Genomic DNA, 72,089 nt, shown 5'->3' with positions numbered 1-72,089 from the left:
TATTTGTTGTACTCTATATTAATAATCTGGAATGGCTCGTTGAGAACATATGATGCTAATATTCTATCACACACATTTCCTGCATTTCAGCTAGAGTATATGTAAAGCTCCTGCTCCTCTATGTTGAGACAGGACAGGGCACAGCCACCAAGGAAGGGAACGTTTTTGGAGAAAATCCATCCAAAATGACTTCTAAAGAGCCCTCATCCCTTCTGTCTGCTACTGTCTGAAGCCACACACTTAAAGAACAAGGAGCATGATCATGCATTATTCAGTGCCTCCCCCTAGTCAGCAATGAATTTTATGGTCCATCCACTCTGCTCCAGAATTAGATCATCATCGGGAGGAAAGGAGAGGGCACAACGTTAGCAGAGAGGTTAGTCATTTTGAATAACAAGAAGGACTTTGTGACACAGTTAATGTTACTGCACTGAATCTGAATCTGAAAGTAAATCAGTGATTAGAGACACACAATATTTGGATGGCACTTGTACCTGAATGCATGCTGTCTCAGTGAAGCCTAATGCAAAAATACTATTTGCCATGTCCATCACTGCAGCTGGCCATCCCTGTTTCAGCTGCACATGGTCATTCAGAAGAAGGGCCAGGGAGATGCATGTTGCAGTCAAATAGAGATGAGGGGAAAATTTGATTCAGTTCACAATTTAAGTAAGCTTTTAATGTTTAACAGACCATTGTATTTTAATATTTTGTTGGAAGCAGCCCAGAGTGGCTGGGGAAACCCAGCCAGATGGTCGGGGTATAAATAAATTATTATTATTATTATTATTAGGCAAATGCACCTAGTCTGCACTTTCCAAAACAGTATGCAAATCGAAAGACAGCCATCCTTTGAAATTTGCACTTCTCTGGATTTTGCAATGCAGTTTTCCAGCCAACCAATGTATACAAAAATGTATATGCCAGGGTAAAGTGTGCATATAAATGCACATATTAGCAAAATAATAACATTCCAAAATGCATCATTGTACATTTGCAAAAAATGTGTATATTAGGCAAAATTGCACATGAAGATGTGTTTCTTTGGAGAAATTTGCGCTAAAATGCCAATGAATTTCCACAAGGCCTTTAAAAAACAATTCAAAAATTGCAGACTGATGTGGACAAGTAAACTTATGACTGGAAAAATGAAAGCTGAGAGAAACCAAAATTGACAGATCCATCTGTCCCTACAGTCAACTAATGGGGAGGGGCATAGGGAACTGGAGGGTGGAGCAGAGAAACTGGAAGTCACATTGCACAAGTGGATGTCTATGGCACAGGCAGATAAATATTATTGGAAGTTGTCCACTGTTCACAGATCAAAAATGGGAATTATACTTCAAAAATGGGAATTATACAAAGCTAAAGCAGCAGCCTCTGATGTATGTAAAGACGCACCCATAGGAAGTCTACAGTACAATCTTTTGTATGTTTACTCTGATGTAAGCCCCACTATGTTCAATTTGACTTACTCTCAGAAAAATGTTCATAGAACTGCAGCCTTAGCCACTTAGACATGGGCAAAGAAGGGCTTTTAAGGCATGAGCAGTACCAGAGGAAGCCATATTTTGCCTTATTTGGCAGTACATCAAATGCATATATATGCATGGTATTGGCTATATAAATAAAAAAGACCCATTCCATATGCTAGCTGGTCCCTGAATAACACATCTTAGCAACTTGTGGGAGATGAAGACATTTGAGCCAGTACTAGAGAGTGGAGGAAAAGCAGAAAGATGCTAAGAACCGTTATCAAGTCATCTCCATCAAGCTGTGTGTTTTATTCTGTGTGAACCCCAAAATGATTGAAAGTTTTGCCATGAATGGCAAGTAAAGCAGCTGAGCTGGACAGATGAAGAGACAGTGAATGTGCTATTCAGCCACACTGAGGAGCCAGAATGTCTGTCAGCTCATGGCCAAAAGGAAGCTAGCTAAGACAAGAAAATGAATAGAGAAGTTGAGCCTGGAGATGAGGGAGAAGACCCAGCTGTGCTCTAAATATCCCCCCACAAAATCTCCATAGCACACAGGGATTGGGGGCAGACAGTTCTACCACCCAAACAAGATATGAGGCCTCTGACTGACACCACCAGGAGACTGGTGTAGGGGCGTTGTTAATTTCATCTCCAGCTCCTCAGCCATTAACAGCGGCTCCGAAAATTTTTACACATCACTTGGGAAGACAAACGAGCTAATGTTAGTGTACTGGAAGAAGCAAAGATAACCATTGTTGAAGCAATGATTCTTCAACATCAACTTTGTTGGACTGGTCATGTTGTTCGGATGCCTGATTATCGTCTTCCAAAGCAACTAAACTATTCCTACCATAAGAATGGAAAGCGAAATACCGGTGGACAACAAAAGAGGTTTAAAGATGCAAATATTTTTTTAAAATGTAGTATAAGCACTGATAACTGAGAAACACTGGCCTGTGAGCACTCCAATTGGAGAACAGCCTTTACCAAAGTTGTTTTGGACTTTGAAGAAGCACAAACTTGGGGCGAAAAGGAGAAATGAGCTAAGAGGAAGGCATGTTTGGCAAACCCTCACCGTGATCAACTCCCATCTGGAAACCTACGTCCCCACTGTGGAAGGACGTGTGGACCCAGAATTGGCCTCCATAGTCATTTACGGACTCACTGTTAAAACCATTTTCATGGAAGACAATCTTACTTGGCTACGAGTGATTGCCAAAGAAAGAATAATTTCTGTAGTGACATCAGACTTCCTTGAGTGGCACACTGGGTGACAGACACAATTGTGTCTAAACAGAAGCCAGCACTATGCTTGCCCTTTGTGGTTATTTTGTTCTTAGTTCAAGAGCATTGGATTAAAGGAGTTGTAATCAGGATTTGATGGGAAGGGTAGATAGGCTCCCTGTGAACTCAGTGCTTCAGATGTTCTGAAGTCAAGGTGCAGAGCATCCAAGTTTGATTGAGAGTCTCCAAGTTATTCTGGCATCTGAGGTAGAAAATCTTACCAATTTCTCCCCTTGGGAATAAAAAAAACCACTACTACTACATTAACAACAATAATAACTACTGAAATGTTGCTGTTGCACCATTCATTGCCATTTATTAAATAATGAAGTAAATTTCCCCATATCCAGGTTGGGCTCAAATAGACCCTCCGGTCCTCTGTTGTTCATACTCAGATACAGTGGTACCTCGGGTTAAGTACTTAATTCGTTCCGGAGGTCCGGTCTTAAGCTGAAACTGTTCTTAACCTGAAGCACCACTTTAACTAATGGGGCCTCCTCCTGCCGCTGCACCGCTGGAGCACAATTTCTGTTCTCATCCTGAAGCAAATTTCTTAACCCGAGGTACTATTTCTAGGTTAGCGGAGTCTGTAACCTGAAGCGCATGTAACCCAAGGTACCACTGTATATATATGTAAGCTTATGTACTACTGAATTAATTGGTGAGACATTTTCTAAAATATACTCCACAGCTCTTTCCCACCCACAATATCTAATAAAGTCAAGGTTCAGAGAGTTGCTGCTGTTTGTGTAGGTTGGCATTGCCTGTTATGTGTCATTAAATCTTTTCACAGATTGAATGACTCATTGTATGTGGCAGCAAGTTCTGATCTGCTGGGAGAATAGTGAGGCCTATAGGCTTCTCATCAACACACTGGCAAACCCTCACATTTGGAGAACGACATCAGTGACACAAGTCAACAAAAGCCATATATAAAGTTATATATAAATACCCAATGAGTTCAACAAATGTTACTTGATTTGTTTTAAAGTGGGGGCTGAGGAGGGTACTAATTTGCGGCCTTCCAGATATTTTTAGACTACAGTTCTTTTCACTCCGAAACCATTAGCTATGCTGACTGGGGCTAAAGGAAACTGGGGCCCAACATCTTATCTTGTGGAATGCTCTTCTAAAAGAGATTCAGCAGGTGCCTTCCGTATTAACTTCCAAACATTTGCTGGAGACTTTTCTGTGCTTATGCAGGCAATTCGGGAGGAAAAAAACATTTTGCAAAACAGTCAGCTGGTGATCTGTTTTAATCTCTGTGTTGTTCTTACTGTATTGTCATTGTACTAAACCACTTTGACTTTTTCAAAAAGAAAAGAAGCATACAAAGGTTTTTTCTAAATAAGTAACCATGGAGGGCCACAGGGCGGCCAGCCCTGCTTTAAAGCATGTCCTACTTTAAGTGGGGTTATGATCTAGTCTAGTCAAGACACTGAAATGGTGCTCCTACTCTATTATAAATAGCCTCCCTGCAGGAGAATCATTGCCACTTACTGGGAGGAAGGTGATGATGAAGTCTGGCTGCACAGACGTACCAGCCTTGACACCCCCATCCTTGCCTATGCCTCTGAAACACCTTGGGAGACAAATGAAATCTGTTTCTGGAATTATGCTATAATAATAATAATAATTTATTATTTGTACCCCGCCCATCTGGCTGGGTTTCCCCAGCCACTCTGGGCGGCTTCCATAGAAACCAAAAATACACTAAAATATCACACGTTAAAAACTTCCCTGAACAGGGCTGCCTTAAGATGTCTTCTGAATGTCAGGTAGTTATTTATCGCTTTGACATCTGGTGGGAGGGCGTTCCACAGGGCGGGCGCCACTACCGAGAAGGCCCTCTGCCTGGTTCCCTGTAGCTTTGCTTCTCGCAATGAGGGAAGCGCCAGAAGGCCCTCGGCGCTGGACCTCAGCATCCGGGCAGAACAATGGGGGTGGAGACGCTCCTTCAGGTATACTGGGCCGAGGCCGTTTAGGGCTTTAAAGGTCAACACCAGCACTTTGAATTGTGCTCGGAAACATACTGGGAGCCAATATAGGTCTTTTAAGACCGGTGTTATGTGGTCTCGGCGGCCGTCCCCAGTCACCAGTCTAGCTGCCGCATTCTGGATTAGTTGTAGTTTCCGAGTAACCTTCAAAGGTAGCCCCACGTAGAGCGCATTGCAGTAGTCAAAGCGGGAGATAACTAGAGCATGCACCTCTCTGGCGAGACAGTCCGTGGGCAGGTAGGGTCTCAGCCTGCGTATCAGGTGGAGTTGGTAGACAGCTGCCCTGGATACAGAATTGACCTGCGCCTCCATGGACAGCTGTGAGTCCAAAATGACTCCCAGGCTGCGCACCTGGTCCTTCAGGGGCACAGTTACCCTATTCAGGACCAGGGAGTCCTCCACACCAGCCTGCCCCCTGTCCCCCAAAAACAGTACTTCTGTCTTGTCAGGATTCAACTTCAATCCATTAGCCGCCATCCATCCTCCAACCGCCTCCAGGCACTCACACAGGACCTGCACCGCCTTCACTGGTTCTGATTTGAAAGAGAGGTAGAGCTGGGTATCATCTGCAAACAGTCCAAACCCCCTGTTAATCTCTCCCAGCGGCTTCATATAGATGTTAAAAAGCATGGGGGAGAGGACGGAACCCTGAGGCACCCCACAAGTGAGGGCCCAGGAGTCTGAACACTCATCCCCCACCACCACTTTCTGAACACGGCCCAGGAGGAAGGAGCGGAACCACTGTATGACAGTGCCCCCAGCTCCCAGCCCCTCTAGACGGTCCAGAAGGATGTTATGGTCGATTGTATCAAAGGCCGCTGAGAGATCCAGCAGAACTAGGAAACAGCTCTCACCTTTGTCCCTAGCTCGCCGGAAATCATCAACCAGCGCGACCAAGGCAGTTTCAGTACCATGATGAGGCCTGAATCCCGATTGGAAGGGATCCAAATGGTCCGCATCCTCCAGGCGTGCCTGGAATTGTTCAGCAACCACGTGCTCAATCACCTTGCCCAAGAATGGAAGATTTGAGACTGGGCAATTGTTGGCCATACTGGCTGGGTCTAAAGATGGTTTTTTAAGAAGCGGTTTAATGACCGCCTCTTTCAGCGGATCTGGGAATGTTCCCTCACAGAGGGAAGCATTCACCACCCCGCAGAGCCCATCGCCCAGCCCTTCCCGGCTTGCTTTTATTAGCCAGGATGGGCAAGGATCAAGGAGACAGGTGGTTGGTTTCACGCGTCCAAGCAGCCTGTCCACATCCTCGGGGGTAACGGATTGAAATTGATTCCATGCAACTTGACCAGACAGAGCTCTAGCACTCTCCCGCCCCAGCCCTGCTCCCACGGTGGTGTCTAGCTCGTTCCGAATATAAGTGATTTAATACAAGGGGACGGCACAATGTTTTCTTGCCCTATGGTCAGTCATTACCTTCTAGTACCCTCTTTTTCTTTGATCTGCAGTGGTCACTTGGCTGAACACTTTGCCTTCTTTTGACTACTGTCTATTCCACATCCTTGTGGTCCTTTCTTGGTACTTGTACCAATGGATGAAAAAGTAATATAATACACTATATTAACTCACATGGCCTTGATTTTGTTTTTCAATTAATAGCATACTGAGGGAAATCAGAATAGTCCTCTTGGCAGAATGTCTTCGTTTTATTTATACCCTGCTCAGAGAACTCTTCAATTAAGCAGTTTATAAATCTTTTAAATAAAGAAGAAGCTGGACTTTTGGGGGGAGGGGCGAGAGAGATATTTTGCAATACTGGTGACAAGCTTGGAAAACTGTGGAGTCTCATAGCACTCCAGGTTTGCCATCAGTATCACAGAATCTCATGCTATTATTTAATTTATTATCAGTTTTGTAGACTACCCCTTCATCATGTCCCTAATCCCAGGGCAGTTTCCAACACATAAAAGCACTCCATTTAAAAAAAACACATTTATATAACCAATAAGAATCAAAGGAGTAATGCAGCAGTTCAGAAACCAGCAACAAGGCTGGGTACAATAGATTAACTCCTAGTGCCTGGGAGAACAGAAATGATTTTATCTGGTGTGGAAATTCCTGAAGGTCTCTGCCATCAGTACCACCAGGGGGAGTGTCAAAGCTGAGGAGCCACAACAAAGAAGGCCCTTTCCCACATTGTAGTGGTTGTGACGAATGCACCTTACATTTCTTAACTGGATGAAGACTCAGGTATATGACAGCCCATTTGTAATGTTGCCCTTTGATCTGACGTTCTATGATTCCACACTGCACACAACTCTTCCATGTAAAAAAGAAACCAGATTTTGAAAGGACACAGGTAAGCACCCAAATCAGGGCTTGATGTTCACAGCTGACATAAATGAACCTGAGCACAAGTGATTAGCTTCATCTCAGGTTCAATATAGTATTTCATTTTTATTTCTGAAGTGCCATTGGCAAAGGTATCTATATATGTTAAACACCCTGACCGTCATGCTGCTGTTTCATTTGAAAATCCTTGCACTCACCTCACAAGCTTAATTTCTGCAGAGCAGAGTGAGAAAGCGACATGGAAACGCCAAAGAGCTTATTGCTTGTCAAGCAAGAAGATACCAAAGCCCATTGTGTCAAGTTGCAATTTGTTCAGCCATTTTCTTCCAGGGGACCCACACAAGCAGATGGTTAATTCCTCTCCTTTTTCTATAAAAGGGCTGGGGGAATTCCTTCTAGGATCTGTGCTTCTCACACAGCACTCCCGAACTTTGGATTGAATGCAGGAAAGGGGCCTTTCAGGAACACAAAAAAGATGGCTTCTTTATTAGCATATCAGAAGTGAAGCTGTGGTGGGAACCCTTAGAGGCACACAAAGGAGGCAACGCCATGCCATTGTCTAACGGGGCTTACAGAAGCAGGGGGGAGATGATAATTGTCCATTTGCTAGGCAGTAACAGGCAGATGTTGACATTTCTTTCCCCTTGGGTTTAGGCTCTACAACTGTCCCTTGCCAGAGTCCCAAGGAATGTTTCCTTGTATCCTACAGAGAAGGCATTCATATGGAGAGTTTGCAAGACAAGCTGTTTTGAATGAAAGCATGGTGCATTTACATACGAACATGCACCCCCTCATACAAGGGCAGGGGCTGGAGGAGGACAGCTAATTAGAGGTGGGGAGCTGGTCACAAATAAATTATGTCTCAAATCAGATTTTAATTCAGATTTAAAGAGCACAGTATATTACACTTGTGCCTCCCGTGCAGAATCTTTGGGAGTGAATTTGAGAGACAGGATGAGATTGCAAATTTTAATTTCCATGATTCTTCAACTTGTTTGGAACAAGAGGATTAAAAAAATAATAATACAGAAAACTTGTTTCATTCCCAGCAACTCCATTTCCAACTGAGAAAGAGGGTCCCTCTCTTCTAGGTTGATCTAGAAACTGATGAGCACACCTGTTTCTGTGTGGCACTGTAATGGTTTTTTTCTGGCTAAGAACAAATTGCTATTTACATCTGGCAGCTGATTGATCTGTTCCTTTCAATTATTTTGTTTTTTGTAATTCATATCACCATAATTTTGTTTTCTAAACTATTTTTCTATAGCTATGTTCCTTGCTGAATTTGAAGGCCATTTCAAATTTTACATTTTTCTATGCACACTTAAAAAAAAAAGAGCATATGCCATAAAATATAAACCATGAATACAACAGACATGTTTTTGCAATTGTGCTAGTAAAAACTGTTAAATACTTCAGCGAGCCAAGATTAGTTGCAACTTCTTGAATACCCAATGGCAAACTCAGGTTTGCTGCCATGCAGGTGGCGCTGTGGGTTAAAGCCTCAGCGCCTAGGGCTTGCCGATCGAAAGGTCGGCGGTTCGAATCCCTGCGGCGGGGTGCGCTCCCGCTGCTCGGTCCCAGCGCCTGCCAACCTAGCAGTTCGAAAGCACCTCCAGGTGCAAGTAGATAAATAGGGACCGCTTACCAGCGGGAAGGTAAACGGCGTTTCCGTGTGCGGCTCTGGCTCTGGCTCTGGCTCTGGCCAGAGCAGCGATGTCACGCTGGCCACGTGACCCGGAAGTGTCTCCGGACAGCGCTGGCCCCTGGCCTCTTAAGTGAGATGGGCGCACAACCCCAGAGTCTGTCAAGACTGGCCCGTACGGGCAGGGGTACCTTTACCTTTACCTTTAATGTGTAAAATAGTTCATTCCTAGCTCACAGTTTGACCCCAGCAACTGTCCTACATTGGCTTGGATACCAATCCAAGTGAATAGAAAAGGATTTTTGCTTGGGCAAGGCAGTTCTCCTGAACTCTTCTCATTTCTTTGTCCTGCAGAAGCCACTTTCCCCACATCACATCACACGCTATTCCAGGCAGCCCCTCAACCCCCAGGTCTTTGTGCCCATTCTTCTGATATTTTGCAGATTACTCTCCTAGGGACACCTCAACAATATCTGCCGTTTTCACAACAAAATCATTGCCCACAAAACCAGAAGGGAGGAAACACATCTGTTTTAGTTTATCTTCCCCCACCCCCAACTTTAAAAACACCTAGCACAAAGCTCTCTTGATCTCTTTTCTATTGGCCTATTTCTTACCTATAGCCAACTCTCTCAATATATGCTGTTTTGTATTCCAAACTGTGGGTTTTACTTGCAGAAAATTACTATGTCTTTCCTTCTGAGATTTGGCAGGATTTATCCCCATAGAAGGGGCTAACATGCCTACAAATTTCATCTACTTCTGCCAACAATAAGAGAGAGATACATGATTCCTTTAAAATAAATGTTAGAAGTACCCTACACACAAAAAACCCTGGACCTATTTGATTGTAATTTGGCAGGCATTATCCATTCGGGAATGGCTAAAATGTCTGCAGATGTAATCCACTTTGTCAAAGGGGGAAAAAAGAAGCGTTGTTGTTGTTGTTGTTGTTGTTGTTGTTGTTGTTGTTGTTGTTTCCCCATAATAACCAATAGGAAAAGGATGAAGCTTCACTGTCCTGAATCAGGATCTGGACTTGAATTGAATTGAATTGGGCAGCCTCCAAAGCACTTCAGACTGCATGAAATTGAAGTTAAATCTTATGGTCAGTGCACCTCCCTACTTTTGAGACCATTTTTTAAATAAAAAAAATCTCCCAAAGAAGATGGCATGAGACTCACATTTCATGACTTTTAACATGCGGTTACAGCTGAAAATTGTTGTTTCATTCTGCTTTTATTTTAATATGAACTCCATGCTGGAAAAAATAATCTTGTTAGGTTTAAATGCTACTGACACTTGCTGGCCACGTAGCTGAGGTCTTTTAGTGAAGATTCTGTTCTATTAACAACCAGAACATATGGTGTTAAAAGCTGTTTTAGAAAGAATGTAGCTCTATCAGTACTGAATGAGATCACAGCTGGTTTAAATCTTGAGTCCTCATTACTTGTCTGGAAAGCAGACAAATGCCTCAGGGGGGGAAATATCACTGGTAACTGGAGGAATCAAGGGAGGAGGTGGAGGCTGAACTATGTAGAGTATGCCTTATTTGGAAAACCAAAGTTTCAGATAACTCTCTGAAACTCTTGTGACAATTCTTCAGCTTCTAAAGGCATGATGTCACCACAAACTGAAAAAATGGGGCAGTCCATTTGTTGTTACCAAAAGATCCAAACCAGGAATGAAAGAAATATGGTCGATCTGAAACATATTTCGAAAAGCACAGGGTTTTGGGAGAAGAGGGAGTTGTGCAATTAATCATGCAATGAATCCTGCTTAGTGACCAAATCTCCTGGAACGCTGTTTAGTTCAGTATTAATGGTTCATGTCCTATTGTCTCTCTCACTGTTAGTGATGGCTCTTAAACAGTAACTGTAGTTAAATTCTGGTTCATGTTGCAATTTCCCTGTGCAGCTGCTTTATACTGCTTTATATGTTCAGATGTTTTATACTGATTCAGAGCATTGATACTTCCCGTTCAGTGTTATCTTCTTCTTCTTTCTTCTTCTTTGGCAATCATTCGTAGCCGAGTAAGATTGTCTTCCATAAACACGGTTTTAATAATGAGTCCGTAAGTGACTATGGAGGCCAATTCTGGATCTACACGTCCTCCCACAGTGGGAACATCAGTTTCCGGGTGGGAGTTGATCACAGTGTAGATTTGCCAAGCGTGCCTTCCTTTTAGCACATTTCTCCCTTGCGTCCTGTATTCGAGTGTCTTCAAAGCCCATGACACCTTTGGTAAAGGCTGTTCTCCAACTGGAGCGCTCGCAGGCCAGTGTTTCCCAGTTGTCAATGTTTATACTACATTTTTTTAGATTTGCCTTGAGACAGTCGTTAAACCTCTTTTGTTGACCACCAACATTACTCTTTCCATTTTTAAGTTCAGAATAGAGTAGTTGCTTTGGAAGACGATCAACAGGCATCCTCACAACATGACTAGTCCAACGAAGTTGATGTTGAAGAATCATTGCTTCAACACTGGTGATCTTTGCTTCTTCCAGTACACTGATATTAGTTCGCCTGTCTTCCCAAGTGATGTGAATTTTTTTTCGGAGACACTGTTGATGGAATCTTTCAAGGAGTTGGAGACGGCGTTTGTAAGTGGTCCCTGTTTCACAAGCATATAGTAAGGTTGGTAGTACAATAGCTTTGTAAACAAGCATTTTTGTTTCCCTGCAAATGTCCCGGTCCTCAAACACTCTGCGCTTCATTCAGAAGAAAGCCGCACTCACAGAGCTCAAGCGATGCTGGATTTTGGCATCAATGTTGGCCCTTGTGGAAAGATAACTGCCTAGGTAGGAGAAGTGATTGACATTTTCCAATGTTACACCACTGAGTTGGATTTGTGGTGCTGCAGAGGGGTTATTTTGTACTTGTGATATATTGACTGCTGAGATAGCTCAGTGGGTAGAGCATGAGACGCTTAATCTCAGAGTCATGGATTTAAGCCCCACACTGGGAAAAAGATTCTTGCATTGCAGGGGGTTGGACTAAATGACCCTTATGGTTCCTTCAAACTCTACAATTCTATGATTCTATGGTGGGTAGTGGCTCTCTGGGGTTTCAAACAGAAATCTTACCTACTTTCAATTCCTCTAGGGGGAATTATGCACACTAAACATGTGCTTGTCACTTATCTATGACCCCCCCTTTCGAGTAGCCCCTCTTCATCTATTAATATTTATTTGTACTTGATAGATCTTCACCTCTGGTATATGTGCTTTTTAGCCTTTCTGGTAAAGTGGTACCTCGGGTTAAGTACTTAATTCGTTCTGGAGGTCCGTTCTTAACCTGAAACTGTTCTTAACCTGAAGCACCACTTTAGCTAATGGGGCCTCCTGCTGCCACTGCGCCACCGCTGCATGATTTCTGTTCTCATCCTGAAGCAAAGTTCTTAACCCGAGGTAATATTTCTGGGTTAGCAGAGTCTGCAACCTGCAGCCTTTGTAACCTGAGGTACCACTGCACTCTGTACAATGCAAATCTCATTTCCACCCTTAAAAAGTAAAGGTAAAGGTCCAGTCGCGGACAACTCTGGGGTTGTGCACTCATCTCTCTCTATAGGCCAAGGGAGCTGGCATTTGTCTGCAGACAGCTTCAGGGTCATGTTGCCAGCATGACTAAGCTGCTTCTGGCGAACCAGAGCAGCGCACGGAAACACCGTTTACCTTCCCACTGGAGCGGTACCTATTTATCTACTTGCACTTGATGTGCTTTTGAACTGCTAGGTGGTCAGGAGCTGGGACCGAACAACGGGAGCTCACCTTGTCGCAGGGATTCGAACTGCCAACCTTCCAATCGGTAAGCCCTAGGCTCTGTGGTTTAGACCACAGTGCCACCTGCACCCCTTATTTCCACCCTTACAACTGCAGAAATGTGTGACTCTGCTTTCCGCATGAGTCCTCTTGCAGCATATGGAAAGTGCTCCTATGAGCAGCAACGGTTCAAATATTCCCACAGATCACAGAGGCTGACTATGGTAATTTTTGATAGCCACTGAGGTTAACATTTTAACAGTATACAGAGAAAAGAAGCGGTTGCCAACCTTTTTGGACCAGAGGGCATGTTTCAGATTTTAAGAGAGTTCTGTGGGTGTCAGTCACAAAATTGCTGCCATGGAGGGCTAGATAACAATGTGAGGAAGGGCGTCTTTGGGGGCTTTTGGGATGGGACAATTGTCCCAGGTTTAGCAGACTTCCATCCAGTCTTCAATGATTCTCCCCTTTCAGAACACCCCTACCCCCCACTTCGTTCAGAAGGATCACTAGATTTTCAGGGGGAGCAAGCAGGTGCAAGGGTGCAGATGACTAGAAACCTTACATTCATTATCTTAGGATCTAAGCCATTGTTTGGAAGTTGCATCCATTCCAAATTTAGAAACTATTGGGGCTTACTTTTAGATCAAACCTATTTAGGAATATCAAGTCCTTATAAACTTGAACAAGAAACAAATTTTTCCTCCACATTGAATGCTGCAAGGAAAGGCCTATTTAATGTATTTAAAAGAGTTTTCAAACAGTTTATTTGGAATGCATTGTTAATTTTGGATCCAATGTGTGTAAACAAAAATGCCAAAGCAAATCTGCTTTTATATACACATCATGCCTTAATCCTTTGTTTAAATGTCAGTTCTAAAGGCTTTCATAATCCTTCCAACAGTTTCTTTTCACAATTATCAGTATGCCTGTTCTGAAGAGAAGAAGTGGAGCTGAGGAAAACCCTTCCTCAGGCCTCAGATATTTCCCCACCTAGGCCTCCCAGCTGTGGATCTCTCTTACTCTTTTGTGCAGGCAGTCATGTGACATGGGGAAAATAACTTGTTCCAAGTTTTTTATTAAGTAGGTAAATACAGTAGCTAAGTAGCGTTTGATACAGTTAAATGTGTGGAGATTATCTCCAAATTCAATATCCATAAACACTCCCCCCCCCCCAAAGCAACTTTGATCATTGATTACCCAGTCAAATCACTGCATATTCAGCTAATTACATAACCCACTTTTTGAGGCTATCTCTCATCATAATTCAGCAACTGAATCTGATTGACCATACATTTCTAACACTAATTTAGCCTGCTGAACCGGCCTTTTCATAAGATCTGAAAGTGACAGGCACTAGATTTTATTAGTAGCAAATGCTGCGTCATCATCCTCCATTCAAGTCTTGCTGTCAGGAAATGACCATGAGAGGATGAAGTGGATATTACAGTAATGCCTTTTCTTTTGCTGCGGTATTTCCATCTTAACTTTCCATAGTCAAGAGACAATCAAAAGACCTTCAGAACTAATTGCTGCGTTTGCTGCTAAAATCTGTACCTGGCTCTGGATGACAGGGGGCCATAGTGATTGTGCTGCTAATTCAAAAGCTGTGGCTCCTTCCTTCAAAAATTGCTTTCACTGTCCATCTCTGCTCACGGGCACAAAAAGGGATTTAGTGTACTTACACATATGATCCTCATTAAGGCCCATTTGTTTTTGTTTTTAAATTCCTCAAAACCTTGTAATTCAACTAGAATGAAAATAAATAAATAAAGGTTTTTTGAAAGATACTCAGCAGGGCCAGCACACTTGTGGACAATGCAACCACTTGTGTGAACTTAAGTCCTATTGATAGCAGTGCACTCAACCACATAGAACAGTATGAAATTTCTTCATCATCACCGATGCAGATATTCAGGGGGTGGGGTGACATAGCTGGAATTCCTTGCCTATCCTCGTCTGCTGAAGCCATCCATACACAAATCTGATTGTTAGTCTTGAGGAAATGCCAGCACTAGGCACTTCAGATATCCAACAATTAAAAACATATGGAGGGATAAAATTAAATTTAAGAAAATGTCACTTTTTTATGCTATCTTAAGATGGTACTGGAGCATTAGACCTCTATGTGATTTTCACCTTTGGTGGCTTTAGCCTCTTTGCTTATATTACAATTATTTAAGCCAGCTGTAGTGACAGAGAAAAATGAACTGTTTCCTACCATCAAATGTGATGTGCTTCACTGGGAACTAATTCTTTTTTAGAAATTTATCTGTAGGTGCTGGCTGCATGTAATGTGCTTGTTGGCTGTCCGGGAGTCAGCAATGCTGTTTGGCAGGAATGGGGAAGCTCAGACCCAGGAGCCAGAGGGTCATTACCTGCCCTCAGGTGTCTCCCCAGGCCCCACCCCCTTCTCCCCAAGCCCCACCCCTCACTGGCCCTGCTTTGCATCCTCCTTGAGTGCCTTTGCCTGGCTAGAACATGTCCCTAAAACCTGATAATGCTTCTTGCCTGGATGGAGGGTGGAGAGGGGTGTGCAAGGGTGTGTGGAAACAAGCTGTCCCACTTTTGCTTCCAACCCTGCCTATTGCTGGAATATGGCCCCCCAGAATGGAATGTGGCTCTCAGGAATGGAGATTTGATTCTTAAAACTCATTTTGATTCTTAAGAGAGAGGAGAGCTGAGTAGTGTGTTGGAACATGGGAGGGTCAGAGACTGGGACGAGAGCGAGTAGACTGAATGGGGATAAGCTTGTTTTGGTGGGAAAGGGCTCAGATAGGCAAACGAAAGGAACAAGAGCAGGCATGGAAATTCATTGGGGTTTTGACATTTATTTGACCATATTAGCCCTATTCAGGCATTCAATCCCTACCCCATGTAATTAGAATCACACAAGGAAGAGCAGAGGAGTGCTTGCTAGCACCACTGCCCTCTCCATCATGTCTCCATTCTGAAGGAATGGGTTTCTGTGTAGTTATTTTGAAACTGAACCCAAAACCCCCCTTTTCTTCTTTCTCCAAGGGAGCATTTCTAAAATGCATTAACTTGAGCTGTTGAGCAAATGCATAACAAGAACACAGCTGTATAAACAAAGCTCTCTCCTTTATCAGTCACGGCAATGGATGACCTTGGCTGTTCCAGTGGAGTAGGGATGACATGTCTGGGTCTTATCTTACCACACTCTGATGCACAGACCTAGTCCGGGAACAGCGCCAGAGTGTGTTCTTGGAGTTGGTGACCTCTTGCTCCAAGATAGGAGCAAGGAATACCCTTTTATGGTCAGAAGTACAGGAAGGAAAACCCTTTTATGGTTAAGAGTACTGGAGCAGGAACATCTGTGATGTCAACCTGCGTGTACAAGCTGACGTGCCTGGATTCCTGGGGAAGGGGGGAAGAGGGTGCCTGGAGGATATATATACTGCATGAAATCTCTCATTTCTTTGGACTTGCTGTGGACTGACCACGCAAGTGCCTTTCTGCTGCTTGCTCCGGAGAGCAGAAATAAAGAAGTCTTTCTCTGAGCCAACCCTCGGTGTCATTTGACTTCCTTCCTCCCGTCCGGGAGCAACGCAGAGCCCACCAATCGGTAAAGTCTAATAAGGCTACAAGTCCATGACCCACCACCTTCCTCACATTGGAGGGGAACCTTCTGCAGCAGGAAGCCTGCCCTGCCTGTGGTAGCTCCTTGCTCAACTTGGAACTATAAGAACAGCAAGCCCCACTCTGCCGATCTTAGGCCTCCAATGTAGGGCAGAGAGGCACACAGGTGGAACTGAACACCCAAAGATGTCTTATGTACTTCATGGTTTTAAGAGAGTTAGGAGCAAGCATATAACTCTGGGTAATATTTTTAAGAAGTTTGTCAGCCACCCGGAGCCTGTGGGTGCAGAATGTGGCAGGAGTTTAAACTGAAAAGTCAAATAGAAATGTACATGCCTAATAGAAATGTACATGCTTGGGCGGCCAGTAGTTTTCAGGCACTCATTATTTTGCATATGCCGGCAGGCTGCAATCCCGTACTCGCTTATCTGGGAGTAAGCCTAATTAAAATCAATGGGACTTACTTCTGAGTAGACATGTATAGAGTTGCACGGCTGAGCAGAAATGGGAAGGAGAGGGAATCTGGCATTGATTTGTGTCGCACTGAGCTGAAGGAATGACCATTGATTCCTTTTGAAGAGGAAATGTGTCACAAAACTTGCTGTGTGATCAGTATGTATACCTCAAAACCGCCTGGAACGATTCTGTACTGAAGAAAGGTATCATTCCTTGACTGCTGAATCTGTGGAGAAATTAAGCAATCCTAAACATCGCTGCAAAGTTCTGTGAGTTATTTACATCTGTTTTCCATTCATCATTCAAACAATGCCACTTTGATTTCCACCTCCACGCCCCCCTGCCAGCAACATATGTACAGCTTCCATAGCTGAAATCAATTAGCTGATCAATGCTCAAAGTATATGGTCACCAAAAGAAAACTGCATAGAAAACAGTTTAGGCCCTGCAAATGAAATCCACATAATGGCATGTCAGTGGGGTAGCCAGTTCCCAAGACATGTTTGTGTGCATAGCTCGGCTGTCTCCACTGCCATGGTTGCCATGGTGACTGCTCAGCCAGCTGCAGGTCGAGCATGGTGAGTGGATGCTTCCTCTCTTAGTCTTGGAGCGACAGGAAATAAGGAGGATCCCCTTCCTCTCTCCAGCTCCCTTAGCCTAGGATTTGTTTTCACTCAATTGCCAGGTGCAGGCATATAGCCAAAACCACCCACTGTTTTTGCCCCTGAACTAGAAGGGAATGGTGGAGTTGTGGTTGCTTGTCTCTGCCTTCACCTGTGTGTGGTCTACATGTCTGGAGAGCACGAAGACAACCATCTTTCTCTCAGTATCCTCCATTATGACTGTCAGGAGCAGATGGGACTGGGAGCAGAAGACGTTGCCTCACACCAAATGGGTCCACATAGCTTGGTGTTGTCTACACACCAACTGGTTCTTGAGGGTTTCAGGCAGGATGCTTCTCCAGCCATACCTGGATATCCATGGGGCTGAACCTGGCACCTTCTACATGCAAAGCAAGATGCTTTACCATGGAACGACAGCCCTTCCCCTGTTCACAGTCAAATGGTGAACCACCAAAAGCATTTCCTTGGGCAACGGTGTTTTCTCAGGCTCTGGCTACACCCAGCCACTGGCCATTGGGTCCTCCTAGACAGGAAGGACTATAAAAGGTTTCCTGTTTGGTCTGGGAGTGCACTTTGCCAGAGAAGTGATGGTTTTCTTGATTATGGTGCATTCCTTGACTTTGGCTCCTATTTTCATTTAACTCTCTGGTGTAACTCTAGGCCCTGTGCTCTACAGCTGCTCCCTATAGCTCAGCCCTAACAATAGCAGTACCTAGGTGCAAAGCATAGGTGCAAAAACAAATACATGAAGGTTTGCTTTCAGAGAAGAGCTCAGGGTCCCTCTGGTCCACAGTTTTTCATATGCGCGGTCCCCCTCACCCATCCACATAATAAGCACATGTGCAATAGCAACGCATCATGTTGGTGAGAGGGAATGCGTGTCAAGAAGTAGAATGGAAGAGCAACATAATCCTTATGGTATAGTAATGTCTCAACAAATGTCATCCTGGATTATAGCGAATCAAAGGGAGGGGAAGTGCCACAAACCAGTATTTGTCACATTGGGCCATAAAGAAAGTATGGTGCTACTTGACTGTTATCTGGGGCAAAAGATCAGATTCTATGACTGCATCGATCCTCTTTTCAAGAGCAGCAGGAACAACATTAGGCGGCACTCTCTCCCCTCCATTCAGAGGGTGTCTCTTAACAGCCTGGCTGGAATGTAAAGCTTGTGGGAAGTGTTATCTTACTGGCCTCCTGTCTGCCAGTGACTGTGAAGCCGTCTCATTATGCTGGGAGAAGCCAACTGTCATTCCCCACAGAAGATTAATGTATACTTGGGGGGAATACAAATAGCACAGGAGAGCCACGAGGGAAAGAAACTATTTTATGCATCATTATGCTGTGAGGGGGGGGGGTGATTATAAATACCTGCCATCCACTCTGCACAATTCCTGCAGCTGGAAAATCAATTGACCTGATCCTCCTCTGTGTTTTATAGTTGTGTTAATCAGGGAATTACGCTACTACTCAGGTTTGATGAAGTACCCAATAAGAAAAAAGGAGGGGGGGAGCTGCAAATGCATACAAATGACCTATTCCACCATTCTAAGCAAGCAACAGGGGAGGGAGCAAAGCTCAGCAGTAAACCACCTGCTTTGCATGATGCAGAAAGTCTCAGGTTTAGTCTTTGGCATCCAACATTGAAAGAATCAGGCAGCTGATCATGGGAAGCATCTCTCTCTCTGCCTGAGACACTGCAAAGTACAGGATTAGATGGGCAAGTCGTGTGACCTGGTGCAAGGCAGCAAACTGCGTTCTTAATAGCCTGCCCCAGCACAGCTAAAATTAAGATGCACAATGTTAAGGTCAGAGAGCACAGATGCAGCATAGCCTTGAGCCCCGATCCTTCTGCGTTTTGAATAAGGAGAAGAAGCAGTGTTTTTAAGAACCTAAGAAGGCCCTTTTTGGATCAGGCCAATGGCCAAACTAATCTAGCCTCCAGTTCTCACAGTGATCAAGCAGTATATAAATATATATTTTTAAATCATGAGTTAAAAAACAAAAACAAACCTGATATAATACTCCGTTCTCATCGCAGCAGATTCCTAAAATATCAGGCACAACTATGAACCATATACACACATACCAGTATTGAGGCCAGTTTATTAGATGTCTACATAATCCTCTCCCGCTGTTCCAATATCAAACAGCTGTTTATGTGTTAAGCAAAAAGATAAATATAGATCACAGAGAAGCAGATTCCAGATTATAAATGTTGGGGTTAAAAAAGATAAAAGAAGAACCGCAAGGATCTTTATCTGCCTTGCCTACATATTGCTAAACTCTCTCCAGTTCTCTTAAGCAGTGATAAGTCCAACGCTATGGAATTTATCTTATTTTGATAGGAGAGCACTGGAGGGTGATGGCTGTCTTGCAATATCTGCTTATATATTTACAAATATGCGAGCAGAGTATAAAAGGTAAAGGTAAAGGTACCCCTGCCCGTACGGGCCAGTCTTGACAGACTCTGGGGTTGTGCGCCCATCTCACTTAAGAGGCCAGGGGCCAGCGCTGTCCGGAGACACTTCCGGGTCACGTGGCCAGCGTGACATCGCTGCTCTGGCCAGAGCCAGAGCCAGAGCCGCACACGGAAACGCCGTTTACCTTCCCGCTGGTAAGCGGTCCCTATTTATCTACTTGCACCCGGAGGTGCTTTCGAACTGCTAGGTTGGCAGGCGCTGGGACCGAGCAGCGGGAGCGCACCCCGCTGCAGGGATTCGAACCGCCGACCTTTCGATCGGCAAGTCCTAGGCGCTGAGGCTTTAACCCACAGCGCCACCTGCGTCCCCTGTGAGCAGAGTATAGTGGAAGCCAAAATACTCCTATGGCAAGGTAGTTCAACCACTGTTCCAGCGTCAAATTCCCAAATATAAATCTGCAGCCCTCTCTCACCCCAGGCTGCTTCCAGTCCAGCTAAAATCTATCTCTGCCAAATGCAATGCCAGGCAGAAAATTGTTATTCTACTTTTTCCGCTGTCAGAAGGGAGCGGAGAAAGATTTCTAGCTATCAAGACACTTCATTGTTCTCTTTCTCTCTCCATTTATATCATGACTTTCTCTAAGACGTTTCTATCCTGCCTTTCCAGAGAGCCTCAAAGTGTCTTGAAAGGCACAATTAAAACAAAAACAAAAAACAAAAAGACCCCCAAAAAACTATCAGTAAAAATATATTAAGGCAGCCACAAGAGAAAATATCACCAAATAAGAAGGTCCCTACACTCACACATTTCCATCCTACGATACAATATGCAATGGTGGGTGGTAACCAGAGGTGATGGTGTGAGAACATTAATGGCCATTTTCAGATGATCCAGCCACTTTTCTGTGCATTGAAATGTGCATAAGGTTTGTGTGAGGTGGTAGTGTCTGCCACCCCCACCCCCGGATTTGCACTCAATTTCTGCACATATTAAAAAGGAGTCAGAATGTCTGAAGACCACATCGTCTGTGAGTCCTGGAAAACCTGCTCCCTGCCTTATAGGCTTTTCCCCACCTGGCCTGGAAGGGTGGGGCCCTGACAAACTCCAACTACAAAAGCTACAAAACCTTTTACTGATCTTTGTTTACCAATAAGTAGAATCATACGGATATCTATCTGTTCCAGGATATCCAGCAGTGATTTTTGTAGCCTACTGGCAGTGAAGCATTACAGTTCCTGTAATGGCAGGAAGACTAATATTTTCCGGGAAAAGGAAAAGTTGGCGAGAATGACTGCATAAGGTTCTGTACATTCATCTGTTTTTGTCTATAAAACCAATACAATGTTTTGTTTTGTTTTAAAAAAAGGGGGGGCTGGCCTACCACCCATGAAAATGATTAAGTAGATCCTTAGCTAGCAAACTTATGTGACCATTTTTGTGCCTGGCAAAGAGGGAGACTGCACAGAGAGAAAGTGCCCTTTTAACCACCCATAAGAAAATTTCATGAGCTATTTTACACAGCTTGCTCAATCTCTTCATTTACTGCTAATGATAATAGCTCTCTGTTGCATTAAACATTTGGGAATAGTAATGAAATGAAAAGTTTGGCTTCCTTGCTTCAACTTACTGACTCTGTAAAATTTGATTTATGGGTTGTGGTAGCTTGCTGCGTATATTTCTAAAAGCTCGCTTTAAAAATATATGCGCTTTGTCTGTTGCTTGTGGAAGAAGGAGAGGGGGAAAGAAAGGATGTCATATGTTGTGTGTGTGTGTGTGTCTGTGGGGAAAAGCCTACATGTGCAGGCTTACCACACACTTTGGAACGCCTTAGAGTCAGGGTCTACAACATGTGGAAAGGATATGCGGATAGAAGTCTACTCATGTAGTCTTTGCTCTGCAAACATCAATGCCTAATGCACATCCAATGCTTTTTCTACAAGTACCAGGGAGCTAAGTTTATTGACCATTATCCAGTCCATCACTGCATTTAGGCACTAGTGCATGGCTTGCACAGTCTCTCCTGACTCAGATGCAGTGTTGTTGTTGTTGTGTGTTTTTTTGGGGGGGGGGGATGCAGGGGTATGCATACCCCTAAACATTTTGTGAATTAATGGGAGAAGAAACTAAAAAAAATAATAAAAAAATCTTCTGTAGCATGGTGAATCATCAGTTCCATTGAATAGCACGGTGAATTGTAAGTTCCGTTGCTACCCCCAATGGCGGTCTCACTTCCTGTCATGGTGTTTCCTGAGTCTCAGACGGAAGCGAGCATTTAATGTGTGAAGTAGGAGTTGGAATCTAGAACAGTGATTGGTCAGTTTCACTGTTACCACCTCCAATGGCAGCTTCCTTTCCTTTCCCAGTGATTTTCTTGAGTCAAAATGAGAGTACCCCTAAACATTTTTTTAGGGAAAAAATCACTGCTCAGATGTAGTAGAGAAATAAGAGTTGGTCATAAGGATCACTTCCCAACGGATTCATAACTGCATTGGGGACAAAATACTGCCCTGTGGCACCCGTGGTTGGCACTGATAGGAGTTGGAGTCAAAACATCTGGAGGGCATTACACTGGCGAACCTTGACTTAGAAGAATATAACCAATAATAGGACTAAGCACTTAGATAGGGCTTTTCAAATATTCAGATCATAAATATTTCACTACTCCTTTTAATGCAGCTCGGTACTATTATCACCACATTGAAGTTGGGGGCGGGGGAAAGGTTGAGAAATAAGTGGCTTGCCGCACACAATTCAGCAGAAATTGGAGCTGCTTACAACATGGATCCTCCGTTTCCAGCTCTACACTGAAGAACTCCATAGGGAAGTAGTTTGTGGTCATAGAATCATAGAAGTGTAGAGTTGGAAGTGACCCTGAGGGTCATCTAGTCCAACCCCCGGCAATGCAGGAATCTCAACTAATGCATGCACGACAGATGGCCACTCAACCTCTGTTTGAAAACCTCCCAGGAAGGAGAATCCACCACCTCCCAAAGGAAGTCCATTCCATGGCCGAACAGCTCGTACCTTCAGAAAGCTCTTCCTGATGTTTAGCCAGAATCTCCATTATTGTAACTTGAATTCATTGGCTTGGGTGGGTCGTACCCTCTGGAACAAGCTTGCTCCATCTTCCATGTGACAGCCCATTAAATATTTGAAGATGGTGGGCAGTATCCACAAGTCACACCCCATGAGAATCAGCCTCTGTAAGGTCTGGTTTTCAAACAGCCATCATACTGCTTCATGGAAGCAGATTGCTTCCATACAGCAGTTTATCGTGGACTTGGGGCTGCAGGTTTTTCACAGCATCCACACTACGCCATCAAAATGACACCCCATATTTCCATAGCTGTCAACTTTCCCCTTTTTTAAAGGGAAATTCCCTTATTCTGAGTAGGATTCCTCGCAAGAAAAGGGAAAAGTTGACAGGTATGCATATTTCTCCCCTCATCAATTTAATCTGAATTTATTTTTTCCATTGCTTTGTTTCTTTATCAGATTTTCTGTGCGAGTGGTAAATGGGGAAATCATATCTGGCGCCATTTTGATGATTTGTGAGCAGCATTACGTCCACAATAAAGTGCCACGTGGAAACAACTTCAGACAAAATATTTCTGGCTAAAACCGAAGGCAGGAAACTTAGCTTTGCCCTGTCCACAGACCAATCCCACCCCTCCTCCTTCCTACAAAGTAGTTCCTGTAGGTTTTGGGCTTTCCTTGTCTGCAAACAACCAGCACCACTGAATTGCTTTTACTTCGTGCTCCCACTAACCAAATAGAAAAGGGAAATGTATTTGTTTTAAATTCCTCACAGTTTGAGAGTACACCACTGAAAAGCAGCCATACAGATACGCTTATGATAAGAAATGACTAAATATGATTCTTAAATTTGTACACATGGGATAAACTTGTATCTGTAAATATAGACCACCACAAATAAACTGGAGCTATCGATTGGAGATGCCATTGAAATTTTGTTGGCAAAACCAATCTCTGGCCAATCTTTTCTCTCTTATATATTCATTAGCAAAGGCTGCTAACATTCTATCAGCATGAGGTCTAGAATCACTGAATCTTCATTGTGGCCTAGTACACATCTCGGTTATGCCCTCTGATCATATGATAGTGGATAACAACCCAAAAGCTAAATAAGTTGATCTGTGCTGTCCAATAACAAAGAAACCTGTTAACTCTTAGCTTGCTTATCCTTTGGTTTTCGCAAAGTTCCTAATCCAGTATTTTCTCATTCTTAGGGCTTGATGTAAGAACAGTTGAGCTGGACTATATTAGATTGACATCTGATCACTGAATTAGATTAAGATTTTCCCAAATATTTGGATTATCTCAAATTGTTCACCTAGAGAGAGTTAAGAGTTTTTGGAAACCAGGCTTTCTGGGCAATGTAACAATGCCAGGTTAAACCTGCTTAGACACCTGTTTCCCATGTTACTTTGGAGCTTGTAATCTACTATTTGCAGCTACCACATCATTCATTGACCTCAGTAATATATATATTTTTAAATGCTCTCAGTGCAGTTGCTATTTGTAGTTTACAGGAAATATGAGATGATGATGATGATGATGATGATGATGATTAGATGGCCTATGTTTGGGGCTGAGGGAAGTAGGAATTTACTTCCATCAAAGAAAAATGTCAGACTAATGCATACTGAGTTGTAGCTGGTTTTAAATCAATATCACTATGTCTCAGATCGATGGCTTAGCAAGCAAATTATTTTTTCAGAGCTATCAACTTTCTAGGAGGGCAATGTTATGTGCACTTAGATCATATAAGCTTCTGCCTTGGCTATGATAATAATCAAGACAGATTTGTAGGTCACCTTGAAAGTGAGACGAAATGTTTCATCAAAAACAGAAGCAGAATATTAAAGATAGATGGGGCAGAGAGTTAGTTATTTGTTGTTTAAGGTGTTCTGCTTTATTATTTTATTTTTACATCACTATTACTATTATTATTACTATTAAAGTTACCTTGCTTTTTTTGCACAGGCGGGGCAGAGGAGTCTTAAATAAATAAGCATGCCTTTTTTCCTGAGGGCACTATATTGACTGTCTAGTTTAAAAGGCTTTTTCCACTCAGTCATTTTTCATACTCTGCAAAACACATCTTCCCTGTTGTGAACCTTAATTCACAGCTGTCCCCACATCACTCATGACCTGTGGAAAGGCACTCCTTGCACTGGTAGAAAGCTTTACCCATAATTCTGATTCTATTTCCAGATAGGATTGGAGCTTTCATGTGTATACTGACTATGTAACTCATCACAAAAATATTGCTACACTAAAATACAGAATATCTGATCTCCTCCCACCCCCCACCCCCAGCACCACAAACACCCTTGCTCAAGGGGCAGCAATCACTTGTACACCAGGCTAGACAGACAATGATAGATAGATAGATAGATAGATAGATAGATAGATAGATAGATGACAGACAGACAGACAGACAGATGATAGATAGATAGATAGATAGATAGATAGATAGATAGATAGATAGATAGAGTTACACTTCCTCTGAAGGAAAAGTTTCGTAGCTTGAGGGTACTCCTGGATCCTTTGCTGTCGTTCGAGGCTCAGGTGGCCTCAGTGGCCCAGGAGTGCCTTCCATCAGCTTCAGCTGGTGGTCCAGCTATGCCCCTATCTGGACAGGAATAGTCTAACTACTGTTGACTATGCTCTGGTAACCTCAAGGTTGGATTACTGCAATGCATTATACGTAGGCTGACTCTGAAGACGGTTCAGAAAATTCAGCTAGTGCAGCTAGTGGGCCTTTCAGTGATTTAATCTTGGGGGGCGGTGTGTGCTGTTTTTGTCGAATCTACTTATTTTTGATGTTATGTTTTTCTGTATTTAATATCTGCATTCTTCTCGTATTGGAGAACTACATGTTATGGCACAGCATGCAAATGCCACAAATAAATAAACAAATTCCTGAAAGCCATTTCATTTCTGAGATTAGTCTACAGCATATCATGTTTATCTGAAAATGTAAAGACCAGTGTGACATGGGACAAAGCAATCCGATCTCACTTGCTGCAAACTCCAGCAGAAAACCCAGCACAGTCCCTTTGGTATGTTTTTAAGCCACAGAGACAGATAGAGAGCTGTGGTGACATGGGCCGTGAAACAAAACTGCCTAACTTTTTCCTACGCTAAAGAGATGTTAAAAATAAATGAGTATCCATTTACTCTGATTTTCCACACATGCAATTGATAACATCTCCCAAAACATGCAATTAGCCAATCTGTGAGTCATTCTTTCTAATTTAGCATTCATATTGGAAGGGCAGTGTAAGTGCTTATCAGCATGATTTAAACTACCCTGTTACCATACTGATGGCTACTAGCCATCACGGCTATGCTGTGCCTTCACAGTTAGAGGCATTAATGCTTCTGAATACCAGTTGCAGGAAACCACAGAGAGGTAGTTTGCTCCTGTGTTTGAATCCTGCTTGCAGGTCTCCTTTAGGCTGGACTAGATGGACCATTGGCTTGATCTAGCAGGCTCTTCTTATAGAGGCTCAGTGGTAGTTTGGATCCATAGACAGGACTTGGAAGATGTGCAATTGTATTAGGATTCCTTTATGTGCTACATTTTGTGGATCCAGATCTGCAGCAGCATATAAACGTAAGAATGGATCTACCGTATTTTTCGCTCTATAAGACGCACATTTCCCCTCCAAAAATTAAGGGGAAACGTGTGTGCATCTTATGGAGCAAATGCAGACTCCTTGGCTTCAGCAATAGCAACGCGAAGCCTCAGAAGTGCAGTGGGAGCGCTCCCGCTGCACTCCGGAGGCTTCGGGTTGCCTTCACTGAAGCCTTGAGAGCGAGAGGGGTCAGTGCGCACTGACCCCTCTTGCTCTCCAGGCTTCCAAGGTAGCCGCCTGAACCCTCCAGAGTGCAGTAGGAACTCCCGCTATGCTCCGGAGGCTTTGGGTTGCCTTCACTGAAGGCGAAGGCAATGTGGGAGAGGGAGAGCTGCACAGCGCCCCTACAAGAAAGTGGGAGGAGAAATGGAAGGGGCTCCGTTTCTCCTGCCGCTTCGCTGAAGGGGTGCTGCACAGAGAGGGGGAGAAATTTTTTTCTTGTTCTCTCCCTCTAAAACAAGGTGTGTCCTATGGTCGGGTGCGTTCTATAGGATGAAAAATACGGTACTTTCTCAATATTCCTTCAACTTCAAGAGACTGATAATCCACCTATAAACTGGATGCACATTTAGTTTATGTTATCTTTTGTTTATGCTTTTGTGCTTTTACTTTTAAATTGTATTCTTATTATTGATTTAAAATGTGCTTGTGGTGTTATTAATGTTAAATGCAGGCTGCTTCAAGATACTTGTGCTAAAGAGTGGCATGGCAATTTCCCAAAATGAATAAATACATACATTTTCTTTCTTTGCCCTATCTTCATATTCCTCTCTTTCCCCTGTTTTTCTCTCCAAACGATGTGTTTGGTATTGTCATTCAACTCATGGAACACCTTAGGTAAGATCATTTCTGTTGGTAGAAGAACGTATTCTATTTAAAAGGTGGTTTAAAACGAACAGGCATGGGCTGCATTGAGCAAGCTAACATTTATTTAGCTGCCATATTTTCTTTATTGCACATCATGGACATGATCACATTTCTCTTCAACTTATTAGACATTGATTTCTGCCAGGGACAAAAAGAGTATTTTATTTATATACCTTGATTTATAGCTGTTCTATTATGAACGCTTGAAGAAGTAATAATAACTACAGAAACAGAATTGGGGGAAAGCTCAATTGAACAGAATAAAATGCAATAAAACTGAAACCAAACAGTAAATCAAACAGATTAAAGCACAGTAATGTGGTAGTTAAAGAAATCACCCCTTCTTCCAACTAACCCCTAAATGCCTGTAGACTAGAATCAATTGGCACATAAACTGCTAATTGAAGTTCCAACAATCTTTTGCTAGACTATGCATTTTGAAGTAGGAGATATATTTCCAATGTAGTATTCCTTTATGGGTTGTTGTTTTTAATTAAAAAAAACAAGTTGATGGATACAAAAAGCAGCTGGAAATAAACACAAGAGGTTTGTTTATGTTTGAAATTGTGCCTGTCAATCAGTGTTGATATATAATGAATAAAATTTTACCCAGAATGCTTGCATTTGGCATCTTACAGATACAGTCCTGCAGAATAAATTACAGCACCGGCCTGGTTTTTAATGTAGGGTAGCCAGCTCCAGATACTTAGAATAAGTTGAACTGTATAGATGCAATGACAAGAGAAATACAGGAAATATATCTAGGAGCTGTTCTGCATGTCCCTTGATAACACAACATTACCCCACATCCGTTTTATGCACCGAAGCCTCTGTGGAACCACGCCACTTACATAACAAGACCACGTGTCCTCCTAATTCGTTTATCATGGCCCTCTCATCTTCAACCAATAAACTTGGTGTCATTTCCTTCTATCATTGTTTCCAGAAAAAATAAGGGAGGCACATCCACTCTGCTTCCTTCTCTCCCCCCCCCCCCCCGCCCAAATATTCTCAGGGCATCATTTCAGAGCTGCAATGGCCCAGTCAGCATCTTCCTGCCTGCCAGCCCTTGCATTACCTCACGGCCTTTTCCTCCCTGCTAACACCAGAGACATATTCTCCCACCCTCGTAAATCACATGTGGAACAAATAAGTGAAGAGGAGTTGCTAGCAAAAACTATGGAGGGCAGAGGCAGGGGGTGGGGGTGGGGAGCAGCTCAAGTGAATCATTGACTCAGACTTACTCTCACACATAAGCAGTGCACAGTTATTGCAGCCAAGCCAAGCGCCAACTTTCACACATTCTCAGCTGCTTTAGTCCTATCAGCAAGGAGTAGGGAAGAGGGCAAGCTCATCGCTAAATAACCAACTGGCTGGCACAGATCTGGGAATGAAGGTGCCCATCTCAGCAGGCCTCTGGCCTCCAGGACATATCTTTCCAATTACTGCAAGCAGAGCTATTATTTTTCTATACCCATACATGTTTCCTCTGAAACAGTTTCTACACTGCTTTTTTTTTAAACTTCTTGAAAGGTTGTTTATAAAACTTGAATGGAAAGATTAAGACTTCTGAAAAAGGTCCAGTGGGAATAAGCCGTCTCATCTTGAATGACAGGAGGATTGTTTTGTTTAATTTGGGTTACTCAATATAGCCAGATGAGATGCATCATTGCAACAGCCGCAGCAACAACAACAGCTAGGGATTCAAAGTAGGGGGAAGAAATGGGGCTAAAGCTGTTTATCTTTGAAATTGCAACAACCAAATGTCAATGTTTGATCCCGACTTAGGGGAAATTCTCAGAGGCTGAAACAGAAAGCGGAGGGGGAAGCAACTGCTTCCCTCAGCCATGGCTAACCTTCCAGTACTGTGCTGGTAATAAAACTGTGTGAGAACAACATGCTTCTATTTACATATTTTGCCTGGTACACATTTGTGTATTGGGTGGCATTCAGACAAAAATGTGTCGTTTTCTAATTTAGAACTCAAATTTCAACCTTTTTGTCTGTTATTGGCTGGAAATGATCATTCCCGTTGTAGGACAACCATCAAAAGGCAACCAAGTGAATGAAAAATGTCACTAGTTTTAAGATACTGTTTCTAGAAAGCTGCTCTGACAAACCCAAGATACATACCAGAATCAAGAGACTGCACTGGGCAACAACAGCAGCTGTGCTCTTTCCATCACTGCCCTTTGGAAATGGTCGGAGCAGCCATAAGAGCTGTGGCCTAGGTGGCATAAAACCAGAATTCAGGCCAGGTGTCAGCCTCCAGTGATATGGGGCACAATGCTTGTGCCCACCAGTGGGAGCTGACACCTCCCCCCTCCCCCCGCTACCTTATTTGTCCTGGCACTCAGCAGAAAAGCACTGGGTGCAGAGAAGCACCATACTCCATAACAGAGGTAAGTAGAAGGTAGATCACGACGCAGGGATAGATCTCTGGGTGAATTGCAGTACACCAGAAAGGTGTGAAACAAGCAGTGATTTTGAGCACCAGGCCTTGTCCGCTGGGTTGTGGTATATACACAGCCGGCCCAGCCATGAGACCGAGTGAGGCAGCTGCGTTGGGCAGCAGAAGCCCAAGAGGTGGTGCTCCCCTGGATATAGGTCCCCAGTGTATTAAGTTGGTTTCACAAAGAGCAGTTACAAGGCCTACTATTCTCTCCTTGCCTCTCTGTCCAACTCCCTCTGTCTCTACTTCCTGTTCCTCCTTCAGGCGCGTCTCTCTGCTATTGCTGGTTGTAATTCTGAACTCCATACGTTCTGTTGCAGCCAGGCACTCCAAGACTGAGGTATTGTCAGCCAGGAGCTGTTGAAACTGTCTCCAGGGCCAGGAGCTTGGCAGAACGTACACTCAGCCATTTGGAACACACAATACCTTGGAGGAGCTAAATATGCCATCGGTTTCCCAGGGGTCTCTTTGGCTATGTTGATGTTTGCAGGAGGACACCAGTAGACCCATCTGTGGACTAAGCAGCAACAGCAACACAATTCTTGGCATGTTGGATGGAATGTTAATTTAAAAAAATCACACTTGGTGTTAAAAATTTAGGAAGGGCATAACATAGATACACAATTTCATATATGAGTTTGTGTGTGATGGGAAACCTTCTCCACATAAAAAGAGGACAACCAAACTTTCTTAAAGCCTTTTCCTTCTATATCAGCTCTGAGTCTGCTGATTTGTATTCTCTCTGTGGAAGCAAGGTTCATTAGCATTCCTGCAAAGATCACCCACTAACCCATTTGGCTGCATTCCTAAACACACTTGCCCATAAGCAAGAGGATCTGAAACAAGTGAGACATACAGATGAGTAACCATGTTGAGGATGAAAGGCCTTCTAAGTCGAGTGAAATAAACTATTGAAATAGGGTGCTTTTGAAAAGGAGGGGGTACCTGGGGTACCCTTCCGCCTTGCACCAATGACCTTGTCGCTGATTTACAGAGCCCTGCAGAGTAATATCCATCAGAAATTTTGATGCGTCGGAGGGAAATGACACAGTGACGGCAATGCACTTTCTCCTCCCCCCCCCCCCCGTGATCGAATTATGGAGGAGGAAAGAGAATACAAAGTGAGCTGTAAACAGTGGGAACAAAAGCTTCTCTGTGCTGTCTGCTGACCTACTCAGACTTGCAGCTTTATCAATAAATTGCATTATCTATGCTCGAGTTAGTCCCACCACAAAGGATATCTCTCAAGGTTATCAAGACCGTGCTTAACTGTAAAGATTTCTGAAGATTAAGGCTGTCAGGTGCCCCTTAGTTTAAAGGGCTCATCTCCCCCACCTCACCACTGCCCGAAGCACCACCGTTTCCAAGCATCTTCTTTCTAAAAACTGCCTTAAGATTTTATAAGAAAGACCTGATCCAGCATTCAGTTTGGATACAAGGGCTTCAATGAGGACACAGAGCAGGCTGATAGGGGTGTGCATTGGCATTGTGTGTGCATCAAATGGCAAGGTGAATCAGGGTGATTTAGGGAGCCGCCTTCTGAAGTGTGATATCTACAAAAACCTCACCCCCATTGGATTTGGTGCCCCACAAAGCCCTGTGTCACTCTATTGCTCTATTTCAATGTTTTTCTGTATCAATACAGCTCTCCATTTCCTATATATCTCTATGTTGCTCTTTGCAGGAAACTTGGGATTCATATGCCTGTACAACATGCACAACAAATACTGGATACAACAAGCATTTGGAGGTGACTCATACACTGGTCTTACATTTTCCTCAAGGGGTTGACTCATATGCCTGAAGAACACTAGTTTCCATATGTTATCTACAGTACTGCTATATTAAAGTTATCAGTGGAGGGACTCCTGGCCGTGAGGTGGGTAGGGAAGGGTGAACCTGTCCATTTTGTTTTATCATTTTCCCAATCTTAAGTTCAGTGCTCCAGCTTTCCACATGAGTTTGCAAAAATAGAAAATTAAGTTGCCATGGATAGCTCAGTTGGTTATCAACATGGTGCTGATAACGCCAAGGTCATAGGTTCAATCCCCATATGGGAAATCTGCATATTCCTGCATTGCAGGGGGCTGGACTAGATGATCCTCAAGATACCTTCCAACTCTACAATTCTGTGATTCTATGAAAATTCCTCAACATCTCTGTTTGAATTCTGCTAATATTTGTATGCAATTTTGAACAAGATATACATTTTTGCAAAGGAATTTCCACAAATATAATACTTTTTGCATATTATTTTCACTAATACAGTCGTATCTTGGTTGACGAATGCCTTGTGAGTCCAATGTTTTAGCTCCCAAATGCCACAAACCTAGAAGTGAGTGTTCTGGTTTGCGAACATTGTTTGGAACCCAAATATCCTATGCGGTTTCCATGGCTTCCAATTGACTGCAGGAGCTTCCTACAGCCAATCGGAAGCAGTGCCTTGGTTTTCAAATGTATTTAGAAGTCGAACAGACTTCCGGAACAGATTCCATTTGACTTCCGAGATACCACTGTACATGCATTTATACACACACTTTAGTATATGCACGTTTGTATGCATTACTTGCCTGGAGAACTACATTGCAGAATTTGGAAATGTGTAAATTTCGAAGGATGGCTGTATTTTGACTTATTACCAAAAGTGCAAATTTGGCAAGTTCACCTTTAAACATGAACTGAATTTCTCCCCATCCCTAGAAATGGGTAGCTACCAGTGATGTCACCCCAGTTGTGACATGTCCCACCAGGCACCTTCTCCATTGTCCTTTGGGAACCAGGCAAAACTTATTATTATTATTATTATTATTATTATTATTATTATTATTATTATTCCTGCTGGCTTCTATATTGGGGGGGGCTTTCTTCTTTAATTTTTCTGTATTTACACCTTAATTGTTCCATGCTTTTTGTAAACAGCCCTTGGTGTATGACTGAAGGGTGGCATAAAAAATAAATAAAGACTAGCAGATATTTTTGCAGGCAAGAAAGAAGATGGGAAGAAGGAATTGCTATAAATATCTCCGTAACAGAATGAGACAGGAAGCCTCTTCGTCTGGAGATTTACCAGAGTCTCAGCAGTTTCTAAGAAATGTGGTAGCTCAGCCTGAGCTGAAACCTACAGAGAATAGCTTCAATTGCTTTTCCTCTATTTCCTTTCTAACAATATCTTGTTACTTTAAACATGTTACTACTGTACATCCTCGGAAGCCTCTACAATACAATTCCAAATAATAAAGGAATAAGAGCTGCGATGCATCAGGCCAAAACCTCATCTAGTACAGCATCCTGTTTATCATCTGATCAGCTCCTACAGGAAGCACAAACAGGGGCATGGAGGCAATGGCTTCTCTTGCTCTCAAGCAAGTGGCTTTCAGTGGCCTGCTGCTTCAGAAAGGAGCTTTGCACCAAGTTAGATCATTGGCCCATCTAGCTCAGTATTATCTGTGCTGGGGTAGCCAACATGATACCCTTCAGCTGTTACTGGACCTCAGCTCCCATTACCCTGACCATTGGTCATGCTGGCTGAGGATGATGGGGGCTGGAATCCCAAAAATTTCTGGAGGTCACTATGTTGGCTTCCCTCCATCCATATTGTCTGACAGCTGCTCTTTAGAGATTCATTCAGGCTTCTTTCCTAGAAAAGCCATGAGGATCTTCCTCATGTAATGCATGAGCTTTCCCACTGAGCTACATCCTTTCCCCTAAGTGTCTTATCACTCCCTTTCCACTAGACCCTCTTTTTCTGTTTGCATCCATCACATTTTTACCCACATTCCTATCAGTCCATGCTCCCCACTCACGTTAGACTATTTTCCCAGCATCGGTGTCATCACAGAAACAACCACCAAGCCTGCATTTCCTTTTACGTTTTGCCCCCTTTTAAATCCATATAACTTTACCATAGTAATAATCTGTAAAATGCCTCGTAGTGGATTCATTTGCTGGCTTTTGGTAAACTGGAAGTAATTATTCAGCTTCAGTCTGATCACATGATGCGCTGTGCCACGCTTAAGTGTCTATTGCATGGGTAGGCAACCTAAGGCCCGGGGGCTAGATCTGGCCCAATCGCCTTCTCAAGTCAGCCCCTGGGAATTGGCATGTTTTTACATAAGTAGAATCTGTGCTTTTATTTAAAATGCATCACTGGGTTATTTGTGGGGCATAGGAATCCGCTCATATTTTTTTCCAAAGTATAGTCTGGTCCACCACATGGTCTGAGGGACGGTGGACCGGCCCACAGCTGGAAAAAGGTTGCTGACCCCTGGTCTACTGTAAGTTCCCTACAGTAGCAAAAAGAAAGAAACTTGAACTTAATATCACATGTAACGAATGTTTGTACAGTAGCTTCTTTCAGGAGTTGCCTTCACCGTGCATACAGTCAATGCATGTGGAGTGGTGCGGCACTACATCCCACTAGCCCATTAGCCATAAGGTCTTCACACCGCAGGACTGCTGAGCATTTAGAACTGTACAGCATCACCAGTGTCATTCACCAATAGCTCCCATTGGTTCTAGCAAGTACAGCCATGCTGGCTGGGGCTGATGGGTGTTGTAGACCAAAAAATATGGAGCGTGCCACGTTAGCAAAGGTGCTGTATATACGTGGGATTCCATGCAACGTGAGATGTCCAGTTGCCCAGGATGCCAAATCATGTGGAGTACCCATGCATGAGGAGTTCCACATGTGTCGGAAGCCTTTGCAGACCTCCCAGCTAGTGTGCTGAGCGCTGGGGCCACTGGGACAGTCCCACTCCTCCTTTCCTGTGCACTTGGAGGCAGCACCTGAAAAGAGCTGGGATCCTTATGAATGCAACTGTTTTCAAGGACAAGGACTTTCAAAATTAACTTGCTAAAGCGTAAACTATGTCCTCAAAGGAAGATTTAGGGCAGAACGACTGGCTCCGCCACACTGGGTGCTGAGCCTAGGGGGCGCTCCAGGGTGCCACAACTATGGCTGTTGCAAATTGAGCAGAATGGAAGGCAAAGGGGGGCAGATTTTGGGCTCACACAGGGTGCTGCTGAAATTTGAAAGAAACACATCTGCCCCAGACATTCTCCTCATTTAGCTACCCAGTTCATAACATGCTGAATTACTTCAGTGGGGTCCTGAGAAAGATAATAATAATTTACTAAGAAGGATAATTTAATATAATTGTTTCAAAAAGGTCAATTCTTCACCTAAAAAAAAAAAGAGGAATGGATGGAATGTAGAATTACAGCATCAAATGCTCACATTTCAGATTTCATTAATGCAATTTCTGTATTGGCATAAGGCATCCGAAAAGAACTGCTGTGTTACAGTGTCTCAGCATTCAGCACACTTGCAGGAAATTACTCACACTGGACAAGCTTTTATCTGCTCCTCAGCTTGCCTTCATTACTGGAATGCCATTAGTCATGCTGCAGACTTCCAAGGGTGAAGAGCCAGCCACACTGCTTTGGTACAGAGATGGCTTGCTACATTTTCTCCTTAGGAAAAGCCTTCACAGTGCAGTGATTTGACTGACTTGAAAGGCTTTTCAGACATTCAAACAGAGTGTAGAATCTCCTAAATAAATAAAGCAAAGGGGGGTGGGGAATAGAGTGTAGAAAGAATTGCATTTTTGTGTGTGTATGGGGTGAGAGGATAGAATCATAACAGTCACCTACATCCTCAATCTTTGTGCATTTGTTTGAACAGCTGAATAAAGAGAGAAAGTGTGTAACTTTAAGGAACATGTAAAATGAGTAAAATGCAAGTGTGTGCTTCTAAACACGTATTCTATATGTGAACATTTTATATTCTTAAATCTTTAAACAGTGGCAAACTGGAAAATAAAGATTTGTGTTTATGTAATGCTTGAAAATAGAAAGGGCTTTTAAAAACAACACACAAGCAAGCAAGCAAGCCATTAGCTGCGGTTTTAATCATGTCCCATCCACCAGAATCTTTATCTATTATTTCAAATTGTATGCCGCTTTTCCACATAAACATACTCAAAGCAGCAGTGAATGTGACCACAAGAAATGCAAATCAATACATCATTGCAGTAACAGTCTAAATGCTAGTTCATTTCAGAACATAGCAATCCAAATAAATAATTCATTACGATAATATGGATATTATAACATTTTAAATTCATTTTAACTGGCCATTAAAACCTATCAATTGATTATTATTTGGTTACAATATATAAACCAGGGGCATATTTGATCAACATTTCCAATGTAATCAGTTGTTAACAATAACATAACAAGCAAACAATACACAGCCATGCCGTGTCAATTAGTATAAAATCTAAGAAACTGCACATTTTATTCATGGAAGTTAAAAATTAAAGTGCAGTTATTAGGAGCTTGAGCATATACTATGAAGCGCTCAAATTCAGCCGCATAGGGAGCCACTCTTCTGTTGACAATAGATGACACCCATCACCTCCTTTAGTTTGACCTCTTATCCCAGACCCCCATTAAAGCCATCAGATAACCACAAAAATTTAGAGTGTATCTATGAAACCAAACCACTTCTAACATGGAAGTGGTTCAGCCTGACCCCTTCCCTTCCCTGGCTCTTATCCTATAATTAATACAATGTTCATACCTTCCACCATCATACCACAACACTCTGCAAATTGCATTCATTTAGAAGTGTACCATGGTTTTCAGTCTGTTCCCTCTTTTGGTCTCCTTTTTGGAGAGCCATCAATGCCCCTCCAATGGCAGGCAGACTATGACAATACCATAGGCAAATACAATGGGTTGAACCCAGAATTCTGTGAACGCTCATGGAAGAGAGGGCTCTTAGGTCCTGCCTTCAGGCTTCCTCTAGGCATCTGGTTGGCCACTCTTGAGAATCACATGCTGAACCAGGTGGGCCTTTGCACTGATCTAGCAGAGCTCTTGTGAGGTTCTTACATCTCCCTTCACCCTATGCCACATGCCACAATCAGCGCTGTAAGGTCAGGGAACCTTTCTGAAAGGTGTGGGAGATGCCACAGTGTACTGGTCCAGGGGGGAGGTTACCGTGGGGCGAGGTCCAGGACCTGAGTTGAGGGTCGGCAGATGGTCCTCCTCGGGCAAAGCGGGGTCCACAGCAGGAAGCCGGGCAAGGACAGGAACTCTGGGGGAAACAGGACTGGATGCTGGCCGAAATAGCTCATCAACGACGTTGCTCCCACAACCTGGGACCAGGCTGACTGGCCTTTATCTTCTCTGAGGCCAGGGACGGTCCCGGCCCCCAGGAGACCCGCCTCTCCTGGCCTTAAGGCGAGCACTCCTGGGAGAAACCAGTTCCCTTCGCCTCTCTGCCCTTCGCCTCTGCAGTTCAGGAGAGGCTGAAGGGTTACTGGGCCCAGGGGAGACTCACCTGTAGGCACTGAGTCCTCAACCACCTCTGGAGCCAGAGTGGATTCACCTGGTGCCTGCTCCTGAGGATCCGGCACAGGTGCAGGCACTTCAGAATCGAGGCCCTGCCCCAGTTCAGCCGGCCCTGGATGCGGGGACTCCTGTGCAGGCTGGGATTCCTCCGGTTCAGCCTCTGAATCAGATTCCCAGGCCATCACACACAGGGAGGTTACAGAAAGAAAGAGGAATTGGCTAGAATTGCCCTCTCCATGCTTCTTCTCTTAAGAAGCTTTTGCTGGATCCAACCCCCTGCTGTGAATGGGAGTAACATGAACCAAAATCCTCCTTCCATTCAAAAAAGGGCACCTTTGGATCCAGCCCAATGTTTTCATAGCATCCAAATCAGCTCATGGAGATACTGAATTACCCTGACAGCTGGAATTTACCGCATCTGAAGCTTCTGCCCTCTGCACACAGTAGTCATATTTTACACTTTGATGTTTATCAACCTCTACATTTTATTTCACAGAATGGATCTGTCTAGATAGCTACAACTCTCTCCATTCTGTCAATAAATCTGCTGAGTCATTTTGCCTGCTAGGAAGAAGCAAACATCTGTGAAAATTCATAGTTGACAGACTCCCATTAAAATAAATGGAAGCCATGCAACCAAACCATTACAGATGCCTCAGTGGGTGGATGGGGGGAGGAGGATCAAGCTGGTAAATCTGAAACTGTGGCAGCATCTTTTGTTCTAAGCCCACTACATATCCAGTGAGCCACATGCAGAGTATGTGCACATGTTTAACATTGCTCCAAAGCCTCTTTTGTAAAGTGCTCCCCAAGAATCCCCCAATGGTTGTTTTTAAGAGTGGGTTTTTAGATTGCTGTTGGATATTCTTTGAGGTCACCTACAGAAAAGGACACTTTTAAAACTTGGGGTGCTCATATGGATTGTGTGAGGTGCACACCTCTAGATATTAGCGAAACCCTACAAATGACACTTTTCTATTCAGAGATTGTGTTATCACCGGTCTAGGGAATGAACCAAATTCAGTGCTTAAACTGAGATCAATTAAAGCACTGTCATTATATTAAAGCACTGTCATAGGCTTATTACAATAAAGAACATTTCTGTCAACAACCCAGCAATCCTATACAGAATAAGTTGAACCAATTGAATTGCACATATCCAAGGGTTCTGGGGACTCTAATGGTCATGCAAAGTTGTGTGCATCATCCAAGAATGTCCCATTATACACAATCCAGTTGCGAATGCATAATATTCTTGCAATTGAAGTGAGCAGGGAACGCCATATTCATACAGAGCTCTTCTTTTAAGTGTTGAATTAGGGGTTTCAAACTACAGTACATAGGATCAAAAAAAGAAGATGGAGTTGGATAGGAAATCTGTGCGATTCAAATCAGGTGGAAACTGAAAGGGTTGGAATGTTTTCTGAAAGGGGCTATGAGGTGATTACAGCTCCAGTAATTGTTTCGCCCAGCCATTCCTTTAGGGCAATCGCTTCAATAAGAGGTGCCAAGAGATGGATGGAGAGATCTAAATGCAAACATTCTGCAAACAGCTTAATGCTTAAATGTAGTGGAAAATAACTGACATCACAAATGCCCCAAAGCCAAGCATATAGATTGCATACATCAGTTTAAACAAAACAAAAACACACCAAGTGTTTCATACATTAATCCTGGAATATTGAATTCAGACAGGAAAATATAAACCCAAATGTTTCTAGGATAATAGAATGGGTTTGTATTGAATGTATTTATAGTGTCTTATTAGCCCTGTTCAGGCACTGTTCTCTGTGTTTTCATGTAAGTAATCAAACAAGAGAGAGCAGAGGCACACTGCCAAACCTTGCCCCCTCTGGCGCATCATTTAAGACCCTGATTGTGCAGGCTTCTGAATCATGCAGGGAGCCTGCAGGAGACGAGGAGGCTCCCTGCTGCAGACTTTCACCCTCCAACTGGTAGAGGGGATGCACATGGAATGAAGATGATATGGTGGAGTGGGCGGGGCTTGGCAGAGTGCCCTGACCCCTTCCTCACATGACTGCTTAGACGTGAATTCAGAGAGTGCCTGAATAGGGCTTTGTCAATAAACTTCTATTAAGCACAAAATAGAAAACATAGCCAGTGTGATATCTAGTGGCCTCAAGTACTTGCTTGCAGGGCTTCCTATCAGAAACTGGCTGGCCAATGTGGGAAACAGGATGTGGGCCTAGATAGGCCTTTGGTCTGAGCCAGCAGAGCTCTCCTTATGTTCTTAACCTCTATGACCGACTACCATAATATGCTTTACACTTGGCCACCCTTGTAAATGATTCAGAAGCTTCCATTGATGTAGAAAGTGGCAGCATGCCTTTTGGCAGATAAAGCAGAAGGATATTCATCCAATTCTGTAACAATGGCAGTAATTTCCAGTTAGCTTCTGGGACCAATTCACCATGTTGTTTTTGTTTTTAAAGTGTATAGCCCTTTGCAGTCTTGGGCTTACAGACCTCAGGGAGCAGTTCTCATTTTTGCCTTCTTCTGCCAATTAAGAGGCTCTTGTCTCCTCAGTGACCTTGCTTTGGCAAGAAGCAGGGCTTTAACTGTGATAGCCCCGAGGGCTATGGAGCAGCCTCAAAGAGGAGGTTCACCACTACACTTATCTTACGGCCTTTGAGGTGGGTTGAGGGCATTAGATTCAAGTCATTTGGCAGCTGATAGTGGAGATACTGGCAGGTAGCATTGTTGCCCTCATTTCATTATGCAGTTTTTGTTTTTGTTTGGGGGCTTCTTCTTTTTCTATTCATTTTTTAAAATTATTTTTAATGCATTGAGTTATGAGGTTGTTTTGTATTTTAAGACACCTCTAGCTTGGGAGAAGAAATGAACGTGTGAATAAGTCACAAATTGAGTAACCCTTTCCCCAGCAGACATAATTAAAATTGTAAACCACTTAGAGGTTCTGTTTACAGTCAAGTGGTAGATACACTTTGTTAAGTAAATACATAAATAAATAAATAAAGATAAAGTCTGCAAGGGACCACAAAGTCTGCCCTTGTTGGTCAGAAGAAAAATAATAGATATGAGATGGGATCCAGCATAGGGGGACTCTGGCTATCCTATTTCCCACTCTGGCATAATCATGCAGTGATAAGACTATACCATTTGCTGAATTGCTATTAAAGCCATAGCACCTTTAAGAAGGAGCAGGGGGTTAGCTGTCTTATATGCACCCCCACCATTTGTTCTTCAACATGAAGAAGTATCAGTCCCTTTAGAGAGTCTTTAGATCACTTGGATCATTTCTATGTGTGTGTTTCTCTCGTGCTTTCCCACCAATGCTGGAAGATCTGGAGCATACAGGAAGAGTCTGTGCTAAGGCTCTGTCATATGTTTGTGTCAGGGAACTGCCATCGGAGCTCAGGGTGGTGGAGAGGCTCTCGGATGCTGGGAGACCCTCGGATGCTGAGGAGGGAACCAGCAGGGGGAGAGGGAGAGTTTCCGCTGAAGAAGGAGGGAAGGAGGAGACAGCGTCGGAGGTGAGGCTCAGAGATGTTTCAAGCGAGACCAGTGGTGAGAGCTCAGGACCTCCCCTTGGAACGCCCACTCTGCGCAGAAAGCTGTCGCGCAGGGAATCAAGGAGGAGACTTTCTGTCAAAGAACTTTTATGTTGGAAGAAATTCAGGAAACGCCCACTGACGGATTCTGCCAGTGATTAAGGCAGCCACGCACTTATGGTTGTCCGGTTAGGGAGAGTTTAAAACTAACTACAAAACTGGGAGCGTTTTAGCGCTTACGCACAAGCAACCCCTTATCCCATTACAGTTTGGGTTCAATATCCTGAGGAAAGAGTTAACACGGTGTTTTTATTAAAAAGCAGATACAACAATAGCAACTGGTTTTGTGCAGGAGCTCCATCAGCCAGTCAAGTTCCACCCACTCACACGATTATCCAGGAATCATCTTTAAACTACCATCTGAATGTTTCTTGTAAGGAAAGGTCTCTAACTTCCTACAATCACCACAGGATCATCTCTGTGTCAGAAATGCTCTAGTTTTCTGGAGAGGGTAACAATGGTGTTGAAATAGGAGCGACAAAGCTTAAGAACTACCGCCCTATATCTTTGCTCAATGTGGATTACAAAATTTTTGCTGAAATCATGGCTAAAAGATTAAAAAAGGTATTGGTAGAAGAAATTCATAAAGATCAATTGGGCTTTCTCCCGGGGAGACACTTGTCAGATAATACAAGGAATATAATTAATATTTTAGAAAAATTACAAGTGAATATTAATACTAAAGCAGTTTTGATATTTGTGTACGCGGAGAAAGCCTTTGACAATATTTCGTGGAGCTTTATGAAGAAAAATTTACAGGGAATGGGGGTAGGCCAAGGTTTTGAAAACGGTATAGGTGCAATTTATTCAGAACAAAAAGCAAAATTAATTGTGAACAATGTAATCACAGAAGAATTTAAGATTGAGAAAGGAACACGACAGGGCTGCCCAATTTCCCCATTGCTCTTTATATCGGTCCTGGAGGTTTTGCTCAATATGATTAGAAGGGACCAATTGGTTAAGGGCATACAAGTCGGAGTCAAACAGTATAAGTTGAAAGCATTCACTGATGATTTAGTCTTGACATTACAGGAGCCAGAATCCAGTATTAAAAGAGTATTACAATTAATTCAAGAATTTGGTCAGGTTGCAGGTTTTAAATTGAACAAGCTGAAAACTAAGGTGTTAGAGAAAAACTTAACAGTGACTGAGAAAGAGAGGTTTCAGAAGGAGACAGGATTAACATTAGTTAAGAAAGTGAAATACCTGGAGGTTAATATGACTGATAAGAATGTGAATTTATTTAAAGATAACTATGAAAAATGTTGGATGGATGTGAAAAAGGATCTAGAAATATGGTCAAATTTGAAGTTATCATTGCTAGGCCGAATTGCTGCGATAAAGATGAATGTATTGCCAAGGATGTTGTATTTGTTTCAAACATTGCAAATTTTGGACAAGATGGACTGTTTCAAGAAGTGGCAGAGAGACATTTCTAGATTTGTCTGGCAGGGCAAGAAGCCTCAAATAAAATTTAAGATTTTAACTGATGCTAAAGAAAGAGGTGGATTTGCCCTGCCAGACCTGAAGCTTTATTATGAATCAGCCGCTTTTTGCTGGCTGAGAGAATGGCTGCTTCTTGAAAACATGGACATTTTGGACCTAGAAGGCTTTAATAATGTCTTTGGGTGGCATGCATATTTGTGGTATGATAAGGTCAAAGCACATAAAGCCTTTAAAAACCATATTGTCAGGAAAGCACTGTTTAATGTCTGGATAAGATATAAGGACTTGCTTGAAAATAAAACTCCAAGGTTGTTGTCACCAATGGAAGCCAAGGCTCTGAAAAAACTCAGTATGGAGGCAAATTGGCTGAAATATTGGGAAATTTTGGAACAAGAAGGAGACAGATTTAAACTGCAGAGTTTTGACAAAATAAAAAACAAAGTACGAGACTGGCTTCATTATTATCAAATAAGGGAGGTTTTTAATCTGGATAAGAAAATTGGTTTTCAGGTGGAAAAATCAAAATTGGAAACAGAATTGTTAGATCCTAAAACTAAGAACTTGTCAAGAATGTATACCTTGCTGTTGAAATGGAATACACAGGATGAAACGGTTAAATCTGTTATGATTAAATGGGCACAAGATGTTGGACATAACATTATGATGGCTGACTGGGAACAGTTATGGACCACAGGCATGAAGTTTACGGCATGTAATGCCTTAAGAGAGAATATAATGAAAATGATTTACAGGTGGTACATGACACCAGTCAAGCTTGCAAAAATTTATCATCTGCCCGATAATAAATGTTGGAAATGTAAAGAGATTGAAGGTACATTCTTTCATCTTTGGTGGACGTGCCCAAAGATTAAGACCTTTTGGGAGATGATCTATAATGAAATGAAAAAGGTATTTAAATATACCTTCCAGAAGAAACTGGAGGCCTTTCTCTTGGGCATGGTTGGCCAACTGGTGTTAAAGGAGGATAGAACTTACTTTATGTACGCCACAACAGCAGCAAGAATACTTATCGCAAAGTATTGGAAAACACAAGATCTACCCACCCGGGAAGAATGGCAGACGAAGGTGATGGACTACATGGAACTGGCTGAGATGACTGGCAGAATCCGAGACCAAGGAGAAGAGTCGGTGGAAGAAGATTGGAAAAAATTTAAAGTTTATCTTCAGAAATATTGTAAAATTAAGGAATGTTAGAAAGATGTTGGAATAGAATTATGTGGTTTTAGCAGAAAAGATATAAAGGATTAAGTAAAAATGAATTGGTGAAAGAAGAGAATGTAAAATCACAATATATTAAGATAAATTATTAAGATAAAAACAAAGCTGGAAAGGATTTGCTGAAATACGAACTGAATTAGAATACAAAAATGGGAGGTGTGAGGAGGTCAAGGAACTAAGTGAATGAAAGCAAGTGATGTAAAGGTTTGATCTGTTTTTTGGGGGTTTTTTAACTGTTTGTATTCTTTCTATATTTTTTCTGTCTTTTTATTTTACTTTTTTTTCTTCTTTATTTTTTCTCTAATTTTTAAAATTTGAATAAATATTATATAAAAAAAGAAAAAAGAAAAAAAGAAATAGGAGCGACAAAGTATCTGGGTGTGGTCTGAGGACATGCGATGCATTCACCCAGCTGAAGAGCCTCGTCATTGTTTAGTTGGGAATTTCATGTAGGCCACCTTCATTTCCATGGTGGAAGAAAGGCAAAATACAATTGTACCAAAAATCTACCACGCAGATCTTCTAATATTATTAAGAGGCGCACCGCTGGGGTTACTACTCATTGAAAGTCCCATTAAAGGGGTTCTTGTGTTCAAGTGATAGGTACTCCCATTGTTTTCCACATATAGAGATCTGGTTTTGAAACAAACATTAACACGATATACCAAATAAATAAGAGCCCACCCAATGGGTACCACTTCAGCTACTAAACACCTTGTGATTGAATTTTTCCATTTGCTTCTTGCATCAGAGATACTTGCTCGTCTTGGAGTCTCAATAAGCAAACAAGCCAGTGGTAATGTTTACAATTAAGTCAGAGTAGCAACTGATTAAACATTTAATAGATCTAAATTGGAACAATATCTCTCAGCAGCCTCAGCAGTTTGCTTCCCTGGAGCATTTTGGGTAAAGTGAAAAGTTTGGTATTGTCGATATACAAATATAGTTCAACCTTGATTAAATAAAAAGCAGCACCAATGTTTCATTGGGGAATACAAGGGTGTAAGGAATAATACCAATGTTCCAAGGACACATGTACATACATTTGCAATTCTGCTGCTGATATAAAAGCAGCGGTAAAGATCCAGTGTGGTGCATAGACTTAGATGTGGCAAATCCAGACAAGTTTCCTTCACACATCCATTTTTCCCTACATTGTTACTACATCTGCACTTGTTCTCTCTCATACTATTCCTGTGAGGAGATAAGGCCAAAAATGGATACTAAACAGGGATATGTTCCGTCTTTCTTCCGCCAGCCTGTTCTGAGTGAGGCTCTAGGGGAGTTTGTTTCCTCTTCCATTATGGTGGTCACACAGCCAAGTCTGTTTGGCAATGTAGTGCCGTGATATCATTGTATTGACTATCTGGTCCCTAATTGGCTAGAATGATGCAGCGAGAAGCCCTTTCAACTACAAAATTAAAACAGCAGTCAGATCTGGAAAGCAACAGCCATGAATAAAATGTGAAGGGGTGGAAGATATTGGTGTAGACACTGTAGCACACAAACACACACACATCACATAGCACTTTTACATTCACAACTGAGTCAAATGGAAATGTGGTGCTGCACTAATATTTACATTGTGCTGTGTGATGAGAAAAATATGTGGATTCATACTGGAAACAGGAACCCTACTCAAAAGACACTCTTTGGTCTATACTTCTTGGTCCTCTCCAACTGTTACAGACGGCTACTTCTATACTTGCCTAACATTTCTCAGTTCTGTTTTTTATGTTACCTCATGTGTAGTGTAGATGCCACTAAACCCTGCTTCTGCATGGCAATGTCTTTCTTTCCAGTCTTTTATTGATGATTTCTCCTGTTTATTCATATATAAAATAAAAATAATAATAACGGCATGTTATCCTCACAGTCTATTTTCCAGTGATGGGTTAAACTGAATTATCTAGAAACTCAAGCACACTTCAGGAATAATTAAAGCCTAGAAGCTTTTTTTTTTTTTTTTTTACAAGGCCATGGCATTTCTCCCTCCCTCTTCTAAACTCTCAAGCGAATATCAGGAAAAGGCAAAATGGTGTAATTTAATATTATTAATGGGTCTATATGGCTAATTTAATTTCTGAGAAATTCTTGTAGTGAAATGAGATATACGGAAGGGAAGCAAAAGGGCTTGCTTTCTTTCTTTCACAAAGTTGCAGGTCTACATTTTTATGCTACGTCAATATTGAAAAATTGGAGACTCAAATGTCTTTTTCATAAAGCCTTTGCAAACACATATTAGGGCTGTATTTGTACCTAGCTATTCATCCATGATTCCCAGTGGGATTTATTTGCCCATCATCTGTTGGTATCCTAAATTTGTATGATGTTATGCGGGTGTGCGCTTTTTTCATTAAAAAGGAATTTTATAGTGACGAAAAAGAAAATGTACCTGTACATTATGCATAAACATAGAAGACTCAGATGCGTAACCATGTACATTATTCGAGTTATGGGTCAACTATGGAATCATACCAACACAGTTTCATCAAGGGGAGGGAACGATAAGTCTCTTTCTTCCTTTTGCTCCTTGTAGGAGCATGCTACTGCTGCTCCTCAGGCAAAGATATCACACAGGCAGTGCAATCACAAGTCTTCTCACATGCCATCTCCAATGACGAAGTACACTGAGGGATCCAGCCATCACAAGGGCTCCCACTTGGTCGTGGATTTCTTGGGGAAGAGGTAATGGTGAGAGAAGGCCTCTCTGCATGCTGTCTCAATGTAAAAACTACACAGACAGATTTGACAGGTTATACCTCTCTGCAACTCTGCAGAACTGACTGATCCCCTCCTCCTAGCCAGAGGAACTGCTATCAGCTCATCTACGTTAGCATGAGCTGCCAGAACAGTTCTAGTTGCCTGAAGCTACACAAGGCTGGCACAGTCATTAGCCAGAGTGAGGTAGCTGCTTCCTATGGCATATGGCAAGTGATGGGGGTGGTGACAAGGCATTAGAGGACAGCACTGCATGTGTCACACAGCCCACTTTGCACCATCTGAGCTAACCTGCTGCCCTTAGATTCCTGGAGGATGTTGGTCTGTCACCAGTGTTGAATCTACTGTCAACCCAGACTTATTTTGTACATGGAATACAGCTGGGAGGGTGCCATTTTGCTCTTCCTCAACCTAGTGCCCTCCAGATGTTTTGAACTACAACATCCATCATCCCTGCTGGTTGGCAAAGCTGATGGGAGCCAGGAGTTCAACAACATCTTTCAACCCATGCAGCTACAGCCATTCAAGTTTGGGCAAATCCTTGAAAAATTCTTAAGTCCTGGTGGGATCAGGCCTTTAAAGTATGACGGTCCTGTGTTCTTAAAAGTGACACTGTCTTTTCTACCCAAAATCTTCATGAATAAGATGATAATGGGAATAGATTAAAGAGAAAATATTTCTGTTTTGAGTTAACTTTGTACATCCGGCGGTATTGTCTGTGTTGACAGCTTCATGCTTCTGGTAGCCAGGTTTATTCTCATATGCCAGAGATTAGCAAATGAAGCAGTAAAAGAGGAAACAGCCAAAATCAGATGTACATGTACCATCACAAGGAAATATGCCAGTATGTTTGGGGCACCTTGTCAAAAACATGAATTCTACTAAACCACACTATCAACAAAAATACTAATTTTAAATAAGCATTTCAAAGGGTTGATTCTTCACTAGAGACCTTTACTACTCATTGGCCATTGCTTACCATAAATGGAATTGAAATAGAAGCTCCATACAGTATTTAATAATACAGTACTTTTTTATTCAGCAGTGCCTTTCACCATGGCCCAAACATTTCTATAATATTTACACACAAATAAATCCCAGCCAGCAAAGGTCCTTTCCATTGTTAATCAATGTGATGTTGTGGATACTGCCCATTTTATTGCCTCCTGCTGAGCACAGCTAGGCTACTAGTGATGAACTGATTGCCCTTAGAATAGCTTCTCTTAGGGTGCTTCCAGATGACCTGTTTATTGAGCATTCTTTGCAATTAGAGATTAGATGACAGTGGTTTTTAATGCGCATTAGTTCTGATTCTTTTGTGTGTGTAGAGAGATTAGATGATGTTGTGTCAAACCAAGTACTATTCCACAATTTCCAGCACATTTCCCCATCACTTTCCTTACTGCAAACCACCACCACCCCAATGTTTTGGGGAAGCGGGTTTGTTGTGCAAGACCTCCAAATCAACTATAATTGTTCAAACAAAATTTGCTGGTATGTGATTAAATCCTACCCATAAATAGTGAGTCTGGAAGTGCCATTAATTGCACAATGCCTGTTTTTGTCCCTGGAGGAGGTTGCATTTACATTTTCCCTTGCATTTTTCTTTTAATTTTTTAGCAAAATAGTGTGGTTTGGCTATTTAAAAATATGAAAGGAAGATGAGTATCCTAGTAATTAAAACCTTTATACTATCCTATAGAAACAGAAATTGGCATTGGGGAAATTCCAAGAGGCTATTGAAGAAGGGGAGGAAGTATTTCTGAGCAGAAAAGACAGGAAACTGCTGAAAGGTTTCTGAACAAGTGACTCTCTCTCTCTGATGACACTGTTGGTTGGGGTAGCTCACCAAAACATATGACACGCAACACATGATGACATTTTGCTAGCTGCTGAACAAGTCAATGCAGTTTGGGGTAGCCTCTGAAATTTCGGGTGTGGGGGGCAGGTGAGAAAAAGCTTACTTGAATACTTAGAATGCAAACTATGGTTTCAACTCTAGGTTCGGTTCAGGTGTGACATCTTGGCTGAACCAACATTAAAGTGTAGCAAAGAAAGGTTGAAGAAAATTTTGGTTGTGGTAACAATAGGGAAATATGCCAGTTATAGAGACCCTATCACCCATTTATTAAAACAGTAATAATTTTACCCCCATTAACCTGCACTGAATTATGAAACTCTCATAATTAAATATACTTTAAATGCAAAATGATTACTTCAAGATTCCCAGATTAACACTCTTTGCTCTCGCACAGCATTTCCATGCTTTCCCCTACCAGTCTTAAAATGCTTCTCTCTTGTCTTAATTAGCATTGACATTCTTGATGCTTTGGTGTTTGTATGGATTAGCAAGGAAATCTTTTTTTTTTTTTCTTTTTTTATAAATATTTATTGAGATTTTTTAAATACAAAATGCAAAAATAATAAACAATATGACATATATCATAACATATTTTCAAAGCTTCTTTGGACTCCCTCACATCTCCCGCTCCCACTTACATCATTGTAAAACTTTTTCCAGCAATTTATCATCTTGTTTACATTCTTAAATCTCATTCATTTAATTTAATCTAATAATTCTCCAAAAGGTTTATATTTTCCTCAATCTCACTTATCATCCAAATTACGTCTAATTTAGTGGTGCTCAATTATTTATGGTCTGGCATCCTTCTTAACATTCAACCAAATTACAGTATTTTTGTAAATAAATCCTAAATTTCTTCCAGTCTTCTTCAACCCTCTCCTCTCCCAGGTCTCGGATTCTTTTTTTTTTTTTTTTTTTGAAAAGGGAAGGGATAAGTGATATAACCCCATTCATTCTTGAGTAATCAACCTTGTCCAAACATTAATTCTTTGTATGAATGAATGTAGGGGAAGCAGGGGATCAGTATCATGCCTCCTGAAGCTGCACCTAACTCCCATGTGTGTTTTTCTTAGTATCATTTACAATTGGCAATTAAAGAGGGAAAGTGTTCGTTCGTTTTCATTTTAATAACTTATATGCTGCTTAATATAACACAATCTCTAAGCAGTTCACACAAAGCACAACCAAAAAACCACAAGCAGTGTGTGTGTGTGTGTGTGTGTGTGTGTGCGTAGTATCAAAATACAAAAATAATCCAGAAAAAAAATTATGCAAAACATTAAAACAGAAATATGGGAATTATGTCTGTGGGCTGCTTTGAAGAGAAGGCATAGTGAAGCCATGTTCAAACCCAACTTCACAAACCATGGTTTGAATTTGGCTCAGTTCAAACAAGCCAGAGTTGAGCTTAACTTCAGCGAACTGGTCAGTATGTTGGTGACAAAGTATGATTACTGAAAAGCAGATGTGAAAGTTTCCAATCTATTCCTTGAAGCTGCAGGACAAGGGAAGCAGACAAACCTGGTTTAGTCATGACTTCCAAACCAGTTCATTACCAAAGGCTTACAAACTAAAAACCTTCCTGCACATAAGGAAAGTGGATGGAAGGAAGGGAGGGAGCAGTAGTGGCTAGCGGGACTGTAAGTGAGGGGCTTCCTCGCTCTCCTGGCTTCCCAAAGCCACACACTGTTCCTGGTTGCCAAGAGGGAAAGGCTCAAGGCAGTTGGGGGCTTGGCACAGTAGCAGACCCAATCCGGTGCTCCAGCAACTGTGCCTGCCTCACGCTGAGCTCTACACGTGGGAAGCCAGGACAGGATTCAGCCCAACCAGCTACTACTGGGAGAGTAATTATAACAGCAGTACATCCATTCTATTATTGTTCACTTTTATTTAAAGAAAACCAAGCAAATATTTCTGGGAGGACTAAAGCAAATGGAAGAAAGCCCTACCTAAGCGGACAATGAAGAGCTGAGAGCTTTTATCCATCAAGCTTTAAACAGTACTCTTTCCGCCCCCAAAGGTTTGAAAAGACAAGCAATTTGAGAGCAAAACAATAGCGTGCAACAGTGGAAGGCAATTATGGAAATTAGTTCCATTGGAAGCAAAAGTTCAGAACAAAACCTTTTATTGAACAGTGGGATATTCAAGCAGACTAAAGTTTCTAAAAAGAGGTAGTACAAGAGGTATATCTATTTGCCATGAGCGTTTTGTTTGTATATAAAAAACAATATCTCCACAAGTCTATCCAGGTGTTCTTGGGGTTTTACACAAACATTGTGTGGTTTTTATTCAACAGGTTGGGTATCTTTTTTGGCAAGTCCGTTTGCTCTCCTCAGGCGGACGGCTTTGTGGGCAGGCCCCAGGCCTCCCCTGTGAACTGTCACAGGCCAGATTGTCCTCCTGCAGCCGAATTGGCCAATGGTGACAGGAAATTAGCAGGAATTTCCCTGGGCACTAACCAGTAGCGGCACTTGACCCCGCGCCAAGGGCAAGGATAAATGCCCAGCCTACAGGGCCTTTCAGCCTATTTCTCACTGCATTCATTATTCCACCCACTCTCCCACAGATTTGGGTTCTTTGCGGATGGTACAACCTTACCATGGACAATGTTGGTCGCTGGATTTAGAGGCTGGGCAGAAATTTTTCCCATCTGGCAAATTGGCCCCGCCATTTGGGTTTTCGCCTACCTCATAGCAATCATCAAAACTTTGTAAGGCGGATAGGCATTGGGTAAGCCTAGTCTTAGTTGGAGAAGAGGTTGTATCTTCCACCTGCCCCTCCATGGGTAAGGGTATCCTGTTCAAAAGATCTGGGAGGAATGGCTCCTGTCCAATTCCCAGATAGGGGCTACAGCCATACCACTCCTCAACGAAGACCACTTGGGGGGCACCCCAATTTGATGTAGGTCATAGGGCTCCCCCCTATTCTAAATCAGAGCAAATGTCAATCCAGAGAAAACCCAAATTGCTGTTTGTTCAGATTGAGCGCTTTCCCCTGAGGAAAAGCAGTGTGGAAAAGAAGTGCGGATAAGCCCTAAATTAGTCTTCCTGACTTGCTTTGTTAACTCTGTGACTTTGTTCCACAGACACTGATGCACCCCTAAACCATTTGATGGGTATAATTGCAAAGCTACTAGCAAGTGTACTTACTACTTAGTCTTCATGGTGGTTGCTCTTCCAGGACCACCTTCTTGGGATTAGTCTATATTTTGCTGACGACATACAGACAAAGGCATTAATTGCCTCGGCCTTTGTAAACTGCAAAAGAGCTCATTTAGCAGTTCTAAATGCGACCCAGATGCACCCACTCAGCATTTGCCTCAATAGCTTTTGGAGACCAAGAATAGAGGCTTTAAGCAGTAACTTTTTTGTGCTCATGGCAGGAGCCCAAGGTAATCTAGCATATAAAAATAATACTGATGAGTTCATTATTTGGTATTTTCAGCCAACTGGGCTGTTTGTGCCCCAAACATTGTCTGCATGTTTTACAACTATGTATTTTTAAATATTTTTTTAAAAAGAGAAAATAAAAACAGAGTAACAAGTGAATGCTAAATTACTATCATCAGTTTTGTTGTTGTTGTTCATTTGTTTCTCCTGTACAGTACTTGGACAGACACATGGAAATGTCTTGACTAATATTCTAATTATTGACCTTTGTTTGTTCCTGTGGTAACAGTTGCACCATCAAACCTATTCCAAATGAAAAATAAGCCAATATTTACCCAGTGCCAATTTGCCTGGTGTGTTCAATGAATTTCAGTGATGGTGGCTTGTCACACACACAAGTTAATGCCAATTCTATTTGCAACTGACTTTGCTAGTTCTGTAAACACATTTTAAACTGGGTGGAAAAGAGGTTGTGAGCTATTCATTGTGAGACTCAACCAAGTGTAATTTACAGCCCTTAAGGGTGTAACCATTCAATAATTTCAGTCACTATTTGATTAAAATGTGTCAGTGCTATAGAATGTATCTCTTCTGTCAACTTTACAATTTATAGAAGAGTTACAATCAGTGCGACTTTAGTATGAAATGCTATAGCAATCACAGTGACCTCCAACCCTTCATGATTGCTACTGTTGCTTTTCTTTGTCATTTTTCTTTGTTCTGTTTCTTTTTGTCTCCTTCCTTTTGTCTGCCTCTCTCCTTTAATTTAATGTAAGTGGTGGCTGGCAGCTGACTTGGACGGCAAACGTCTTAAAATAACATTGCCACGGTGCAAGGAAACGCCCGCAGGGATGCTGGACATTGGACAACCAATGTGAAGATAAGATTATTTGTGGGTACAAAAGGGAAAAGTTAAGAGATGACAGGAAAATGATGGGGTGGTAAAAAAAATAATCACCAAATGTTACTAAACAAATCCTGGAGTTTGTTACAGAATTTGGAAAGAAAGTATAAAAGTTATTAATAGATAGACTGTAATTTCTGCATTCCTTATAAATAACAATCTGCTTCTTTGCCATTCTAAATATTACTTTTACTGCTGAAATATGAAAGGGACAAAGGCTTATTTTGGGCAACCTGTTTATTCAGTATTCATTCTGATTTGTTTGCAAGGAGGTTAGGTCATGACAGGCCAAGCAAGTGTTAGCCCACATTTTCCAGTTCACTTTCCTTGTTGCAAAAGTTTGATTTTTTTAGGGAAGCCGGTTTGTTGCACAAGACCTCCCAATAAATTCTGATGCTGCAACCTGAATTTTCTGGTTTGTGATTAAGTTGTACATACCTGAAAATAGCAACAGTCTAGAAGCTCAGGTATAATAGTTTCCTTTAGCCAATGGTTATTTGTGTAAATTAGGTATGTTCCTTCTAGTACTAACTAGAGTTTATAGTTACGTATAAGCTGGCTCTAACTCAAAGTGGGTCTTTACTCCAGATTTTCACTTCCTTACCCATTTTAATAGGGATGTTAGCACAGTTATGCCCCACTCCAACAGTGGAGAAAAAAGATATTAATTTATTATCTGACTGACAAATAAAGAAACAACAGCTTAACAAAGAATACCATCAAATAAACATTGAAAAATAATAATCAAACCAACACAGTGCCAGTCTAAGCCTATAACTCTAAACAAGAACAATTTCATGCAGCTAGATCACATATACAACTGACAACACATTTTAAATGTTATTTTTCACCCTTCCTCCTCTGGTTTGTGTAGAGATTAGGGAGGGAGAGATCTAGTCTTTTAGATCTTCTGGATGACAGATCTTTCTTCATGCCCCCACCTGTCACCTATGCCAGATTAAAACCCACCTCATCACAGATACATTTTACTATGGAACATATTTGCCTATTATGTCTCTCTCTCTCTCTCTCTCTCTCTCTCTCTCTCTCTCTCTCTCTCTCTCTCTCTCTCTCTCTCTTGCTCTCGCTCTCTCTGTATTCTTGGATTCCATAGCAGCATAGTAAGATTTTGTTTGACTTCATAAATGAAGTGTATTGAACTTTAAAGCCCACAAACCCTCTTGGAGGAACATTTAAGAGAAAAATGACTTATAACAGACTTTTCTTCTTCCCTGGCTGTTATTTTCCTCACATTGGTTCACATAGCAACAAATGGCATGTTTGTGCTGTTAAGCATTGGTAATGCCATTAGCTCCACACCCAATGACATCACACAGAATGGGAATCTATGATACAAGTAATCATATGGCAGCAATTATGATTTTCATTGTCATAAGGAAAGCAGAATGGTATAGTGCTTTGGGTCTTGGCCTTGGGTTAGGGTGTTCCAAGTTGAAATCACCACTCAGTCATGAATCTAAATGGATGACCTTGGGCCAATCATAGTCTTTCAGACTAATCTATCTCACAACATGTCCCTCCCCACTGCCTGGAGACCGGGGTAGGGATGCGGGTGGCACTGTGGTCTAAACCACTGAGCCGAGGGCTTGCCAATTGGAAGGTCAGCGGTTCGAATCTCCGCAACGGGGTGAGCTCCCATTGCTCGGTCCCAGCTCCTGCAACCTAGCAGTTCGAAAGTACATCAAAGTGCAAGTAGATAACCACAACCCCAGAGTCATGCGCGACTGGACTGTCAGGGGTCCTTTACCTTTACTTTAAGCATCACCTTAAACCAACTGGAAGAAAGGCCATGCAGAAACATAACGAATGTAAAAGCTTAATGAGGCAGCTTAATCACATGTGTAGATTTTCTACTCTTTTCAGCTAGGTCCTAGACCTCACCAGATCCTGGACTTGCAGTGCAGTTTTCAGTGTAATCAGTTATGAAACCTCTCTTTCTTTACCAAGCAACTACAAACAGTAGCTCATCATCCAGAGCAGCCTTCCTCAATCTGCTACTCTTAAATGTTTTAGACTACAACTCCTATAATCAGTGCTTTTTTTCTTTAAAAAAATATATGTTTAGGGGTACTCTCATTTTCCTACTCATATTGAAAAACTGCCCCTCAATGAGGCCAAACTTAGATTCATAAAATGTTTAGGGGTATGTGTACCCCTATGTTCCCCCAGAAACATAATCCCAACTATTGACCGTGCTGGATGGGGCTGATTAGAGTTGTAGACATAAATATTTGGGGGACACCAGGTTGGGAAAGGTGGTGGGACAGAGTTTTCAAAACAGAGATGATGACTCAAGCGCCAGAATTTCTCATTTTGGAAATCAGGAACCTATTTTATGATATACTATGTAGGTCCATTATGTCATTAGTTTTTTTCTTATTCTTTTCTTAAATTATCTTTATTGGTTTTAGAGAAAGCAAGACGTGGGTGAAATAGAAAGAGGAAAATCACACTGAATAAACAACACAACCATTCAATCAATGTCAGTTCCAAATTTCCCAAAGACATACGATAATATGAACCACCATTTTCTTTCAAAGGGAAACAGCTTCCTTTTTCTAATTAGGGAAAATCAGAGCCAGAGTGGTATAATATTGTGTGGTGTAATGACTGAAGTGACAGGGAGACCCTGATTTAAATTTCTCTTCTGTTTTGAAGACTGTGGGTGGCCTTGGGCAAGTCAATCTCTATCACTCTAACCTACATCATGGGTTCGTTGTGAAGCGAAAGTGCCGGTCAACTGCTCAGAGGCCAGATGGGATGAAAATGGAATAGTTAACCCAGTTCAAAATGGTTCCATACAATAAGGATCCTGTCTGTAACTTTAACAAAGGTTCCCTGCTGCTGAGCAAAAGGTCCACCCTTTGTTTCCACAAAAGATGAAATATGGCAATTTGGGGGATTTTCTTTATTCTTCTGCAGCAAAAAAAAAAAAAAGTATTTATTTTATTGCTGAAAGATCCTTTCCCTCTTTAATTAAAATAAATATGCATTTGTCTTATATTTCTGGAAACCACCTGGGTGTTTAGTGTATGTTTTTAGTTTTGTCCACTGGGATAAATTAGCCTACCACTGAGCTAAATGCGACTGCCCTATGCAAACATCCAGACCCACTGACTTCAAGAGTTTTTTTGGTTTTCCCACACAAGCAGAAAATCTGTAATGCATGTGTTTCAAATGCTAGTCGTGCTCTTTTCTTGGAGTTCTATGAGTGAACTCCTAGGCATGTTTAACTCAGTTGTAGGTCCCACTGAGCTCAGTGGGACTTATTCCCAAGTAAGAGTGCTTGGGATGGAACTGTTTGTGGTTTATAAAAATGGATGCAGCCTCAGGTGGAGAATAACGACCCATCCACAGGAAAAGTGGTCTGAAGAACTTGTTTCTCAATTGCCATCTCTTGTAGCAGTACTGCCTCTGTATGCTCTACTATTTATCTGATGCATAAACAATGTAGAGCTGGTGAATTGTTTAAATTAGGGGTAGGGAACCTGTGGTCATTGGGATAGTGTTGGAATAAATTCCCTTTCAGCTCCAACCAGCATGGCCAATGGTCAGGGATGATGGGAGTTGTCATGCGAAAACATCTGGAGCATGACAAGTTCCTCACCCTGACTTAAGTAATATTTTTTAGTTCACACAAATTCCTTGTATCTGAAGGCAGTGAAAGTGTGTTAGTAAAACTGATAGGGACAGCTGAAACTGTGTGAACGATGTTAGTGATGACAGAACCAGGGAATGACTACGAGATAGTTCCACATGGACTACATCTAGATGAGTTGTTGACTGTTCTGAAGTCAAGGTGTCTATTTTCTGCAAACAATTTTTCCTTACACCACATCATGACCTCTCACAGGTTATCCTTGATGCCTCTGTCTCCAGGACACCCCACCTCCATAGAACTTCTTAGGAAGGAAGTTGTATCCTTTATTTGCAAAATAAATGGCTCTCCAGTGGCCTTTTACAGCCTGGGGCCCTCCAGATCTTTTGGACTACAAGTCCCACTAGCCCTGTCTAGAATGGCCAGTGCTCTGGGATGATGGGAACTGTAGTTCAAAACAGGTTGGGAAGGCTGCCTTGCCAGCTTTGTGTCTGGAGGAGGCCTTGATACTTGCTGCTTTAAAAGGCCTTCTGAACCATTTGAACACCCCCCCCCTCCAAAGATAAGTTATATACTCCTGCTGTCCCTAAAAAGAGAAAAGGAATCTTAACAGCACCACATCCATGAGGAGAACCAAGATCATGCATTTACTACATTCAGCAAAATAATAAAAAATGCAATCGCTGTGCCCATACAGGAGCATATTGAGTTCCTGAGCTTGTCAAAACTTCAAAACTAGCTCTCGCCCGGCGCAATTATTTAGTATAATTCGGTCTTTAACGTCCCTCGAAGGACAGCCAAATTTAAATAACAATCTGACACACAGCTGTGAGGCATTTGCGAGCTTTTTTGTGGAGAAGGTCTTGTTGCTCAGCCATGACCTCCCTGCCAATTTGGATACAATAAAGGAACTGGAGGCCCCTCGACTGTCCTCGGGTTCAGTATTGGACCACTTTGACTGGATATCCCCAGCTGATGTAGACAGACTCCTCCGAGCTGGAAAGCCCACCACCTGTCCTCTCGACCCGTGCCCGTCCTGGCTGATTAGAGCGTGTCCAGAAGAGGTGCGGGCCCCCCTGGGGGATATCATCAATCTGTCCCTTGGCACCGGGACATTCCCAGGGGAACTGAAGGAGGCAGTGGTGCGCCCGCTCTTAAAGAAAACATCATTAGATCCCTTAGATCTATCCAATTACCGCCCGGTTTCGAATCTTCCATTCCTGGGTAAGGTGATTGAGAGAGTGGTTGCTGAACAGCTTGGTAGGTTTCTGGATGAAACATCAGCTCTGGATCCATTCCAGTCCGGCTTCCGCGCTGGTCATGGGACCGAGACGGCTCTGGTCGCCCTAACAGATGATCTCCGCAGGCAGCTGGATCGAGGCGGGTCGGGGCTGCTGATTCTTCTAGACCTGTCAGCAGCCTTCGACATGGTCGATGACGAACTCCTGGACCACCACCTTGCCGACGTGGGGATCCAGGGCACAGTCCTTCAATGGCTGCGCTCGTTTCTCTCTGGTCGGGGACAGAGGGTGGCGCTTGGGGGGGAATTGTCATCCCGCCACTCCTTGGTGTGTGGTGTGCCTCAGGGTGCCTTACTCTCCCCGATGCTTTTTAACATCTTTATGCGCCCCCTCGCCCAGCTTGTCCGGAGTTTTGGGCTGGGCTGCCATCAGTATGCTGATGACACCCAACTCTATTTGTTGATGGACGGCCACCCGGACTCGGCCCCAGACACACTGATCAGATGCTTGGAGGCTGTGGCTGGATGGTTACGTGGGAGCCGGTTGAAGTTAAATCCTTCGAAGACAGAGGTCCTCTGGCTGGGACGGGACGACATGGGACTGAGGGGGCAACTCCCATCTCTTGCGGGGGTGCAATTAGTGCCAGCACCGTCCGTTAAGAGTTTGGGTGTAATCTTCAATACCTCCCTCTCCATGGAGGCGCAGATTGCAGCTATAACAAAGGCGGCATTTTTTCATCTCCGCCAAGCTAAGCAGTTGGCTCCTTACCTCTCTCGCCCTGACCTAGCCACTGTGATCCACGCGACGGTCACCTCCAGACTGGATTATTGTAACTCGCTCTACGTGGGGCTGCCCTTGAGACTGACCCAGAAACTCCAGCGGGTGCAGAATGCCGCAGCGAGACTCCTTACGGGGTCTTCGCTTAGAGATCACATTCATCCAGTGCTATACCAGCTGCACTGGCTCCCGGTGGAGTACAGGATCAGGTTTAAGGTGCTGGTTTTAACCTTCAAAGCCCTATATGGCCTAGGGCCCTCGTACCTACGGGACCGCCTCTCCTGGTATGCCCCACAGAGGAACTTCCGATCTTCAAATAAAAACACCTTGAGGGTCCCAGGCCTCAGAGAGGTTAGGCTGGCCTCAACTAGAGCCAGGGCTTTTTCAGCTGCGGCTCCAACCTGGTGGAACGCTCTGTCACAAGAGACAAGGGCCCTGCAGGACTTGACATCTTTCCGCAGGGCCTGCAAGACAGAGCTGTTCCACCTGGCATTTGGTCAGGGCGCAGCCTGACTCCCTCCTCTGGCAATCTTTACAAAGCTTTAGTTTATGGTTGCCATCAATTTTGATTTTAATTCATTTTTATAATGTTTTATAATGTCATACTGTTTTAGTGTTGTTAGCCGCCCTGAGCCCGGCTTCGGCTGGGGAGGGCGGGATATAAATGAAATTTATTATTATTATTATTATTATTATTATTATTATTAAAACAAGGACCATTAAGACCTAACAGTGCAATCCCATGCATGTTTACTCAGAATCAACTCCTGCAGTGTTCATCAGAGCTTACTAGCTAGTGTGCTTAAGGATTACAGTCCAGCAAGATTGTCTCGATTCCTTCTTTTCTACAGCTACCCCAAGTCCTTCCTATACTCATACAAGTTGCTTGCACTTCTACATCTATACTCGAGGTTGTTTGCCTTCCATGCTCACGACACTCAAAGGCCACAGTTCGTATGAGGACCTAAGTTTGTGAAGGAGTGTATGAGCTGTGCCTTGCAACCTTCACTTTTTATGACAAACAGGAACAATTGAAGGTCAAATGCTACCCCTTCTTTCATTGAATTCAAATGTCCAGGAGTGTGTGTGGTTTTTTAATAAGCTTGTATTTGTGCTGAGTTTTACAAAAGTTATCTGGCTAAAATAAAACATCATCTCTGTTTCTCCAGTTCTCAGGAATTCTTCGTGAATTAATAAATGGCTGAAAAAGTTCCTTAATGCCAACTGAGTCTCTTGCAGGAGGAGTCAAGGTGAAAGATTTTCTGCTTGATCAAGAGAAGAAATGCACAATAAAATTTCTAACACCCGTTCATTATCTGAAGCCAACTCTGCCCTTGAAGGGAGCCCAAAAAAATCCACAAGAAGAATAGAAGGATTTAAAAGACACCATTCAGACCGCGTTGTAAACAGTTTAGGAGGCTATAGGCAAGGGTGACCTCTGAACATTGGACTTAAGAGTGATGAAACTGCTGGATATTGAAGGAACCGGCAAGGAGGCACATTAAGGATAAACAAAACCCTGTGAGAGTTAAGGGAACTTTTATTTCAAAGGTCATTTGACAGTGTCAGTTCCCTGGCCTCTGGTCACTCACTATTGTTCCCCACAGTGACTGTCCATCTGTCTCAGACCCACAAAGGACAAAATGGCATCTATCATTATCGATTACTTTAGGTTTTGAAGTGTTTTGTGAATTAGAGGCTGGTGCTGATGGAGGACAATGACTCTCGCTTAAGCTTTTTGGCTGAAGGGCCATGGGGTGCCTCGGGCACTTTCTTGGCTGGTCAATAGGGGCTTTTGAAGACCGGCTGCACTGCAGCCAACACATGCCAAAAAAGAAGAGAATATTGCTGTCAGGGTCAAGTTTGTTTCAATGACCACTCAGGAAAGGGTGGCGGGGGGAGCGCATTTATAATTATGAGTCCCTCCATCTGAAATTTTGTGGCACCTCCAGTTTAATGAGACAACTACCGTATTAAAATGGTTGATAAATTGTGCTCCAGAAACTGAAACTCGGACTGTGTTAAGGGAAAGGGGACACACATGAGCAATTGGAACATCACAAGCTGTTTATAGCCAGATTGCCTTTATTAATTTTATGTTTTATGTGTGCAGGGCAGCTTGCAAACTTAAAGAGCAATTACAAAATATCTATCCAAACATCAGTTAATTTAGAAACGGCATTCTACCAGAATGCAGCAGTGTGGCAGAACAACACAACAAGCTGGCTCAAAATTGGTGTGCTGCCAGGTTTGAGGGCACTCTGAGAAAGGTGACTTCCAGCCCCGCCATATTACTCAGCCCATCCCCTCATTGCTCTGCTGCTGGTTGCCTGGTTGGTGGACCTGGAGCTTCAGGTGCGGGACGTTTTGCTCCTGCAGCTGGCTCTGTGGCATAATTTGGGGACACGCACGTACACCATGGAGTGCTAGATTCAGGCTCTGTCGTTTGGCCCTCTAGTTTTGGTCCAAAACTAGAGGCCTGGAAGGACCCTACCACATAAACTAAATGAACTGGTCACAAGCAGTAAGGGCCTCAGACTCTCCGGTCTCTACTGCCAACTGGGAATCCAGAAGCAATGGTGGGTTTCCCACATCAATCAGGCCCTCCAACACGGACAATTCCATCTTGCCTGCCTTGCTTCTGTAGTCAGGCAGTGATTTGAATCTCCCAGTGCTTTTCTCAAGGGTACACAGGACTGGCACCTCTTTTTGTTGTTGTTAAAAAGTGTGGCACTTACACTGTAACAAATTCTTCAAAAAAAATATTATTAAACAATTTCAACATATCAAATTATCAAATCATATAATCACATACATTATTCCCCCCTTTCCCCCCTTCCACACCCGCCGAGATTTCCCTCAGCTGCTCTCTCTGATTTCTCTGTACATATTATTCTCATGTTATAAAATTATACATATCCTTACATTGTCTATCCATCATGTTATCAACCAATAAATTTGTGTATGTTTATTCAAAACCTGCCAGGGAGTCCAGTTCATTTTGTTGTCTTTTTAGATAATTTGTAAAAACCTCCCATTCTTCCTTAAAGTCACAGTTGTCCTTGTCCCACAATTTGTATGTCAATTTAGCCAGTTCTGCATAGCTCATCAATTTTTCTTACCACTGTTCTTTTGTTGGGATTTCCTCATTCTTCCATCCTTGTGCTATCAAGACTCTTGCCGCAGTTGTGGCATACATAAATAGATTCTTTGTTTTTCTTGGCAGGTCTTGTACTACAATACCTAACAAAAATGCTTATGGGTTGTTGTTTTTTACAAAAGTGTGGCACTTACACTGTAACAAATTCATGGTGAGTACCAGCACATATTTTTCAAGAAAAAAGGCACTGGGACTTCCTAATTTTGTCCTCTGAATATCAGCTTCTGGGGATAACAAGTAGAAGAGGACACTTGTGCCTCTGAGTTTCCCGTAGACATCTCATTGGACCTGTCAGAATAGAATGCTGGACTAGCTAGGCCTTAGGTCTGATCCAGTAGGATTTATGTCCTGCTCCTTAGCCCAAATTAAATAAAGGGACGCGGGTGGCGCTGTGGGTTAAACCACAGAGCCTAGGACTTGCCGATCAGAAGGTCAGAGGTGCAAATCCCCGCAACGGGGGTGAGCTCCCATTGCTCGGTCCCTGCTCCTGCCAACCTAGCAGTTCGAAAGCACGTCAAAGTGCAAGTAGATAAATAGGTACCGCTCTGGCAGGAAGGTAAACGGCATTTCTGTGCGCTGCTCTGGTTCGCCAGAAGCGGCTTAGTCATGCTGGCCACATGACCTGGAAGCTGTACGCCCGCTCCCTCGGCCAATAAAGCAAGATGAGTGCTGCAACCCCAGAGTCAGTCATGACTGGACCTAATGGTCAGGGATCCCTTTAACTTTACCTTTACCTAAGGGACTTCCGGAGGCGGCGCGTCCGGCAATGGCTGCTCTCTTCTAACCGGGAAGAGGGAGCTCCGCAGGAACGGGTCGTCCGCTACGGCGCAGCGGAGACCCACATCGGGAAACCACAGGCAGCGTAAGCCTGTGGCCGTGGGACTCGGCGGGCACCAGGAGCGCCCCCCGAAACGCAGAAGGGACCCAGTAAGGGGTCTCGGAACGTGGAAGGGTTAGCGCGGTGCTGTGAGTCAATCGCTCTTTCTGCGGAGTGAAGCCGCGTAGCTGCTGTCGGCGAGCGCTGTCCTCTTTTCCTGGAATCATTCGGCTTGAAACCAACAACTCGTGAGTAAGATAAGAAAAGACAAGGTTTGGGACCAAAATTTTTGCTAATTCGGCTAAAAACGAGAGACGTAACCAGGAAGTCCGTCTCTTGCCACTGCCTAAGATCTAAAGCAAAGGCTTTGATGTCTGGAGCCTTTGAAGAGGTGCCAAAAGACAATCAACTCTTACATCTACTTAAGCTACTTTAGGACTTAACTTTTGAAAGTTTTATTTTAATTCATGAACTGTGTGATATCTCCACTGTTGGATTTACAAATTGACAAAGAATCCCAGGCAGTCGGACTGCCTAGACACCAGAATTGTCAGATTGCAAGACTTTGATATTTTGTTGCTGGAGCCAGTATTAGCTGAGCCTAAATGGAATTGTTACTTTGAACTGCTACATCTTGCACTTATTGAGACATTGTTATATATTGAGACCAACTCTGCTAAATACAACTGCTGAAGGGTTTTCAAGAAATTAAAGGCTGTTTGGACATTCTTTTTAAAGTATTGAAGTCTGGAAAATTTTAATAACTGATATTAATTAATTTGACTTCTTCCCTACAATACAAGTAGACTCCCCCTAGAGGATTTTTGGATTTACAACTATACGTGACTTTCCTTTTGGTTTTCTTTCCTCCTATTTGGTTGTTTATCTTATGGGCTTGTGGATTCCCATGAGAATGTACTCAGTTTGACCTTGACTCGTAGACAGAAGTGGAATGAGCGGCACTGGGAGACAAACAAGAGCGGGTAAAGGAAAAAAGCAAACAACTTTGAATTTATTTTCCAGCCGCGCAGATCATCGGTCCCTGATGTTTTGGAACTAGAAGAAAGTGAGCAGCTGTTGGGTGAAGATATGGCAGCAGGTGGAACTGCTTCAGTATTAGACAAAATACTTGAAAAATTGGAAGGCCTAGATAAAAAGGTGGATGAACAAACGGCAAAGATTGATCAGACCAGAGACTCTGTTAATAAATTAACTGAACAAGTTATTTCGAACGCTCAAGCAATTAGTAATTTATCTGAATCCACTGTAGAAAATCGGAAATTGGCAGAGGAAGCCATCCAGAGAACTGCAGTATTGGAGCAGGAGGTGAGACCACTCCATAAGCAGGTTGGGGAACAACAGGCCTACCTGTCTATGATTGAACTTCGGGCCAGGGAAAATAATCTAAAATTGAGGTTTATACCAGAACTTGAACATGAACAAGGGAACTTAACTGAGTTTTTAACAAAAGAATTTTCCAAGTGGTGGCCTTTGGAGGAGGAAAAGGACTTTAAAATTGTGACTGCTTTCAGGCTTGGGAAACTTACAAGGAAGGACAAGCCCAGAGACTGTTTGATTACCCTGAGATCCAAGGAGGAAAGGGATAAAATACTAGGACTACATTACGGAAAGTCACTTGAAATTTTGGACAAAAGAGCAGAGATTTACAAGGACATTCCTAAACAACTTTTGGTTCTTAGATCTACCTACCTTGAATTAGTCAAGCTGTTGAGGAGCAACTTGATTATCTTTAGGTGGGAATTTCCACAAGGACTATCTTTTACGTTTAGGGGGAAGAAGGTCAAAATTAAAACAGCTGAAGACAGAGATAAATTTTTGAATACTTACGGAGAGGACCTTCAGAAAGGGATTGAAAGACCCTCAGGGGCTGGACCACAGCCTGTACCTACTACACCTCTGGGGTCTGTAGACCAGGATAAAAAGATATAAGATATTAACTGATGCTAAAGAAAGAGGGGGCTTTGCCCTGCCAGACCTAAAGTTGTATTATGAATCAGCAGCTTTCTGCTGGTTGAAAGACTGGCTACTTCTTGAGAACACTGATGTTTTAGATTTGGAAGGATTCAACAATGCGTTTGGGTGGCATGCATATCTGTGGTATGACAAGGCCAAAATACATAAGAATTTCAAGAACCATGTTGTCAGAAAAGCAGTATTTAATGTCTGGCTGAAATATAAAGACTTATTGGAAAACAAGACCCCAAGGTGGTTATCACCAATGGAGGCTAAGGCCCTGAAAAAACTCAATATGGAGGCCAAATGGCCGAAATATTGGGAAATAATAGAAAAAAGATGGAGATAACTGGAGGTTGCAGAGTATGGAGAAAATAAAAGATAAAGTGCGAGATTGGCTACATTATGCTCAGATTAAAGAAGTTTTTAAGTTGGACAAAAAGATAGGATTCCAGGTGGAAAAATCAAAGTTAGAAACAGAACTGTTAGAACCCAGCTCTAAGATACTTTCAAGAATGTATAACTTGCTGTTAAAATGGAATACACAGGATGAAACGGTCAAATCAGCCATGATAAAATGGGCACAGGACATAGGGTACAACATTATGTTCGCTGACTGGGAAAAGTTATGGACCACAGGTTTGAGATTTACGGCATGTAATGCCTTGAAAGAAAACATTATGAAAATGATATACAGGTGGTACATGACTCCAGTCAAGCTTGCAAAGATACACCATGTGTCTGATAATAAATGTTGGAAGTGTAAAGAAGCTGAAGGAACATTCTTTCACCTCTGGTGGACTTGCCCTAGAGTGAAGGTTTTCTGGGAAATGATTTATAATGAACTGAAAAAGGTATTTAAGTATACCTTCCTTAAGAAACCAGAGGCCTTTCTCTTGGGCATTGTTGGTCAGAGCGTGCAAAAGAAGGATCGAACCTTTTTTATGTATGCTACAACAGCAGCAAGGATACTCATCGCTAAAAGCTGGAAAATTCAAGAATTACCCACACTGGAAGAATGGCAGATGCAACTGATAGACTATATGGAACTGGCGGAGATGACTGGCAGAATCCGAGACCTGGGAGAAGAACTGGTGGAGGAAGACTGGAAGAAATTTAAGGACTATCTACAAAAATATTGTAAATTGTATGAATGTTAAGAAAGATGTAAGATTAGCAAAAACATGGCTTCAACAAACTAGTTATAAAGAATATAAATTTAAATTTAATTGGAAGATGAAAAGATAAATTTTGGATAAGTAATATTTTATGATTAAGTTTCAATAAGAGTATGTTAAATCCCAAAATTTGAGATATTAATATTGGAAAATTATATTATATGAATTAAACCAAGTTAATAATTTGCTGGTAAAATTTATGAGTTTAGAAAGCAGGAACAAGGGTTGTGAGGAAGTCCAAAGATGAATATGAAATGTGGATATTGGAAAAGATTGTGTTATTATTTATGTATTTTGTTGTTGAACTAAAATTTAATAAATATTATATATATAAAAAAATAACTTTACCTTTACCTAAGCCCAAATTAGTCCGGGTTCATTTTGCAGATATCTGGAGGACCACAGGCTCTCTACCCGTGCTATAAGTGCTCCACTGCTTTTTGTCAGAAGGCATTTGATACATTTAGCCACTTTGGGGCGTTTTTCTCACTGTCCATTGCTGTTTTATGATTTTATCTTACTCGGTATTTTTAAATATTCTATGCTGGCTTGACATTAGGAAAGCAATTTACGCATATTTTAAATAAACCCATGACCTTGAGACCTTGTGTACCATCTTAGCTGTTCCCATGGGCTTAGGTGGGAGGAAGGACTAATCTTTAGATCCTCTTCCTCAGCAGAAAATTATTTGCTCACCCTGCCCAACACCCTTTATGTACTGCAAAGTGGTTTGCTGATTTAACAGGGAGGAATCTTGAATCTTTCTCTCCCCTGATGGTCTTGATGATGTGCCTGGGTCCCTGACCTCAGAAACATGGCCATTATCAATTTCCTTTCTTTGTTTCATATCCATTGAGCAAGGGAGAGGATTATTACTGAATGTTGTTCTTGGTTTTATTACCTCAATCATTAATTTATTATTTATGTAACTCTGAAACTCTTCTCTGAGGTGGCTATTTCTGTTCTGAAATTGGATTGCATAAAAACCTTGTGCAAAGAAATGTTATTAGTGTTGCTCAATAACATATACAAAATTGTCAGTGACAATTCTTCCTGACTGAAGACTAGGAAGCAAATGTGACCTCCTGATTTGTTTTTGTTTTTTCCTCCTCAGGAGAGAGTCTGGGAACAAGAACAAACCTACTTTTAGTGCCTGAAGTGCATGAGTCAGTACAGTTATTCATTATAGCAAATGTTGGTTTATCTGTTCCATTTATTATGAACTTTACTCCTATTAGATTTATGGTTGTTGGGGGCAGGGGATTCTATATTATTTACATGCCATTGTGTTGATTATTATGTAAAATTGCTTTACATCCACCCTTGTTGACTCCTAATGGTTATGCAACTTTAAATAGTTTGTGATAATCTTTAATTTCACCTTTTCCAGCAATCAAAACATGCCTGGAAGGCAGCAAAACTATTCAAGGCTGGATTAAATCTTTTACATATGTTGATTACTTGCATGTTCAAAGCATTTTCTGAGAGAGAGAGAGAGAGAGAGAGAGAGAGAGAGAGAGAGAGAGAGAAGTGCATCTGAGAAACTGGGAGAGATTAAACCCTAGTCTTTTACAGAACATTTTATGCCTTTGACAGTAAGAGAAATCAATGGCTGGCCAAAAAGCATATTCTGGACACTAAGGTATGTGGAAATGAAATGCTCAGACCAGCTGCATATAAATAAAGTGGCTAATTAATGACTTGCCTCCCTGAGAGTTTCATATCAAACCAAAGCAAATGCTGAGAAAGTACCTGAGAAAGAGAGAGAGAGAGAGGCCTCACACTGGCGTGCTGTTCACTCAATAATTTAGTGACGCTTCTCTCTGTGAGGAATGGTGGATGTATAAGCTCATCTCTGCCAGATCAGAAGCAAGCCTTATACTGCAAGCAACTGTCACCTAACTATTCAGCATGGCAAGGGAACATTGGCCTCCTTCCTCCCAACTGGCCAAAATAGGGGGAGGGAAGACCAAATATATTGAATAAAGCTATCTAACATTTTACCGTAAAGGTAAAGGGACCCCTGACCGTTAGGTCCAGTTGTGGCAGACTCTGGGGTTGCGGTGCTCATCTCGCTTTATTGGCCGAGGGAGCCGGCGTACAGCTTCCGGGTCATGTGGCCAGCATGACTAAGCCGCTTCTGGCAAACCAGAGCAGCGCACGGAAACTCCATTTACCTTCCTGCCGGAGCGGTACTTATTTATCTATTTGCACTTTGACGTGCTTTCGAACTGCTAGGTTGGTAGGAGCAGGGACCGAGCAATGGGAGTTCACCCCGTCACGGGGATTTGAACCTCTGACCTTCTGATCGGCAAGCCCTAGGCTCAGTAGCCTCCTTTCATGTTTTAAAAGGTACATCTACTCATTGCGTCCCTTGAGAAGAACTGAAACTGTAAGGGTTCATTCATGCTTTTGCTTGACCTGCATTTTGATGGTACTGCGTACGGATTAATTCTACTGCACTTTTCTTGGTGTTCCAAAGCTGTGCCTTGTGAAAAAAATCTGATCTTACCAACTGAACAGAAACTCTGTCACACAAAATCTCTCTTTGGATTTCCCAGGCATTCGATAAGATCCAATTTAGCAGGTAAGGTTGGTTTTTTTTTTGCAAAGGAGAACACAGGACAAGAAAAGCTCTCAAACCCAGGGGGATTAACAGAATACGATCCAAATACAGGTCAGGCAAAAGCGTGAATGAGCCCTAAGGTTGTATACAATATTTAGAGCTTTCATGATAGATTGCTGCAGAAAATGTTTCTTAACACTTTGAGACTGCAAATTTTATTTTATGGATTTTGATATTGCTGTATATTGCCCCCACAATCTTCAGATAAGGGTCTATAAATAAAATGTTCATAATGTTGATCATAATGGAAACAGCAACTGCAATCTGATCTTTTAACCGCAAAAAGTGTGAATCAAACGCAGGACCATCTGCATGCAAAGCGTGAGTCCTACCTCTGAAAATTCTCCCTCCCCAAAAGCCAGGCAACCCCCTATGTGGCCACAAAGTGCACAGCCTATGCACGCTTGTGTGTTCAAACACCTGCTTGAATAACCACGTCCCCCCCCCATATGCTACCCCCATTCACACCCCACCAAGAACAGCCAGCAGATCGTGTTCAGGAACAGCAGAAAGAAAGCAATTCTGCAACAGAAATTAAGAACAGGAGTGTACTGCCCCACCTTGCACAACGTAGCATTAATGTACACAATATTTGTTTTTTAAATACCACTTGTTCTGCCTCTGTGAAGCAGACCTGATGTATAGCACTGCTTGGCAGCATGGAATGAGCATCCTGTTCTTTAAGAAAATCTCAGTGTTCTTTTACTGCTGCACAAAGCAGAGTTCTTGTGTGTGGTTTTCTTTGTACACTGGCACTAATCATTTGATATAGTCTCTCTCTCTCTCTCCCCCCCCCCATTCCAACTGTATAAACTAAGAGTTAGGAAGGTGGGTTAATTTGCTGACGATTCTTGAAAACAATTGTTTCGTTGCTAATGGGTCGGGGTGGGCTACAGTTTCATATTTATGCAGCACCTGCTGTATTTTCTGCCTACATGTGTAATTCACAAGCTATCCATTGTTTGTTCTACCCGTTTTCAAGCGGTCTTGGGAATGGGAACAACTTAATGAACAGGCAGGCTGCTGAAATAATAATGTCACCCTTCCAGTGATGGGAAGCAGAAGTAACCAGCAGCAAATTTAACAAGGAAAAAAAAGTAAAAACAGCAGACCACCATCAGTTCACATTGGGGGTGCAGTGACTATAACTGCAGAAACATGTAAGTTAATATAACCCCACAGATGTCCAAAGAGGTGTTCCCAAAATAAAGATACAAAAAATTCACATCAACAATAGCAACAACAACCCCAGCCCAAGATTCTGCTCAGCAACCTCAGTTTCTGTAGCTGGAGTCCGCCAGGGCCCTGTCCTCCCAGGCCAAGTGGAGCTGGTCTTCCAGGACTCACAGCCATTGGGTGAATCCAAGTTCTAGTATTATAAGGGAAGGCGAGAAAAAATATATCCACCCTCCCCACGCTACCCATAAACTTGATTACTGATGTTAAAAAAATAGGTACTTTCTATGAGCCTAGGACTTGCTGATCAGAAGGTCGGCGGTTTGAATCCCCGTGACGGGGGGAGCTCCCGTTGCTCAGTCCCTGCTCCTGCCAACCTAGCAGTTCGAAAGCACGTCAAAGTGCAAGTAGATAAATAGGTACCACGTAAACGGTAAATGGCGTTTCCGTGTGCTGCTCTGGTTCGCCAGAAGTGGCTTAGTCATGCTGGCCACATGACCCAGAAGCTGTAGGCCAGCTCCCTCAGCCAATAAAGCGAGATGAGCGCCACAACCCCAGAGCCGGCCACAACTGGACCTAATGGTCAGGGGTTCCTTTACCTTTACTAACCAGTCACAGCCAAGAGATACTGACTAGATTAGGGCGGGCCATGTGAAATATGCTCAGATACCACTCTATTGCTGTCCACCCTGCAGCATCTGCTGCCTGAAGCGTCTACCTCACTCTGCCTAATGGTAGGACCAGCCCTGGCAATCACTATGCAAGAAATACAATGAATACAGAACGGGAGGAATGACTTTGAAACACCATGTTAACACCTACGCTGAATTTTGTTCCAAATGCCCTGACCTTTGGTTGTGTACACACTCGTTTACTCTGCATCCAGTGTGCTCCCACTGCAGGTCTGGGAAGCAGCATACACATAATGTAAGCCACAATCCATATCTACACTGCATTTTTGTGCAATTTCCCTCCAACCATTTCTGTGCAATTTCCCTCCAACCAATTGCAATTTTGTGCAATTTCCCTCCAACCAGCTTCAATCCGAATTGAGAAGAGGAATGAATGACCCAACTCCATTTTAAGCTGGCAGTGTGTACAGCACAGCCTTTCCCTGTAACATATTGGAATCCTTGCATTCTCAGTTGCTAAAATCCAAAGAAGCACACAGCCTATGTGGTAATTTATTTTAAGTTTATTTTAAGCCGGCAGCCGCTGCTGAAGTGCTCTTTAGAAAAGGCGCAGTCTCCTCCCTCTCAATTGGCACCTTTGACAGACGCAGGGGGAGGTTGTGGTAGTTAGCAAAGAGGCAATGAGTTTACATGGACCTCGTTCTCAGCATGCTTCAAAAGAAAAGGCATCCTATGACGCTGGCAATCCAAATTGTAGAAAAGAACAGCAGTGAGTGCCACTAAAAAAAGGGTACTGCACTCAGCATGCTTTCATGCATGCCACTACTCCTCCACAGCAACTTTTAAATTGGAAGAAATAGTTGTACCTAGCCATACCTAGCAGGCAACAAGACAGCCATTTGCCCACAAGGTAGAAGGTGCCCCTGAGGACTTACTCGCTGGGTATCTTTTGGGATATTTTCCTCCCACATCAGTAGGGTGATAATAATGCTGTTGGTCACATCTACACCACACATTTAAAGCACCTGGCTTCCCCCAAAGAATCCTGGGAACTGTAGTTTGATAAGGGTGCTGGGAATTGTAGTTCTGTGAGGGAGAAACCTCAGTTCCCAGGATTATTTGGGCTGATGGAAGTTCAGCGGGATGTAAATGCAACTAAATAAAATGAATAAATCCCTGTTCCCATTTAGAAAATAATGTGCTACAGCAAAGCTATGGAAATGCAAGAATTCCATCGAGGGTGAGGGGGGCAAACTCCAGCCACCAAACTCAGTACAGTGAGAACTAATGAAAGGTATCAGGAAAACAAGACCTGAGGAAGAAACTTGTATAAGCACCCAGAACCCACTGCGAAGAAATATTTTGTAACAGCACTTCAAATCCAACAATATATTTTCAAGCTCTGAAGCAGTCTGAACATTTGCAGTCTTGTGGCTCCATATTACAAGGATTTATATGGAGCAGTTTTATATTCCAGCATGCATCCAAGAACACACATTTAGATGTCAGACAATAGTAGTCACAGCCCACACACTGAATATATGATTACCTGGCACAGCAAAAGGTTTTCCAGTTTGCCTCTACTGAATGTAATGTTCTTTCAGTCAAAACTGCCTGAACGCCTTAGTAAATTGCGGCCTGGGCAGGAAGTTTGGCTCAATGCACCTTGCAGAGTGCCGTGCCCTTAATGGTTTGTTGTTTTTTTAAGTTAAGTATTAATGACTAGTTTCTGTAAGTACAAAGCAATCACTTTATTTCATGTGTGTTCTGTTTGTGGTGTTCTTTTTTCCTGAGATGAAAATGAAAAGCAGGAGTGCTGTGGCCTGTACAGGCCCATGACATTCCGCCACTCAGCTGCCTGCACTGCATGAAAAAGTGTGCCCCCAACTCTTCTGCAATATCACCAAGGACACTGAGATATGAACTCTTTGAGAGTTGTGCCCCAGGCAACGTCTCTGACGCTGCAAAGAGGTCACACCTCTCAGATCACTTCCATTGGCAGCGCTACAAAAAATGTTGCTCTCTTAAGAAAGCACAATGTCTGCATGGTCAGGCAAATTCTGGCTATGGTGCCTCATACCCTCCAACATTTCTCCGATGAAAATAGGGACATCCCACTCCATAACGATAATTTTCCTGTTTATACCCCACATATCTTACTGGGTTGCCCCAGCCACTCTAGGCGGCTTCCAACATATACAAAAACATAAGAAAACAAACTTTAAAAAATAATAATCCCCAGACAGGATTGCCTTCAGATGGCTCAGGGGTCGGATAACTCCTCAAACCCTCCAACATTTCTCCAATGAAAATAGGGACACCGTAAGGAAATGCAGGACATTCCAGGATCAAATCAGAAACCAGGACAGCTTCTCAAAATCAGGGATGTCCCTGGAAAATAGGGACACTTGGAAGGTCTGGCGCCATATGGAACTTCCTTCCTGCCCCCTTCCATGGCCAAGTATTTACACCCAGTGTTTGAGGTGTCTGTGGCAACTGGGTGCTCGCATTGGCAATGATAGCTTTAAAAGAAGAACTTTGAGATAGGCTGTATGCATTGCATAAACATGAGTAAGCTTAAGAGTTTTTGTTGTCTTCTAGGACACCTTGCCAGTAATATACTGCTTCCTGGAATCTTATTAATCTGATTTTCTATGATCATAGTACATGTCTGACTCATTCTATGGTGTTGAACTATTCCTAATAAAGAAGGTTACTGGCACTGCTGATCACATGAGCTGACCTTTTACTGTTTGACAATAACCCTGATTTCTTAAAATGCCAGTAACCAGCCATCAAAATAGTACCGTAATTCA

Source organism: Podarcis cretensis (assembly GCF_951804945.1).
Source record: "Podarcis cretensis genome assembly, chromosome: 4".
NCBI lineage: Eukaryota > Metazoa > Chordata > Lepidosauria > Squamata > Lacertidae > Podarcis > Podarcis cretensis.
This window is presented reverse-complemented; position numbering follows the sequence as displayed.